This window comes from Ornithodoros turicata, chromosome 1, assembly GCF_037126465.1.
Source record: "Ornithodoros turicata isolate Travis chromosome 1, ASM3712646v1, whole genome shotgun sequence".
NCBI lineage: Eukaryota > Metazoa > Arthropoda > Arachnida > Ixodida > Argasidae > Ornithodoros > Ornithodoros turicata.
Window position 1 is genome coordinate 19,369,620 of NC_088201.1, and position 71,714 is coordinate 19,441,333.

The following is a 71,714-nucleotide window of genomic DNA, read 5'->3' on the forward strand; positions in this document are numbered from 1 at the left end:
GTGTCGTGAGAACTGCCGTCTAGGCTAAGGCGCCGTTTCGTATAACAGCGGATCTCGCGGCGATACGTGCCAGGCCGAGTTGTGATTCTACTGGAATGTTTCATGCTTTGAAGTTTCGGAATAGTTGTGTGATCTTAGCAGATATGTTACATTAAGGGGCGCGGCACCCTTCAGCCTCTGAGATTCCCATACAATTTTAGAATAGTATATAGCGCCGCGAGGAATAGTTCAGTTTGCGTGAAATGTGTCTTGGCTGGTAGATGTCAGCGACTTTTAGCGCTTCATGAGGCTAGATTTTCGGTGCCATATCTCTCGTATTGCACAGCGTAGGTCACGACAGATCTTATACATTGCACTGAACATGTGTTTCCGTTCTGGTGTATTCGTTTGGCACAAAAGGTCATGCATATATGCATTGACAGTCTATGCTGTGCTGCTATATACTGTGATAGGTTCTTTGGGATAATAATTATTTGATTTTTTTCTTGCGAAGTGCGCGCTGAATGTCAAATTGAACTTGAAGAACAGAAGTTGGTTATGAAGCTTAATTCATGCTGCAATGTGTGAACAGTACAGTATGCGATCAGGAGCAGCTCTGTCACCGCCGCAACAAAGGTGATGGCGATTGGTGCGCAAAATTTGTTTATAGACGTTCTTCTACTTGTGCATGGACGCCGCCATTTTTATGGCCATGTCAGGTCGTGCAATTTCGTTCGGCTATGTCTGTGTAGGTGACGGTAGGGCGGGACACCCCTTTGAGTGAGAAGTGGAAGATGCTGCTATCATAGGTCGCGGTACTGGCGTGGTCCACGGTTAAATACCACATGAATGTAGAGAAATGTTAATAATACGTAAACGAATTCTGTCGAAAAGAATGTGAGAGGGAGTGATAGGGAACCGAGATTTGCTGTTGCGTGTGTTAGCAGCGGAGCAAAACAATTTCAGTCTGTGACAGTACATTTGGGTAACAGTTGAAAAGTTAGGAAAAAAGAAACTAGCTACTGTGCAACTTCGTTTGTACCGTACAGTACAGCACTACAGGTGTACAACTGTGGTAGCTTGAAAGTTACAAGCAAGTCAAAACTTGTGGAATTTGTTTTTCGCACATGGGACGATGCCCCTGCACTCAGGCCAACCTTTGCAAAATAACTGTCGCCATAGATACTGAGCTCCGGTTATGAAAAAGTAGCGAATCGACAAGATTGAATTGGAAGTGAGGTTGATGATATGAGTGAATGGAAGAACAAATCACAACCTCCATAGGTTGGGGATTGGCAAGAGGGGTTGCCTATTGGCTATTGCCAACGAAAGAGATCGCAAACCCACGAATAACCACTTTCGTTCTCAGTGTAGTATCTAACATTTCAAACTTAATTTATGATAAAATCGATTTCTATTTCATTATTATTATTATTATTATTATGATCATCATCATTACATTATTGTTCTGATTATTATTACAATTCATTTCAAAATTCCATAGAATCACATTTGAAAGGACAGCAACGTGTGAGCAAAAACTTTTCGAAATGTTCATTTACCTCGATCTCTTAAACTAGATGTTACATTCTATAAGATTATCGTAGGTGCAAAACGCCTGCGTACTGTTTTGTAATCTTGCAGTCACTTGATCAATTACGGAGCTATGCCACCAATTGCAAGGTACGCCCATGGGTTCGTAGGTACGTAGCTAACTAGCGGAAGTCTACATTGCAGAGCTGCATTCTCACATTTCTTCGCACTTATGGCACACCTTAGTGTAAAATTGGATGGCACGGACTCATGCGCTAATACAATTCGAGGATTATCAAATCGAGTCTTGAGGGTCGCAGTCGAGTGCGCGCTCGACCGGCAAGCGAGAGATGCGTGATTCGATTCCCGTCGCTGTCTGGCTTTTTCGACGCAGTGAGCTTATAGCTCCGCTTTGAACTATGGGAACTTGCGTATCACAAAGCAGGAGAAGGTCTCCGAACTGTTTCGATTTCTCCCCTCTCGGCCGATTGTCCACGAGGTGTCAAGGTAAGCGAAAACGAAACGTGAAGAAGGACCGTTCTGCCTTCCTCATGAGAGTAATCTCCCAGGATGCAACGCGTGCGCTAGGAGCACTGGGATTTCGTGAAATCGTCTATTGTGCATGTTCTTAGGCACTTTGAGGCTTGTGTTCGTCTGTTTGTGTTTCAGCCTCAGAACTGTTACTTCCCACCGTGTTCACCAGATGTCGCTGTCTGTGTCTGTGGAGAGAGTGAGTACGTAGTCGAATGAGACTCCTTGGTAAGTCATTGGAAGTCAGATGCCAGTGTAGTCGTTAGCGCACTCAACCGGCAATCGAGAGGTGTGTGGGTCGACTCCCGCCACTGTGTGGGTTTTTCGACGATTGCCATATTTCAATTGTTCACGAAATCATGTAATTTACGCACTGTATTGTCGCCATTGCTTACGGTTCTTGGAAAAAGATACACAAAAAGCAGGGAGGGTGAGAGGCAAGCTGATTGATGTTTTCGGGCTTCTTATATTGATATGAGACGTAAAACATTAAAATACAATGGCTCCTGTACAGCCGCCGCCAGATTTAACCGTAACACGCGAGCGCGTGGCCTGTGGCGAAAGCAAAAGTGTAGCAGATACACTCTGAGGTAAAGGTGGTCAGTGGAGCCAGGGCCCAATCGCAAAAAGGTTGTAGGATAACACAGCACAAGTATTTGTGCCTTGAATGATGCAAAACATGGACGGGTCCGAGTCAGTTCCGCATCCGTAAAATCATGCGCTGACCCAGGAGCCGGATCGGATAGTATCTGAACCACAAAATGGTATCCTCTGTTTGACATCAATAGCATCATGACACTGGTATAACCAGCACGTTTAGGTGCGCCTAATAGAAAGCGTGCGTGCAATACCTATCGCATAGGTCGAGTGTGTGAAATAGTTACGTAGCTCTCTAATATATTATGTGGTGCGTGTAATAGCTATGCAGGTTGCCGAATATCGGGCATGACCAGTGCGCTGCTTTTAGTCGTATTTTAGTGCGTATAATAGCAGCACGTGTATATGGTCGCTACAAGCGGTACGTCTAGTCTGTTGTCTAATCTTAGAAGCGAAAGGGTGCGTGTAATACTACGTATGTTGTCTACTAACACCCGAAGGTGCGCGTAATTGCTAGGTGTGTTGTCTAATAACGGAACGGTGCGCGTAATTGATAGGTGTGTTATCTAATAGTACTCCGAGTGGTGCGTGTAATTGCTAGCTGTGTTGTCTAATAGTAGCTCCGAGCGCTGCGTGTAATAGTAGTACATGTGTAATCGCAGCAGCTCCGTCTAACACCTAGTACAGATGAGGCTAGACAGAAAATTCGTGGGTTGCACGAATTATGAATTGTTAGACGCACCAACATGACAGTCTCGACGCCATGGGGGAGGGCTCGCGTAGTGTCATGCGACCAGTCTTAACAGCCAATACGGAAGCAGAGTGAGTGTGATGGATTACATTATCTGGCGGAGGAGGGAGAGTGACGTCATTGTGCCCAGCCATCCTACTTGCGGCACAGCAATATTTTGAGAGCTGACGGACTAGATTTCCTTCTTCAGTGGAACACGACTATACATCATATTATCCAGATACACAACAGAACCACTTTCAAGAGGACTAACTACAACTGCACATCTTTGTCACGTGGAAATAAAGGCCATTTGCCCTCTACTTTTTATTTTTCATCAAGGAAATGCAGGAAAGCTGACATGACCCAGGTAAGTGTACGCTTTTTCTCGGCTTGTGCGGACTAGTATTTCAAATGGTCTGATATATAGTGATGGTTGCACAGACCTTAAAACAACAAACGATTATAGGCGCTTTGAGGCCATAAAAGAAATAGCACGTTTAGTGGTCTCTGGAGAACAAGCTTCTGCGAAACGCACAGGCTTATTCGGGTAGCTGTTTCAGCGCTCGTTATACTTCAACAAAAGAAATTGGCAATACTGTAACTCTACAACAAAATTATCCTCGATGCCTTGTCAGCGTGAGCAGCGCTCTCTACCGGAAGTCTGGAAAGAATGTCCCGAAGGGTAAGGCCAGCAGTAGAGATGCAACGATAACCACGCATAACATGTCGGCATGTATTTGTCCTTTCTACGAGGGGTGTTCAAGTCAAACCGGGACTTTTCATTTTACGCAAAAGTAAAATGAACTTCCAGGCGAGAAATTAGTTTTATTTTTCAACGTAATCTCCAGCTGCACTAATACATTTGTCCCAGCGTTTCACGAGGGCTTGGATGCCAGCAGCGTAGAAATCCTTACCGGCGCGTAGCAGTCATGATCGGACCGCATTCCTGACTTCGTCGTCGCACCTGAAGTGGCGGCCCCCAAGGAACGCCTTCAGCGGCCCAAAGAGATGGAAATCGCTGGGGCGAGGTCTGGACTGTAAGGGGGATGTGGCAGCAACTCCCAGCCGAGTTCCTGTAATGTGCGTGTCCTGAGATGCGCGGTATGCGGGCGTGCATTGTCCTGTAGGAGGAGGACTCCTTTGGTGATGAGGCCCGGCCGCTTTTGCTTCTGCGCCTTATGCACATACCTGAGAACGTGGCAGTTATATGTACTATTGATGGTGGTACCACAGGGCAGAAAATCAACATGAACAACGCCAGCCTTGTCCCAGAAAACCCTGGTCATGACCTTAGCCGCAGACTGGGTGCTTCGGAACTTCTTGGGAGCTGGCGAGCCCGGATGATTCCACTGTTTTGATGCGCGTTTAGACTCAGGAGTGAAATTATGCACCCAAGTTTCATCGCACGTAATGATCCGATCAAGGAACGGCTGTCCTTCAGTGTCGAAACGGTACCTTAGCTCTTGGGAGATTTCCAGTCTTTTCTGCCCGTCAAACACGGAGAGCTGCGTCGGGACCCAACGGGCACTAACTTTCCCAAACTGAATAATTCATGAATAATAGTGTTCAACGGTCCCACAGATAAGCCCGTCTTTCGAACCAGTTCGACACGTGTTATCCGTCGGTCCTTGAGGATCAGGCGCTCCACAAGTTGGATGTTCTCAGGAACTCTGACACTGGGCTCTGAGCCACCCCGGCCGGGATCGTCCTGCGCTGATGTACGGCAGTCTCGGAACCGTTTGCACCACTCAAACGCTTTGCTGCGGTTAAGTGCATCGTGGCCATACTGAGCCTGAAGTCTTCTGTGAATTTCAGGTGACTTTACGCCGTCATTCACGGGAAACTTCATGACAATTCGCTGTTCGATGTGCGCGCTCACCTCGTTGTCGGCCATCTTGTCCAGCACGTGTCTTCTGTTTTGTACAAACTTTGGACCACCACGTGGCGATCGCGGAGGCCTGTCGCGTGTGAAAATGACGAAAAAAATGTAGCGCGAGCCATTTGTACACTCAGGAGACAGAAAGTCTCGGTTTGACTTGAACAGCCCTCGTATGTTGTTCCAGCCTCAGAACATCAGTTCTCTCATGTCAGTCATGTTATGTAAACACATGGTGGCCGTGGTCACTCATTCCGAGTTTATGAGGCTTGTGGGACTGAGAAGTATGTTGTGTCGGTCACCCATTTTTACACGTTGATTTACTGAAAGTTCCATCCCAAGAAGGCAATGAGCGCACTACTGTGCTGAAGCAACGTGTCCCACTGAAACGCAACATAAATATAACCTCAGGCGCACTTAGTGGGAACAAAACGAGCTAGTAGAAGTGAAAAAATCTTGAGATGTTACGCTACCAGTTTGTAGCAAATCACATGGATAACAGTGGCAGTAGTAAGTAAAAATAAAACATTTTCAACTTGCAATTTTTATACAGGATACGGTGAACTAATGTAGCGAGAATCTAACAGAAAAGGTGCCAAAGCAAAAAGCAATATAAGATGCAGTCGTCGAGCCCGTTTATTACGATCTTCGATATAACAATAACTACGATCGCGATCAAATTGCTGGTTCCCGTCAGCTCAGCCATGAACAAGACGTCGATATAACGATCGTCGTGAAAGCGTTTGCTCGCGTATAGCGATCAGAATTCTCCTGGAACGGGTAAACGCGTGAAAATCGAGTAGCAAGTTTCCATTTTCAATTGAAAACAAATTAAGGTGACATTTTCAAAAGCCTCGGCCTCCGTGAGCACTAAAGTGAGAACGCGGTTTTATCTGCGCATAACTAACGGGGATTAGATTAGATGTGCACTTTGCAAGGCGCGCATGGCCCGAAAAGCGCCGCTCGCGTGGAATAGAGGAGGTTCCTCCCTCTCCACACCGTTCTCTCGCCCGGACTGTCGCGTACGTCCCGATCGATTCCGAAGCTCCGATCGGTTGTTTACTCCTCGTTCGTCACAGAAATAACGCCGAAAATCCGACGCGAACTAGTGGAATAGTTTCCGTGCAATTTGATGTAATGCATGGCCACAGCACAAGCCGGATGTTGAGAGTATGCCGGAATTCCCTCTTTGGAAATACAGGAGTGTAGGAGAAAACGTCACTCGTTCGTACAGCCAGGAGAACACCGTGTTTTCCGGTTGCGTCAGAACTCGCACTGGTAAGCGGAAAGCGACGTATTTATCGAGGACTATGGCGGTGCGCCGTGCGAACAGACAAGCTCGGAGACAATCGCCTGCGTTGTGCTCCCATTCGTGTGCCTGGATTACGTCATCACGATTACTATCGTTAGGGCTTCCTTAGCCTGCAGAGGGAGTTAAAATCTTTAAAACTCGTTTATTTAATATGTAAGCTGCTTTCGGAAGAGAAACTTGGCCGAGCAGACTGCGAAGCGGTGCCGAACATTACCGTATCGGTCACGTACACGTCTCCGGATGCGCTAGTCCCTCTAAGTTTTCTTCTGATTTTCTGCGTGCTACGATGACGCCCCCGGTTCTGGGGCGCGTTTTGATGAGGAAAGGCACATGGCTTGACTCGGGTTGCACGTGCTCGACGGATTTTGTACCGGTGCAGAACCTCGTTGCGAAGCACCGTGCCTCCCGAAATATGAGTTGGCAGGCAGTTGCGTGTCGCCGCTCAAACACGCGTCGACGAATTACCCGTGGACGGCAGGACGAGGCGCGATGGACAATGCAGTTCCGATAGTGAGAAGGATGACTACGGCACTGGATGATGAGCAATGGACGAAGTCGTCGATCTCAAAGGGTGCGGAGCCTCACGTGCAGTGACGTAGCCAGAGGGGGGTGTCGGGGGTTCCCCCTCCTCGAAACCCTAAATTGGTAGTGCATGTGGGAGCTGGAAAACGAGGCCGAAATCCTCTCCCCCATGTAAGTTCCAGTAGAACCCCTCCCGAAATATTTTCTGACTGCGCCACCGCTCACGTGGTATCGGCGGGTTTGTGGTACAAGCTTTTGTGCTCTTAACAAACGTGAGTGTTCGGCGGCGTTCTACTTGATTGACGTGATCCCGACCGGCGATTTCGCGAAAGTTTATGTACAACGATCGGATTTCGCATTCCCGTCGATATCGTTATAAACAGGCTCAGCTAATTATATTACTACGTGCACTGGCGCTCTCCCCCCCCCCCCCGATATCATACCTTTAGCAGTGCATTTGGGAGAGGGAAAACGAGGGTAAATCCTCTCCCCATGTAAATTTTCGGTAGAACCCGTCGACGAAATATTTTTCTACCTACGCTACTGGCTACGTGTAAAACAGCATAAAATTCAATAGTAGTAAAACATAATGACACTGCCAACTGGTACTACGTGTCCAAATCGATAAAGAATAATTTCTTTAGGGCATACGGCCTGGGATCTGGGTGTGAGCTAGCATGAAATGAAGTGAACTAGGCCTATGATTTCTTTTCTTTTTTTGTACCGGTGCGTTGCATTTTATTACTGATTTGTGTACTGTAATTATAAAACTTGAAAAACAGAGGATGACAGGAAGAGCACTATCGTGCGACATCTTTGGGGAAGCGTCATTGACTCACTGAAATTGTGGGAGAGGTATGCAATGATAAGGAATTCATTCAACCCTAGAAACTTTAGTTTGTACTACAAGGCAGGGGCGGACCCAAACATTCACTTTGGGGGTTCTTTGTCGAAGCGTGTAGCACGACAGGGGGACATCTAATACGTTTAGCCTGATGATTTGGGGTGGGGGGATCACTGCCCCATCCCTGGATCCACCACTGCTACAAGGACCTTAACACCCAAAATAACGACACTATAGCTGGGGCTTATCCAGCATGGAGCATTTTTGTTTCATGGTCATCACCCTTAGAAACAAAGGCTAGGCTGTGTATTGTGCACAGGAATATGTACACAAGGCAACCAATATATGTACAAGGCATGTTGTTACTATCTGCCCAAGAAACTAAAGTTTGCCAGCTTCATTCGCTAGTTATTTTGCATGTCTACCACATTTGATCACGCAAAGGTATGACCCGAGCCGTGTTGTACGAGGGACACGTCCCAGGAACGCAGTTTCTCGGACCTGGGATGTTGGGACCTTTTTCGGATGTCCGAATAACGTTTCGTGTTGTCTGGGATGCATTCAGCGAGGGGATATAAATCTTGATCCCCCTGAAATTATCCATCTGGGAGAATCCCCAGCTGTTTGCAAAGACACATACAGTAACTCGAGTAAAGTATAAGTTACGTATCTTAAATACTTTTGCGAGTAACTTGGTATCCTGCACATACTTTCAAAGGTCAGTATTTAGTGACCTAACTTAAACACTCTCACTTCTACTCATTTTCCGAGTTATTTTGAAGATACTTTTCTGTGTGTGACGCGGAGGTGGAGCGAAATATTCTCCTTTGTCTCGACAATGCGCATTGTTGTGCACATCTGCTTTAGCGCCTGATATATTCGGGATGACAACGTCTATCTTGGGAAGGGGTAGTGTGCAGTGCATCGGATTTGGGAGCACGCATGAGGCGATGTGTTGTCCTGAAGGGTATGCGCAGGGCCGGTGCTATAGGGGTGAGCGGGGCCTGAGGTAAAGGCACATCGCGGGGCCTATTTCACACGATTAAGTGCATACTTGATATATAAAAAAAAGTAATCCCTGCTTGAGGGCTTCGTGCGCGGGGCCTAAGGCGGTCGCCTTCCTCGCCCCCCCCCCCCCTATCGCCGGCCCTGGGAATGCGAGTAAACCATTGAGACCCCTATCAGACAGGATAGAAAACCCGTGCCGAAAGCCGTAGCGAGAGAGGGCACGTAAAATGTTATTGACTCTTCATGAGGTTAAGGCAACGATGAAGAGAAAAACGACAGTAAATTCTGTCATTCTGTATAGAGCAGGGGCCTCAAACTCAAATCGAGTCGCAGGCCGCATTGACCACAGGGGTGGCATTCAATGTATTGCTCCGTAGACGAAAGCGTGCTGGGCGAACGCAATGCATCCTGGACAGGTCCTGGTCGCACGTCACAGTAAACGTCAAGGCACAAGTGACCATGACGGCGCCCGTGATCGTCGGCCAAACATTTTGTAACCAATGCGGTTGTTGTTTTTGCGCAACGTTTTGGATGTGTTTCGATCACGGTAATTATTTTTATCGAATAATCTCGCAGTAAAACGCGTAGTTTTGTACATAATGCCTCGTACTCTTGACGACTTCCAAAGATGTGATGACGACTGCACGTTAAGACATACTGAGCCGATGCAGCCTGAGCAGCGATTTATCCAGACCCCCCTACACCCCCAAAATATGGAGGAGACCCCCCCCCCCCCTCCCCTAAAATCTTGAGATTGCACAGTATTGAGTGAAAAGCATGTAAATACACCCCATTGCAGAACCCCCCTCCCCCCTCCCCCCCCCCAAGGACGAAATTCTGGGTAAACCACTGGAGGGTAGTTACAACAATGGCGGGTTTGTGTCACCCGACCTTAGACCATGCCATGGAGGGGCACACAGAAAAGAAATGGTGGTGATTACCATAAAACAGAGCCGGACCTGAACCAAAAACAGTTATTTTTAGCCAAACCAGAACTGAACCGAAACTATAGGCGCCATCTTTGAGCTGAACCGTTTCACCCCACCCCACCCCACCTTTGTTCCCTCGCTAAGGTCACAAAGGTGGGGTCCCAGGAATCTGCTTGAGTCATGGTACGTGCGAGGAGAACCTTCAGTGTGTAATACCAATCGTGGCCCCCTCCCCCAAGTGTTCGTCGACCTGGTTAAGTAATCTGCTGGTTGCGGTCGTCTCTCATTCTGCTTTCACTGATGATGTCCCCCGCATGGGAGACGAAACGTCTGCATTAAATTGTTATTAGTTGTGCCAAGCCGGTGTGCAACTTTGTTGTTTTCTCATCGCGAACTATCATTGTGTGTGTGTTTGTGTGTGCACGTGTGTCACAGAGGTGCTGACGTGCTGACAAATTTGTGTATCATGCAGCCTATTTTTGGGAATTGAACAGCACTTTCTCAACGAGCAGCCTGTACGATTATGAGAGAACTAGAGACAGAAACATAATTCCACTGATGCAGCTTAGCATGTTGTGGCTGTGAACTGTCTGCACTTCCATTCTAGCACCACTCCTGCTGCAGACTATTCATCTATCAGCCTGAAGTGGGAGTTGTCTTTGCCCTGCATCTATGACACAATAGTAAAGCCATAACAAGTCTTTTTAGAAAACATTTATTAATGACCTTATTCCGTGCCTTCCGATATCACATGTGTTTGCTCCCTTTAACAAAATGCCACCCATGTGCTAAAGGTAGTCATAATGCCTTATTTGAGATGGCTCGGAACACATTGCTTTGCTGATAAATGTTATATTTATTTCGATGATGCCACCCTAACAACTGCTAAATACTGAAATTTTGTACTATGATTTATCACAGTAGAAGAGGGCAAGCATCCAGGTCCAAGTCAAACATGAGCTTGTGCAAAAGAAACAAAACTATCAAAATAAAAACATGAGAACTGACAGTTTTAAACCATCGTGGGGGTTAAGCACTCTTCAGAAGGCCACTGTTGGGTGGTAGGTAACGATGGCTTCAACGTTCAGGATACTATATCCTTGGATTCCTTATCTTCAAAAAATGGTCAACAAAAAACCTCAAGTGCTGCTGATTTTTGCCATCAATTTTACTGCACACATTTTTAATGTTGCAAGTAATCAAATGTGTGGAATGAGTGCCACATGCTTATGTAAACAGAACTTTATACTGCTTAGTGCCCCTTTTACCTCTATACGTTCTTGGCAGTGTTTGTGTACAGTTAGAATGTATCTTGCATTCTTCACCTTTAGTGTGGGCACACTCATTATTTACCTTGTAAACTGCAGATTCCATCTCGATTTCCAAAGTAAAGCACATCCATTACATTAACATCTCACGAGACTTTAAAACAAATAACCTTCAAATTTTTGCCAACAAACACTCCCAAAAAATTCTAACACAAATAATATAGTATCAGAGCCAGAGATAGAGAAAAGGAAAACTAATGCAAGTTAACATAACCGTCAGACAGAGGAGAAACCAACACCGGTAACGCAGTCTGCCAGAATAAATGATCAGCACTAAGTCTTCCACACCTAGGGTCCCTAGCCACAAGCAGGAAAGCTGGATTATTCATGCCATATTCCTCAAAGGACGTCATCATATGAACTGGATTAAGGAAATGCAGTTATATGAATGCACTAGAATGACCTGAAATTTTCAGAACATTCAGAACTGATTATGCAATGATGGTCTCAGCCAGCTTTGCTTCTGGCAAGCTTGAATTAGGGCCACCTGTGAGATCTTCCAAGCTCGCTTCGCTACCGCTGCTAGCACCCGATGTATCTGTTGACTCAGAATGACATGAAGCAATGCGTGCAGCTGCTCGCTTCTTGTTGGCAGCCTTCTTCTGGTTTTTCCGACGTCGTCCCAAGATGCTAGAGTTTGCCCTGTTAAAGCAGGAAAGGCCATGAGACAGTAACAGAACTGAAGCATATTTATTATTATTTTTTTTTATTTCAGAATACAACCACCACGAGACTTAGAAACTGATTTTATATTTTAAAGGGGCACTAAAAATGCCACCACAAGTCCACTTCAAATTACGTTGCCTGCTACGTTAATTTCGCACTTGTCATCGTAATTTAAAACATCGATTCCGTTACAAAGCCACAGTCAGAATTATACCGGACTCTTTCTTGCCTCGGCACTACGCAGTGAATATCGCTTCAGTTTGTGCATCTGGTAGGCGTCGGGGTGCTTTTAGTCCAGTGCCACACCATGGAGCAGTGCCGGCGAAAAGCATAGCGCGACTTACGAAGCGCGCTGGTGTGGAAGGACGTGAAGATAACTGTAGAACATTTGTGACTACTGTTGTGGGCTACAATTCAGTAAATCGGTATTAAAGAATGCTGCAATGCGCATGTACACAACGCTATAACAGGACCCGTTCCAAATCCACATGCACACAATAGGCATGCGCACGCGTCTCCTGTTGGCTGATTGGATGCCACCAATCTTCCTGAGGATGCCATTCATTGCCACTTTCTCACTAAAGACAGCTCCGTTTTCATTGCATTTGTCTTCTAAACAGTAGTGCTGTGTGAACTAATTTTGCTTGCATTTTAGCAATTGAAACACGGACTTTCACTTGATAACAAGTTGTTTTTGCATTTTAGTGCACCTTTAAGTGTTTTCTCCTTCTCTGAATAGAATCCCTCCCTGGATAAACCTGCTTGCATGGGGATTAAAGCAAAGGCCTCACGTCGGGATCTGCCAATATTTCGCAAAAGTGTCGCATGGAGCTTCAGGTTTAGGATTCAGTGTTGCGTTCTGTTCCCTATTTTGTATAACAATTTTGCCCTTCTCAGGTGAATTTACTTGGCATTCTGAAGCTCAGTAGCACACCAAGAACAACTGTGCAGAGAACAAGGTTTGCTGGAAGTTTGAGTGGAGCTCCACTTTCACCATGCAATAACACTTTCAGTGTAAAACAAACAATCAGGAAACATTACCTGTAAAACATTTGACTAATGTGGTCATTGAAGCTGACAGTCTTTTTACGCTGAATGGACTCCAAGGAGACAGCAGGAAACATTGCTTCCGAGTCAAGTGAAGAACCATATGCGACATCATCACTTGATTCTGACACGGTGCGTCGCCAATCTGAATTCTTGAGGATGCCTCTTCGGACTATTACTGGCTCCTGCAAGTTTCAAGCTCCATAAATTTCAATTCAGCCTAAGAGAGGAGTATAATATTCCTTTGGAAAACATAAAACATCGTCCCTTTTAAGCACAGAAGGCCAAGGAAACTATAGCTGTACCATTCTATAAGTGTGAACTGCACAGTACTATTTTCAGCATTTTATTTCAGTACACACTATTTACCAGTGTATAATGCTCACCGATGTATACTGCACACCCCTCTAAATAAGCCAAATTTGAAAAGTGTCTGGTGAATAATTGGCATATAACACACACCACATAGGTGAAAACACATTGCTGTTAGTGTAGAGTCTATGAGTACTTTTTATTAAACGTCAGGCAACGAGGCAATCCAACAGGCAAGCCAACGTCAGTTAGTCATGGCAATGAAACTCTAATCCGACAGGGTCAGTGTTGCAATAAACTTCAGTCTCGTTACCACTCTGGCTCTGTTCTTCATTTTCATCTGCTCTATTCTGCCTCCCATTCCTTCTCAACAATGCCAGTCTTCCCAAAAAAGTTGAGTATCATTGACATCATGACGGTATCTCGTACCTCCCAGGCAAACTTCGCTACCTTTGTGTGCGGTGCCCCTGTCCAATCTTCGTGTACTCACGCTCACTGTCTATCATCCAGTTTTCCCAATTTTCCCTAAACATAACCCTTTTGGGAAAAGTTATGATGTGCAACGCACATTGGTAAATGACACACACGGCCACTTCTACACATTTTTTACAATGTATAATGTGTAAGTTATACACCACAGAATATTTATGTATTTATTTATTTTACCCTCAATGCCGAAACAGGCAATAGAGAGGGGAGTGGTTTAAAAAAGTGGAGGCAGTATGCGCTACGCATTAATTTCGTGTACTAGAGATATCGTTGCCACAGACTGCATTCTGATTTCTCTACATCATACATAGCCACTATTAGTTGGAGCTGCGACACACTAACGTTGCTTCCTTCTACCGCAATTGCGAACACGCTTCATGAACTGGCTCTCCAACATTTCATTTTTCATGGACGCGGCCATTTCACCAATGATGGCACTGCGCTTCGTTTTGTCACATTTTCGGAACATCTTCTGGAACAGCAGTCACATGTGGTCACTTCGGTTTGGAGAGTGCCATCGCAGGAAACAAAACTACTGTACCAGACTGGACTGCCGATATGACGATAACACATCTTCTCGAGAAACATGAACACAATGAAACACATGATCTGCTGCGACCTCCAGCCATGGATGGTCATGTGGCCATATGTGCTGCTCACCTGCTTACCCCTTTGTTGGCATTCCGCCAAACCAGCCTTCCGCGAAAAATGTGTTACGGGCTGTTATTTTTTCAGTAATACGTTTGGGCAGCTTTTAAAGCAAATTAGAGAAAAAGCTCAAAGCTCCAATTTTCCGGGAGATTGGAGGGCGTATCCGTACAATTGGGAGAATGAACAAAGTTCGGGAGTGTCCCGAATAGTCCGGGAGACTTGGCAGGTATGTTGTAGTGTGTTTTTCATTGATGTCACGCTTGCTGTGCAATTGTAATTTTGGTGGATGAAACGCGCTGCATTATTTGGGATGAGCTCGATTGAGTTAATAAGAGAAATGGAGCACATGGCAAATATGGCAAATAGTTACAACACAAACAAATGAACACAGCAGTGTTTTGTGTTTCATGAAATGACCAAAATTTTTGCACTGAGGTAATAAGTACAGGTGAGCACAAATGCAGATATAACTCTGGATACTATTTAACTCTGCTATATTTCATTGGTGGTGATTCTGTGTTGCTGCATAGTGCAGACAAAATGTAGGCATACTCAGGCTGTTTTTGAGTAGTACTCGCCTATCCTCAAGTTGTGAAGCTATCAGCTTTCACCACCTTTGCACTTTCATGCTGTGGCACTCACTGGCGTGGTCCAAGTGTGTTTTATGTCAACTTACAGGGGGTGATGACATCACTTTAGCACATTAATTATGCTGCCTTATTTAATATAGGGTCTGACTTTTGCTGGTTAAATGTTTTTCCCAGATATTTTTGAAAAAAAAAAAAAAAAAAAGAATCGGGTGCTATTATTCAGGGTGAAATTGGGTGCCACTGACACATCCGGAATTATTGGGTTACTTTTTCCGTTCTGTCCAGCAAGCGTCTCACAGTTAAGCCTGCACATTTTGGTCAAACATGCATTTCTCATGAATTATAGTAGGTAGTCCCTTTCACCACATATTATAAAATCGAATGTGCTCTGCATAATTTATTGTTGCACTCAAATAGTATTTACATCAGACATGCGCACGGGTTGCCACTAGATACAGTCAAACCTCGATATAGTGAAACTCGATATAACAAAATTCGCGGCACAGTGAAGTAATTTGTATTCCCTGCCGCAACTGGCTACCATATTTCGTCAGGCTGGATACAATAAAATATTCGGTGCAACGAAAGAAATCGTGTTCCTTGTGACTTTCGTTATACTGAGGTTCGACAGTAGTGCACGTGATACGTGATTGGAATTGGTGGGTAAATCCTGAATTGGTCCAAAATTGATTTGGGAGGGAATAATCAGGAAAGACCGGGTTTAACCTGAAACAGTCAGACCCTTCCTGTACTCTGACACAGGTCTCGCATGTCTGGATTAGCAGTTTAATGCCCTTAAAAAAGTAACCCATGTCTTGTCTTCTTCAGAATGTTGGAGTATGGTAGCCTTTACCTTGTCATCATTGCTGAACCTTCTTTCCACGGAAGCTAAGTTTGAATTCCGTGGGAGGAGGTTCGACAATGATGATGTTTTGAGAGTAGCTAGTCTCTGCTAGGTGTGAGGTCTGGGATTTAGTTCTGGACTTGGGGGTTCTTCTCGGAGAACACACATTCTTTCGATGCAGTGTTGGCAACACCTGCTGCATAAGGTAGCCTGACCTGCTGTCGCGCACGAGGCAAACCTCATAGATCAGTACTCCGTGCCTGTTTTCATGTTGTTTTCATGTTTTGATTGCCACGTGCTTGATTGCATGTGGCAACCGGTGCAGGAGTGCAGTGTAGTACAGTACTTTCACAGCGGTGCTCTTTTCCTTGTAGTAGATAAGAGGACATCATGGCACTGATCACTTGGTGGAGAGAGTGAAGTTTGCTTGTGTTGGTGCCACATCACTATGTTTTCACTATTAGATCGACTCAAGTTTTGAGAGCGGATTAAAATAAGAAACCAGGTTTTTATCCTTTGTCATGATAGTTTCAAGTGCTACCTACTCCTCGCTGCAAAAGCTGCCTACAACCTTTTTGAGTGGAGCATGTGCTGTTAGTTCTCAGTAGCTGAAGGGACTCGTGGGTTCTACCTTGCACTCAGCTTCCTCATGTGGATAAATTTATTAATTATTCCATTCAAGACCTCCAGCCTTTCTACTACTTCTTTCACCTTCAAGTGCCTGTGGTTCAACAGCTCTTCGTCCACCAGAGCTATGGCAACTGGAGGCACCAGTTCAACTGACAAGGCTTCCCGTGTCTCATACTCTCAGTGTCTCAGTTTCTCTCCCCAGATGAAAACATTTCACCCATTTTTTACAGCCTAATGCTAACGTGTAGAAGACTCTTCATACACATTGCTAAAACATTCTTTTAGTTTGTTGACAAGCAACCCCTTCCTCTCTCGGGAATTAGCCAATAGCTCAATACTCAATTGTGAGCATTTTGAGAATGGTGTGTACACCTGGATTTGGTGACTAGCTCCACGCACCTGATAACAATAGCACAGTGAAACTTTCAAGAGAGTCCATACATAAGTGGAGTGCATTAGGAACTGAAACTTTTGTAACTTACTTCATAATGCACCAGATGCAAGAGGGATACCTCTTACATCTGGTGCATTATGAAGTAAGTTACTCTATAGTCTTAAGAATTTAATGCATGTACCACAGTTTTGTAGCTATGCAAGTACTTAAAAAAAGTTGTGATACTTTAATAGCACTCCATGCACGCCAGAGTATTGAGGAAAAAAGAATTATTTTCCATGGGGCGATATACTATAAACCTTTGAACAAAGGAGCAAGAGCTTCTGCCATTTCCATAGGTAGTCATAAGCATGTTACATTGCCTCACAGGCGGAGACACCTGCAGTGATGTCAGAGCTGGATGAGTTTTGGTATTTGAGGCGCCAAATTCTCCATGCCTCTATTACTTACTTTTCTTTCAAAACGTGCAATGCAGGTTCACATCGATGCAAGTAACTGTCTTTCGCATTTACTTGGAGTAACTTGGGATGAAGTGCCACAGTCCCTAGTTCTAGGAGTGGGCAGGGCATAAGATCATGGCTCACTTCTTTATCTCCCAAGTGAGAAGAATAGGTTAAAATTGTTAAAAAATGGTAAAAACCCCAGTGCGTGGGTAAAAAAGATACACACACACACAGCACTGTGCGTGTGTATGTCGTCCTAGCACTGTTTTCCTTTTCTCGTTTTTACCGATTTTAAGGTGAGACACCAAACTGCTAAAATTTTAATGCTTTTCAGAAGAAGGGAGCTTCTCATTCTGGGAAGCATGAGGTAAGCCAACTGTACATGGCTATTCCCCTCTGGGTATCCCTTCATCTCGATTACACCAGTTCGCTGCTTTGTTCCACGTAATATCTCTAGTGTTTGTACAGTGGATTACTATATGGGCTTCGGGTCACATCATGGTGGAGCAAGAAAAGTAAGCTAGAGGACTGAACATCAAAATGTCACTGCAACTATGCTATGCATGTGCTGGTGTGTGGGATGCCCACTGAAAAAATATGTGGATTAACACCTCCTGTCAAACTGCAATTCATTTGGGCACCACTATTAACTGAACCAATATTCTCAGATCTGCCACAGTGCATGGAACAATTTTAAGTACCACTGTCTGAAAGCATCATTTGCACTATTTTACATGTTCACAAAACTAAAAATGCAGGGAAGAAAGTTTTGAATGCAGTATAAGCCCACCAATATAAAAACCACATTTTTCATGGTAGAAATGCACAGAAGAAATGCATGGTAGATTGCTTGAGAACAAAGGCATTGTAGGAGTACCCCTCATGTTTCTGCTGTTTGCCACTGTTACTACCATTTTTGAGATATTCTATGGTAACCATTGGTAGAGGTGTGCACAGGAGGTGGTTATGTGGTTATATCCATGGATCTGCACAGCATTTTGGCTTGCAGGTAGAAAAGAAATATCCTGAAATATGCAAATAAGCACTGGTGTATCTGCTGACCTTCCTTATGAAGAACCATAATTGAGAGCACGTAGTGAAGTGAATCCAAAATGGTGTCGAAGCGTGCCATCCCCTGCATTGTTGTGCCTTTAACTGCTATTACTGGACAACAGTGGATGACATAACATTCCTAAGGTACTTTGTATGCTGACAAGTGTAAACATTTGTAACGTAACATTTCGTCACATTGATGGTTTCGTACAAATACAATGACCGCCGGATGTGCAGACATACCGTATTTTCTGGTATTCCGGTATACAATATTTTCCTACAGAGTTCCTTTTCTGGTCGGTGACATACAAATTCTAGCCTCTTCCAGGGTGTGCTGTGAGTTTCTCCCAAATCTCTTAGGGTCAGTTGCCAAAGCCGGCGAAAGTGTGCTGGACTTCATAAAAATTCATGCTGCTGCTTAAGGATGCTATTGAGCAGTCAATGATCCTGAATTCATTTCAGAAGGATGGCACGATTGAGAAGGGACGCAAAACTAAATATGTTTCAAATAAAGCATATGCATATATTATACACTGCCTTGGTTTATTGTGTATAGTGGTGGCAGTACAGAAGCTTGCAGCAACATTGCGGTGTGTGTTATGCACCGATGCGCGTTATACACGGAACTTTTTTCAAATTCGGCCCGCTTTTAGGGGTGTGCGTTATACACGAGTGCGCATTATACAGTGGAAAACACGGTACTCAATATCCACACGGATACAGGTACACCTACTTTACTAGTGGAGTTGCGGATATTACATGTTCGTATACTGTGCGGATGCGGATACTGTTAATCTTATCTGTGCTTACCTCTAACCATAGGGCACGATGTCGGCGTAGTAGTAACACATCTAAGCGACAATCAGAGAGGTGTGGAGTCGATTCCTGCCAGCAGCACTTACTGACTTTGATATTATGGACTTTCTGATACTTTGACTATGGACATCGATAAGGCTTAAATGTTGCACGGTAGACTCTCATTAATTCATACACCGAGGGACCACAGATTTTTGTTTGAATTATCAAAAGCTCTAATTAGAAATATTTTGCCTACATAGTATTCGCGTTTTTCACCAAATCGATGCCGCACAGCGGTGAAACTCGGGACTAGCCAAAACAGGTACACCCGGCCAACCCTGCGTGCACTTGCGGAGAAGTTGCTGCTTTTCGCATGAATCGCTGAGCTGCACCCGTATTTTTGCTGTTGAAATCATGGATGAAATAAACATTGCAGACAACGACCAGCGAACTAAACCAAACTAGTTTTGTTCTGTGTCACAATGCGACTCTGCGCGATGAGGGTATAGCCAGTTTGGCTTTCCGCGTTTTCTTCTTTCCACACATAGAATACAGCCTACTTCGCCGCATCCTCGGAAGAAATGGATTGAGCGACTCAAAATCAGCAAACCTGTTACATCAGCAATGCTTGTGTGTGTCTGGCAGAGCTCTTGGAGCGGTACTGCCTACATATCTGATGAACGTTCTTTTTTTTTCTTTCTGAAGCACACTTCTGTGCAATTCACGTCAGGAAGGGAAGCAAAAACTTGTCTAGACAAAACAGAACAAGTTTGTTTCAAACTTGAATAGCCAATTTGTGTAAGAAAGCGCAAGAGATAGTGTGAAAACATATACCAAGTCAGTTTTGTAACTCGTCAAATCACTTGGGAAAGAATGCAGAAAGAATGCGACGTTTCGTTAAGGTGTCCCAAAAACATGCGCACCAGTGACACACGGATGTCGCAACGTTACCGTGTAACTTGTAAACTACATTCGTACACGCGCTACACACTTAGAAGGTGTTAGCTGTAAGAGAACTGCAGCACAGATGTCGTGTGCTTGCATGTCTCTCACATTCCTGCAGCGCAGGACACTCGCTGCTTGCTATTTCGGCCTCAAACCGGTAAACGCGAAATTCACCTTCACGAAATGTGGTTGATCAAACACGCCGGAACTTCGCAAATAATACGCGACCACTATAGCCTTCTCTTTGGACAACACGGTTACGCCTGCTAGAACTATATGAGCAGCGTTTAATATTTGTTCGCCTTCAACGCATCGAGAATTAACATTGCAGTTCAGAAATCTCAAAATCGAAAATAAGCGACAACCTGGATACGTCCGCCATGTTGGACTTTAGATGCGCCACCTACAGGTCATGAAAAACGCGAATATGGTGCACGACAAAATTACGGTTCCTTATGCATGTGTATGCACATATAAAGCACATTTTTCAATATTTCCCCTACATATCGCAGTATCATCGACATGAGGACGACTCGAAATTGAGGACAGCATTTCAGTATTTGTGATACTCAAAGACAGTCATTGTAGAAGACACGCGTGTTGAAAGATTAGCTCTTGCAATGAGTCTGAAGCAGATCCTTCGGTTTCGGTCATGTGCAAATAAGCTTTGCCGTTCCGCAAAGGTTTTGGCTCATGCGTCATGTTGGGAATGGCCTTCGTTTTAATGCAATACATAATATTGGGCGCGTCGGATTCTCGGGCGACGAAAGTCCTAATAACCACACAGGTTTGAAGTGAGATGAGTACGGTCCAAATTACGTGCGGTCTGAATTATTGGACGTCGAAATACATTGGTTCTATGGGGCATTTGACAGTGCTAACAATTTGGTTTCACGATTTGTGCTACGATGTGTAATGCCACTACACATCGTTCTCCGAATGAGATTTGGAAATTGATGTGCAAAAATTAGCAATAAAGTGTACATTTTGTTGAACAAAGACCTCACTGTGAAATTACATGAGAATACATCATCATGACAGAAAGTGAAGCCAACAGTAGCTTAAGAAAACAATTGGTCTGGAAGATTCAATTCAGGAATTAAAAAGGCATCAACGCCTGGAGAAGCGTACCAGTGGACCTCTTGCGGATAGCATCGTCACTGATATCAGTTTAGAATGTTCTCAATGGCAATTCTGCTAGAAAGGACAAAGCATCTCCTTTAGAGGGAGTTTTCACTGTTGGCTGTTACACTGTACTGACGCGATACATGCCAGCGAAGGATTAACAACCCATTGTTCATGCTGGCCAGACGAACTTAGTAGAACCGAAGCAAGAACTAAACAACAGCTTCCACTCCGAGCGAAATGGTTTGATATTCCCTTACATCTTCTCGACGTGGTCACAATTAAGGTCACGGAGGGATAAGCCTTCCATTCTTGCAAACAGCAAGGCATACCTTGAAAAGCTCAGGAACGACACGCTGGCGCTGTGACGCGCTGCTAAGTAGATCGGACTACACGCTTGGATCAATAAGCATTATGCAAAAGTGGTACTAATTTCCGCAAGAACTGTTTAAAAGAGTAGGTCCTCAAAGGGTATGTGAAGTTACTGCCTCCATGGAACTTTGCTTGTAGTGGAATTTCACCGAGCCTCGAAATGACCAGTTTAAGTAGCGACCCTAGGCCATTCCCACCGTCGAGCTGCGGGGAAGAAAGGACTCCGTAATAGGCACGGAAGGACAACCAAACTCGTCACAATGAATGAAGGTCTCGCGAAACCTACCTTGCCGCTGACCTTGGACTGAGGTGTAGCGGAAAGAGAAAGTGATTGTCACTATCACTCAGGATTTGGTAGTCGGGTTGGACACTGGTCCCCCCGTGTGAATAAACTAGTATATAGTGTACTCCTAGTGTACGTTTGCTTCCTGCACGGCCGTCAAGGCATCGACGAACACAGACACCTTCCCCCATCATTACCATCATCGACTGTGGGGATAATCTTACTGGTGCAATCGACAGGATGTTCGTCGTCGACTAGCTTGGAGTAACGTTGGACAGCGGTGCAGCTTCGCAAGTTGGGCCGTCCTGAGTCAAGGAACCTCATCTGAGCAAGGCATCGAGGTTGGAGCGGAAAATCTACGAGCAGCGCCCTGTAAAGTTCACGGAAGGAGGTCAGGAACAGGCGACCAGTACGGCGATTCGAGTGCGTCGAGGAAGCTGGCGCTGTGCAAAGGCTGTGAGCTACGGGCTCGGATCTAGGAACTTCTCTGCACGGAAGCCATCGATCTTCATAAATCTCAGTGTCCCCGAAGACGTTCAGGGAGCTGTGATTCTGCCATACTTAACCGAAAAACTGCGTGCCGTAACGACACGGTATGGAAGCCATCAGAACCGAAGGTGAGACTCTCTGATCGGTTTTCTCCGGTTTTACCATGTCTATAGTCATGCGATGAAAGATGAAAGTCACTGAAAAGGTTAGCCAGCTGTAGGGATCGAACCCACATCTTTCATCGCATAACCAACATCGTCTTTCATCGTTGATTTCTTAGGCAAATTTGAGGCTTTGTTTGTATCTGTCCCTTCTATGTTGTTCCAGCCTCAGAACATCAGTTTCTCTCTTGTTCTATAGTTATGCGATCGCAGAAATCGCAGAATGGGGATGCAGAATGGGGATGCAGAATGGGGATGCAGAGTAGGAATGCAATGCAGTCCCGGAGAAGGATTCAGATGGTGGCGTAAATACATAGAAACTTGAAATCTCAAATGGAAGCTCAGAAATTCGAGCTTGAGAAACTGAAATTGCAGCTTGAGCTAGAGCGTGTGAAACTAGCACAAATGCAGGAGGGTTCATTGAGTGTCAGTTCGGTAGCTATGCCAAGAAGCAGGGTGGGCGAATATGCGAAGGAATTCAGGGGAGTCATCGTGCCCATGCCTGTATCTGAACCGCTGGCGCCCGCATGGTTAATGAGTGTTGAGACGATCTTCATAAATCTCAGTGTCCCGGAAGACGTTCAGGGAGCTGTGATTCTGCCATACTTAACCGAAAAAATGCGTGCCGTTGCGACACGGTATGGAGAGGGAAAAATCCTCACGTTTAGTGAGCACAAAGAAAAGGTACTAACCGAGCTAAAGCTGACGAGAAACGAGTACGAGCAATTATTCTACGCAGCTCGTAAAGTTGATGGAGAATCGTGGAACCAGTTCGTCTCTTAACTTGCAAACTCTGTTCGAGCACTACCAAGAGAGTTGGGAGATCAAAACTCTAGAGGACCTTAAAGTAGCACAGAAGTCATTTTTAACACCCAGTTTTCTTCCTATAAAACTGTTAAGTAGGCCAGTAAGAAGCACCATGTGAAGTAATTTACATCACAGAGTCATAATTATCGCAGAAATTGAATTTAAAATACGCCGCAAAAAGCGACTGTGCGCAACGGGGGTGAAGAGCAGTACCAGCCTGTGATCTGCCTGGAACCTCGCGCTGACGCTATAAGGAGAACGCTCGCTGATTGGCCTAGAGAAATGCTGTCTGCTACTCGGCTGTTCGGGGTTCTGATAAAGCCTTTCTCCTTGCCTCGGTAATGCTTCGGCCGCTCCTTCTATCCCCAATTCTCCGGGAGAACTGGCAAAACACGTTTACAGCGGCAAAGGGACAAGGCGCTGAAACCTACTTACGGGCGAACCAGAACAAGTCTCCTTATACCGTCATCGGTGACGTGGCATCATACCTCCTCATCCTCGTTATAGCTGGAGTGGCGAGTTAAGGATGAACACGCGGAGCTATGTTTATGTGAGTTTTTTTCTGGAAAACAAATTGCACACATCAAAACCTTTCGCGCTACTCGGTATAATGACACACACACTTTCATCAGATGTCTGAACCTGAAATTTTTTTGAATGGCCCTCTGTACTCCTTTAAACTGCTTGTAGTGTCGGATTGCCTCAAGCAGGGACTACCTGATGATATAAGATCGTATGTCATTTTAAATTAGACAGAAGAGTGGCTGAAGCCACAGCAGGTAGCTCAATTGGCGTCCAATTATGAGGACAGCAACGCAGGTCGTGTAAAACGATAAACTAAGGGAGCTAACACAGAAGTTGGGGAGGTGAAGACGCGGAAACAGGAGGCAAGCCGTGTTACGGAAACTAAGGTTGCGGAATGTAAGGTCGCAGGGCCAAGACGTAGGGGAAAATGTCACGTGAGCCACAAATATAGACACTACAAATACGATTGCCCGGAATCACAGGTCAAGCGTGCAGTGCCTAAACGCGACGAAACAGAACAGGAAAGCAAGCTTATTGCAAGAGTTACTTTACTCGCGAGTAAGGACATTGGTGATGCTGCAGGAAAGGCAGGGTTCATGGTTCCAACAGATAATGTGATGCTAGCATTCAATGTTCAATCTGGTGAGAAGACGCTAAGAGCCCGGCCTGACACAGGAGCAGACATCACGGTTGCCAGGAGAAGCTGCATTCCGCCCGAGCGTGAAAAAGAGAGCTCCAGTGACATGAAGTTAAAGAGCTCGTTATGTGATATTGAGCCTGCAAAGTTTATGTACGTGCCGCTGGGTTTGGTCACTACAAGGGGTGAACGGTGTCAGCAGATGCTGCTGTTATGCGCTGTAGTGGATCGCATGGCAAACGGGATAGATGTACTGCTGAATCCTGCTAACTGCGAAGGCTTGGTTCGGGCGTAGGAGGAGCTCGAGGCTCATGCGAGGGACGTGTTAGAGGCAGAAGCTCACGAGAAGAGGACAGCAGAAATGATGACAGATCGGACAGAAACACTGGAGTTCGAGCCCAATGAAAACTTCTTTGAACACGGAGGAAAGTTTGGTTGTACGCGCCGTTGAAGTAGAATCTGGGAGTAGCGCGACGTCCGACACACATGAAGAGCCAGTATCCTTACGGGTGGAGCTAGAGGAAGAGACCATGTTAGCTGATGCGTGGAGGCAGGCAACAGAAGGAACGCATGGCATGATTATAGATGGGGGTTTGCTCTATCATACCAACCTAGTTGCCAGAAGAAAATGCCGCCAACTTGTACTGCCGATATCGCAACGAGCTGAAGTTCTAAGGCTCGCTCATGACTCTCCGTGGGGCGGGCACTTGTTCCAAAAGAAAACTAAAAACGCGTGCAGAGTGCCTTTTATTGGCCTACTGTTGCAAGTGACATAAAGGCACACTGGCAATCATGTCACAGTTGCCAGATTTTTTCAAGACCGCAGGCGACCGATCAGGTACGGATCACGCCGTTAACGCGCCTGGCGAAGCCGTTCCAGACAGTGTTCCTAGATTGCATTGGGCCGTAAAACCGCCTTCTTCCCGGGGTTACTGATACACGCCGTGTGTCATGAACTTGTGTACGCGGTGGCCAGAAGTAGTTCCATTGCGATCTCTCACGGCAAAAGCAACGTGTGAGGCGTTGATAGACATATTTGCGTGATTCAGGACGCCGGAAGAAATCTGCTGTGACCAAGGCACCAACTTCACCTCGGGACTAACGCAGGAACTAACTGACAACGTAGGAGTGCCGATTAGATTTTCGACACCCGACCGCCCCCAGAACAACGGCTTAGTGGAAAGATGGAATGCGACATTTAAAGGAATGTTGCGACATGCAGGGAATGAACACAGCCGAAGCTGGGACCAGTACGTGCCGTGTTTATTATGGGCCTATCGCGAGGTTCCTAATGACACGACGGGGGTTTCACCCTTGAAGTTTATGTACGGCAGAGCTCCGATGGGACCATTATGTCCATGGACAGGGGAATGGACCCCGCCGGCAGCGTTAAATAAGCCAGCCGCAGAATACTTGACCGACTTAAGATAACAAATGGCAGAGGAAGCTGACAGAGCTCGGGCCAGCACGAATGAACAGCAGATGTCATACGCTAGCCAATGTGACCTCCACGTGTGACCCAAAAGTTTTGACACTGGTGATCAGGTCCTAATTCTTGAAGGAGAAACATCGGGAAAGCTGCAGGCAAAATGGAAAGGGCCAGGGGAATGGCTATGTAGTAAAGCTAAATGGGGAAAAACAAAAGTCGGTCCATGCAAATAGAATGCGGCTGTACATATCAAGGGTGAATGCGGTAGGCGTCATCTGCGAAAGCGACTCAAGAGTTCGGTGACATGAGAGAGAGAGAGAATACCAAAGAGAGAGAATCCAGCGAACATCTCTCAAATGCTAGAGGGATGAGAGTCCCTAGGCAAAGCGAAAAAGGAGCAACTGATTCAAGTCATCAACTCATTTAAGGCGGTATTCACTGAGCTACCGGGTCAGTCCAAAGTTGGGTCGCATGCCATCCGCATTGTGGAAGGTGCAAAGTATGTCAAGCCCTGTAACTATTGCATCCCTGTGGCACTGCGAGAAGAGATCGAAAGGCAAAGTTCCGAACTTCTCAATTGGGGATTGATCTTCTCGATAGAAAGCAGTTTTGCCCACCTGATCGTATGTGTAGCCAAGAAGGACAGGTCGCTCTGCATGTGTAACGACTATCATAGCTTAAACGCAGTGTCAGAGATGGACAACTTCCCGATGCACAATATATCTGAGTCATTGTACAGTGTAGCCAACACAAACTACAGGGTGTTACCCTATAAAAGTCTACCCGCGCCGGCATGCCGTGCTCCCCAATTACTCAATGCAGGTGGTACGATGTGTTGCCTACGTGTAAAACTCATAAGGACATTCCATCATGGTATATATCAAAGTGATTGAGCACCGTAACGCAAAGTTATAGCGCAAAACGTGAGGTTCCCGTAGTCAAAACAGCCAAGATGGCGGTGCTGTGCATCGCAGTTGTGACACAGCTCCCCAGACGGCGACGTGTCGCTCTGGCAATCCATCCATCCGTCCATCCAGGCAGAGACGTCCCCGCGTTACGTTATTTCACTGCCTTTCAGTAAGCAGACATCTCTTTTGGGTGTCGCCTGCTGAGTACGTCGGCATTTTCGTTCCTCACGTTGCTTACTTCTGAGCAAAAAACGACAGTTACACGAAAGCGAAATGAAAACTGCAGTTCCATCCGGCTGGCAGGATATGCGACATGTCACCGTCTGGGGAGCAGCATGTCAACTGCTCTTCTCAACACCGCAATCTTGATTGTTTTGACTACGGGAATTTCACGTTTTGAGTTATAACTTCGTGCTGCGGCACTCAATCACTTCGAAATTTACGAATATTAAATGTCCTTATGAGCTTTATATGAAGACTGCACAATGTGCCACCTGCATTGAGTAATTGCCGAGTACGGCATGGCGGCACGGGTAGACTTTTATAGGGTAACACCCTGTACATCTCGGTGCTCGACATGATGTGTGGGTACTGGCAAATTCTGGTTGATGCTCAGTCCCAAAGGTACAGCACATTCCAGACACCGTATGGGCTATACGCGTGGCGTGTCATGCCATACGGGCTAAAAAATTCCGCGGCTACCTTTCAGAGGGTGATGAATAAAGTGCTACGCGAGCACAGGGAATATGCGTGCGCCTACATAGACAACGTAGCAGTGTACTCCAACAGGCGTGAGGAACACTTGGAGCATTTGCGCAAAGTAGTACAGACAATTGCAAATGTTGGCTTAACTGTCAAGGTGACTAAATGTAAGTTTGCACAGGGCAGCATCAAATATTTGGGTCACGTAGTGGGATCAGGATGCCATTCGGCTGACCATGAAAAAAATTGAAGCGGTAAAGTGTTTCAAACCTCCAACGACTAAAAGGGACCTGAGGAGCATGTTGGGGCTCTTCAATAATTACTGAGAATATGTTCCGAACTATTCACAGATAGTGCTACTGTTGACCAAGCTCGCGGGTAAAAGGGTACTGAACGCGATACCATGGAGCAAGGCAGCCCAGACTGCGTTTGAAACAGTTAAGTCGGCGCTGGCGGCAATCCCTAAATTGCATGCGCCCGACACATCGAGAGATGTCACGCTAACAACACCGCTTCACAAAAAGGCAGTGGGAGCCTGTCTGTCACAGTGTTTCGAGGGCGACGATATCCCAATAGCATTTTTAGCAAAAAGCTGGCACCTTCACAAACAAAATGGTCTGCAATAGAGCGGGAGGCCGTTGCTATCGTGTGGGCACTCGGGCACGTGGATACTTGGGTATATGGAACCAAAATCAATGTGGTGACAGACCACAATCCCTTGGTGTATCTCGTCCGATCAGCCGGAGGCAATCTCAGACTGACACGTTGGTCACTCGCGCTGCAAAAAAACAACATCGAAATAAGCCACATTAAGGGTGCACTGGATCATTGCTGTGATTGCTGAAGTTCCATGACAGTCTTCTGTGCATAGAAAATTCTTGGTGGGGACATGTGAAGTTACTGCCTCCATTAATCTTTGCTTGTAGTGGAATTTTATCAAGCCTCGGTGTGACCAGTTTAAGAAGCGACAGAAGGCTACTCCCGCCGTGGAGCTGCGGAGAAGAAAGGACTCCTTAACAGACACAGAGGGTCAACCAGGCTCGTCACAATGGATGAAGGTCTCGGAACGTGAAACCTACCTTGTCTCCGACCTCGGACCGAGGTGTAGCGGAAAGACAAAGTGATTGTTACAATCACTCGAGATTTGGCAGTCGGGTGGGACACTGGTCTCGCCGTGTAATAAACTTCTATATAACTACTGTACTCCTAGTCTACGTTTGCTTCCTGCACGGCCATCAAGGCACCGACAAACACCGACCCCTTCCCCCGTCAATGCCATCATCGACCAGGGGAAAATCTTAATACTCCCTTACATCTTCTCGACGTGGCCACAATTAAGGTCATGGAGGGATAAGCCTCCCATTCTTGCAAACAGCAAAACATATCCTCAAAAGCTCAGCAACATCCTGGCAGATTTGGAACCTGGCAGAACAATTAATTTTAATAATTGGGGGTTTACGTCGCGAGACAACTGAGATCATGAGTGACGCCACAGCGGTCAGTCTGTGGATTGCTTTTGCCCACCTGAGGGTTCTTTAACGTGCGATGAAAGCTCATCACACGGCACCCCGTATTTAACGTCCCTCGCGGAAGACTGCGTGTTTAAGCAACTTGTACCCTGCCACCAAGTTGCTGGCGTCCTCGGCCGGGTTCGAACCCGCGATCTTGGGATCAGAAGGCGAACACGCTACCGACTGAGCCACCGAGGCCGGTGGCAGAACACCAGGACTTCTAACACAGAATGTGTTTATACACCGGTTTTCGTCACGCTTGACTGTGACACTTGACCATCAAGCAAGGACGTCGGGAATCTCTTGGAATAAAAAGCCTCAGAAATAAACTGGTCACCGGCTAGGATTCGATCAGACGCTCTTCAGGTTGCGAGATGGATGCGTTACCACTCTGGCACTGTCGCAACGGTACTGAGAGGACCTATCATGTTATAGCACGATGTGGCATACTGTATGATGTACGGGAAGGTCAAGTTCTTCACGGCCTTGAGGCGACCCATTGTCGAGAACACTGGCAGCGGCAGGAGATCCACAGAATGGATTTTATCACCGCAATCCGATGATACCATCGTTGGCGGTTGCAAACAGTGCATGCACACACATTCTGTGTTACGAGGCCTTTGTCAGCGTGACCAAGATTTTTGGAGTACTTTGAGAACACCTGGCTAGGCAGACTTGCACCAGGATCCAATGCTCCCCATTCAAATGCGGAACAATAAGAATATTACTGAGGAACACCTTCCTCGCACCACAAACAACGTAGAGAGCTGGCACAATACATTTCAAAGCAGCCCACCCCATATTCTTCAAGCTTCTGGAAGTGCTCCTACAAGAGCATGTGAGATATAACGTACCTGCTGTAAAACTGGATCTCGGTAAAGAGGTGTCTTTATTCTCCAGGAAGGAGTACAGATGGCTACTGCCTACTATAAGGGAGTACGCAACCGGTGATGCTACTTCGTTTTTAGCAGCGTGTAGCTATTATGTGCTGTCAACCTGAATAAGACAGGAGGGAGCATTAATCAAATGTTCTCATTGTGCATTTCCAATAATTTTTGTAGTGCCTTTCAATGGTTCTCTAACGTGCTTCAATAAATTGTTAATAGTGAGCTTTGTGCATTTGCTTCAGAGTATTTCCTCGTATCACTTTGCCTGGGATGAGTTCAGGCTAGTATGAGTTAAGCACGGCACGAGCTTTGGCCAGGAATAGAACAGCTAAATCAAATCAGAAATTAAAAAGGCATCACGAAAGCAACACCTGGAGAAGCATGCCAATGGACCCCTTGCAGATAGCATTGTGATGAGCCCGAATACAGGTTGAGGCCATTCACCTACTCAAATGTTTAGTGTCTTAGTATTGCAGGCAATGACGGAAATGTGGGACAATTTCCATTTGGTTTCGTTTCAAAATTTCTTATTTCTCATGCAGTGCACTTCAACGACCCTGCAGTGTGCTTCAGTAAGTGTTATTTGTGGGTTTCGTACATTTACTTCACCATAAGTCACATTCTGTGATATTTTTTCCTCATATGCCTTAATTCGAACTGACACTCAGGTCCCAGCAAAGCCATGTGTATTTCAATGGGGGAAAACGCCCGGTAATTCAAACATATGAATGTGCGCACCGGTTTATTCGAACAAGACGTGTGGAAATAAATCCACCACCATGTGGAAATAAATCATTATTATTATTATAAGACTGCAGGGCCGCGCCCGACTATGCATCGGCCCGACTAAGCGCCGGCCACACGTCGGTGGGCGAGCTGCTGTCGTGTCAAGGACACTTTACTTATTAAATGCTAAGTTTACTTGGTACTTATAAGTCAATTTCTCATAAAAGCCATACATGTGCCAGAGGAAAGAGGAGTAACGAACCAATCACTGTAACGGTGTGTGCAAATGTGACCGGCGTAGGATGCCGCTTACTCGTCGTTGACAAAGCAAGCAAACCACGCTGTTTTGAGGGGATCAAGACCCTTCCTGCTGGCTACATTGCCAAGAAAAAGGAAGCAAATTGATATTTTCTCGAATCGGGTTGGCAATATCCGCATTTGCGGGGCTCGCGATTGGGTTTAGCTTAACATTGCAAAAGTCGTTAATAGATGAAAGATGAAAGTCACTGAAAAGGTTAGCCAGCAACTTGAGGCTTTGTATGTATTTGTCCCTTCTATGTTGTTCCAGCCTCAGAACATCAGTTCTCTCATCGTTAATAGAGTCGTGGCTGAAGAAACCAACGCAAGCTCGTACGAGATAATTTTCTGTTGTGAGATGTTTTGATGCTTGTTTGTAAATAAATATCCTAGAAAGAAACAGCCTCTCATATTTCCACCATCGCGTGACCGTGAACATGAGGCTAGGCCTAGCAAGCCATGACGCATCTCTGACGCAGCTAGCATGCGCTATGCCACCCTTTAGTTCGAACTCTACTTTATTCAAGCAATTCTTCGGTCCCCTTTGAGCACGAATTGACAAGATTGCACTGTATGACATGAGCATGGTATGAGTTCACTGGTATGATTTGTCCCGGTATGAGTTGTGTTGGTATGTGTTCTCCCAGTATGAGATGGTATGAGTTGTCCCGGTGTGAGTTGAGTGTAGTATAAGTTGTCTCGGTATGAGCTGGGTGGTCACCAAGGGCGACGTCTGGTGGAAAATAACCCTTAATTCGTCAAGCAACAGTGACCTACGTCCCCAAGAAGGATCTGCTGGTCCTGATGGCTATGTAGCCGTCACATAGCCGACTTTTTCATTTTAGACCCAGTGTTATGCATATACATGATGAGCAGGGCAAAGTTGGTGGTAACTTCGACACAGTGTTGCCCATAGCTTTCAATTTTAGTTTACTAAAAAAAACTACGAGTAAAACTGGGATGAAAATTGTGACATAAGGGTACTGAAGACTCAGGCCACCGAAAAGACAAATTTCCTGAGATTGCATATCTATTGCTTTACAGTAGCTTTCAAACCTGGCAAACATACCATTTCATCTAAGCAGAAGTACTTGCTATGTGTGAACAGTTTGTAATCTCAAGCATTGCTTAGCCAACAACTACAGAGCTGAAAGGAGTATCTACAAACTGCTCCACAAGGGGTTGCTTGGGAGTATCCCAATATCCCACACCTTAAGAATCCACAGGTTCGAAATCCCACTATATAGTTCTGTCGTGATCATAAACTAACCAACGTCGCTTCATTTGGTGTAGCTCCAGTATGTCTGCCCTGCTAAGCCTAACCGCAGCTAAGATGTGCATTTCTGTCACTAAAATGGCTTCGATGAAATCACAAACATGCGAAGCTGGCACACTCCTTAGTGATATTCTACTTTGAAACACAGTCATTTTCAGACCTCGCAGAAAAAAAGCTTTGATTTTGCAATTATTGATGCTGGTATTGTGAATTTTGAACGATGGGATATCATGGCATACCCAGCCGTTTCATAGACAGAAGCAATAATGGCAGTGGGGTTAAAACATAGGTATGAGAAATGGAAAACAAATGAAAATGTGGGTGTAACGAAATGGAAATAAAATTACACCCATTACCTTTCCTGTAAGGAAGCGGTAGGTGTTGTTCATAATTTGACGATATTATGCATGACTTTATTCTCCCTCTTAGGTTGGTCTTTTTATTGCTCTGTGATTCAGTTCAAATTATTCTTTCAAGAACCCCTGCAATTCCACTACAACATGGCATTATAAATTTGTACATATCAATGAGGACAGCATTGTATATATAAAAAAAAGAATAAAAAATAAAAACTGTTTCTACACTGCAATATCTAAATGAAATTACTGTTTCAGAGTACTTGAAGGGATCTTTTGAGTAGAAAACAGGTGGTTACCTGATCAGCACTTGACTCTGATAAAGATCTGAACTGTCGTGCTGAAAAAAGAAAACAGTAAATGTAGGAAGACACACATGTTTTACTCAGGATATACATTGTTACTTGTGACTGTGATCATTGGTATGCGGTGAGAGCGCAACTGTGAAAGGAAGGAAAATTCATCATCATACTCACGGGTCTTCAAATAAGAATTCACACGATGAGAGGCAGAACTTGCGGATTCTTTGGGGGAATCCTCCTGCATGTGTTTGGAAAATACCTTAATTAGGACACAGCCCCAGTAAGAAAACCTCCTACTTTTTTTCATGAACATGCACTGGAATATCTAGTACCTAATTAATAGAAGTAATTTGTAAAAACAAAGAATAAACTTATTCAAAAATTCTAAGAGTGTTTTGGTGTCATGACAGTGCCTGGACATTATTCAGAAAGTTTCACATGATCAGAAACAGCAGAAAGCTGTACTACCATTTACCCACAAGCATTTGCTTGAACAGAAAGAGCGAACTGAGTCAGCTCTGCATCATGCACTCAAGTGCATGGCTGACAGCAACTCCAAATCATGAAAGAGAAAAAAACTACCAATTTAGAGAAACACTACTAATAAGAGGCACATCACAGACTTGCAGGCAAGTGTTCTGCTGCAAACTGCTCACTGTCATTCACAAGCTTGTGATGGAATGGAACAAAATGCGCAAAAAACTCTGGAAATACGTTAATTTTGAGCGAAAAGGCTCACAGGAGAGTTGTTTGGAGCCAGACTCTCCTGCAGGACATATTTATTTCAATTATGCCAGGGAGCAACCCTTTCCTTTAAGTGAAAGCAGCGCTACTATAGACAGGTTTGAATATCTTGGCACTTCGATGGATCCCGCTTATCACGATCACGTTTTCCTGTCCACAAACTTTGCCACTTGTAGGAAGGGCCTCTCCTCAAACCCTTCATCAGTTTCCTTTTTCACTCCCTTACTGACCCCTACACACAGTCAAACATAGACATGATTGAATCTGTCCAGAATCGAGCTCTCAGTTTTATTTTCAGCCAATATAATCCAAGAGAGTTTGTCATGTCATTGTACTCACCGAGTAATCTAGAACCCTTGTCTGCTCACAGAAAAATCCACAGTCTTAAATTTCTCTATCTTAGGTTACCATTACCTCCATACCTCTACGTAACCTTTAGGCACAGTGTGTTCAGTGTGTTCTACAAGGTCCTCGCTCTTACATAAAATCGAGGCAATGTATTGTTCTTGAATGTTTCTTACGATGTCCTCCCTACTTGGACTGCCATTGCAGTCTGTAGTATTAATAAATAAATTTAATCCTCCCTACCCTCCCCATAAGATTTCTATAGGTAAAAGCCAGCATACAGCTTTGACTAAGTACTCACGGTGTAAAAAAAAAGCTGCGCGTAAATGTAATACTGGGAAAATGATAGTCTGTTTTCACATAATGAGTGAGAAAGAAGAGACAACTTAACCTTTTCCACTTTGGCACTTGAGGAGGTGAGAATTTTTGGAGCAGCTAAAAAAGCAAAAACACAAATTAGAGTAACTCTTGGAATGCAAACACGGCAGCGTTCTTCGTGATGCAATGCATTAAAGGAGCAGCACGAGTCACCATAAAGAATACAACATTTTTAGAACTATACAGTGTGGGATTTCCCTCCCTGTGGGCAAGACACAGGTCAAGCGGTGAATCCCAGACGGGATCAAATTAAGTGAGCAGTTTGTCTGTAGCTTTTGTAGGTTGTACTTCGAATGAAAGAATGAAGAATGATTTTCCATCCCCTTCCAGTGCTTGCCCACAGATTAGGAGAACTAAGCTGACAGAATGGCATAAAGGCCTATACTTATATATACTAATACACAGCATAAGGTCAGTGCCGGCGTCTACAGGGGGGCAGGGGGCATTTTAATGAAGTAATTTATCTAATCTAAGAAATTTAACTTTTCTAATAAAATAGATAGATATTAATCGATTATTAATTAATAGAGATCATTAAATTATAAATTAGAGATACTGTTAGTGATATAGCTTTTATAACTGATAAAATTGTGTTCGAAGTAGAGTGTTAAGAAAGTCGAACATGCAACGTCATTGTTGCGCCGCACCATGAGAGCTCGCTAGGTAGTATCCATAACAGGTATCTTCCAGTTCTTTTTTTTTATCTGGCTAGCAAAAGCTCGAATAAACTCACTTAATTAATAGATTCACAGCATCATATTACAGACATAACATCAATACATGATTGCTTTTACCCAAAAACATTACCCGCATGCAGTCAAACCTCTACAAGTTGATATCACTACTGACAATGCACTTCAACTAATACGGTTTATGGAGACTCCTTATTGCTTCATCAATGTTTTTGAATGTCTTTGAACTCCTCCAATTACGGTACTGAAATGCGCACAGCACAAGACTGGGCTGGTCCTACAACAGGTAATCACGCATAAAGACTTTTGGTATTAAAAGTATGGATATTCACCGGCTGATGTAACCTCTTCTGTCTCATTGAGAATGACTGCACGACAGCAGTCATTTGCGTTCAGCTGCAGACTACAGTAGAACTCCTGATCAGAAGCTCCTTCTAGACGTTCACTCATTTTTGTTTCTTCTTTCGTGGCAGAAGTCAAAGGGTGCTGATTATCCATAGTGAATTGTATCTGTCGAAAGGACACACTGAGTTATTTGAAATTCAGTTTGGTCCAACTCAAGGCTGAGTCAAAAGCCACTTTCTCAACATTTAAAGCAAGAAGAAAAATGTTAGACGTGTACACCAGGGTGTCAGATTCAACCTGGAAGAAAAGAATTAAGGGTTACTTTTAGACAAACTGGAATCTCACAAAACAATTTGTTTTTCTCATTCTCGAGCAATGATGAAAAATTATCTTGATGGTTTTCGGTTCAAGTGGAAAGTTGGAGCATCCGAAAGGGAGTCCGAAATGTATAGAGCAAAGAGCAGTGTGATGTCTAAATAACTGGGTTACATTAACATGCCTTCAATTATGGGTCTCGCTGCCACTCTACACTGTAGCTGTCCTCATTTGGCTATTTCTTAAGCTTTCCGTCGATGCCTTTCTTTCGCGTAGAGCACTTTTTGAGTCTGCCTTGGGAGCTTGAATGAATTACCATACTGACCTTACTGACCATACCTGTCCTTACAGACCTACTGTTGTGTACCTCTCTCCGTCCTTGTTCCGGTAGCGCTTTAAAACTGTGAGCTTGTACCAACAGGCCCAGTTCTCCTTGTTGACCTTACTTCTTGCACAGTTCTGTCTCTTGTCACAAGGTCTTCCTAGGAACCTAAAGTATTTCCCTAGAAGAGCTCTTTAATACTGTGCGCCTCTTTCCAAACACGCTCCATGATGTGCTACTGCTTAGATCAACTGACTTCTACACCCTAAAACTAAGGTAATTACTGTTATTCAAACTTATGGGCAGCTTTCAGCTTTGATCGTTTCATAACGTTATTTTTTTTTTTAATTCCACATCAGCACCGTGAGGCAAACTGGGGCCATGAGCGGCATACAGACGGGGACAGGTGAAGACAGGACAGCAGGAATGGGTGGGAAATAGGCTGGGGGTTATTGTATGTTCTGGGTCAACTTCAAGGGGAACTGTGTTGGCATTCGTTCATATAGGCTTAAGGAAAACCCAGGAAAAACATGAAGCTGCTTTTCATATTTCTTTTCTATCACGTCAGGATGCACTGATTCAAACAGGTACTAACTATTATTTTGTCACTTCGGATAATGATGAATTGTGGCTTTATGTTGAGAAATAACCATGATCGTGAGTGACCTGACATGACGTGAGTGGCACAGTCACCCCCCTTGAATGATGAACATTTTTGGGTTTGGCACCCTGGTGCACACACATCACACTATAAAAAAGAAGCTGAAGCTCATTAGCAGCAGTGGACAGCTGTTTTGGCCTTATTAGTAGGGTGACCAGACATCCCGTTTTAGAGAGTCCCACTGTCCCATCCTTTTTTGGTTCAAGCAACGTGCCTCATTTTCATGAATGGCAAATAGTTCCGGAACCAGTACGAAGTGAGGAAAGCAAAGCAGGAACTATGCTTATGGAGGGTTAACTAGGGTTATGCAGACAGGCAGATATCCAGTAGGTCAGTGTATGCAACTACTGGACAACTAATTAGCTAAAATTCATTATTGAACTTATTAGATGTGCTCTGGGAAATGCTAGATAGCAGAATTGCAGCCAGTCATTATTCAAATCCACCGTCCTTATTAAACATCCTGAGAAGCGAACGTACCTTGAGATATAAATTACGAACTTCTGCTATGCGAATGAGCCGAAACCAGAATGACACACTTTTCGAGCGCAGAAACGATGCGACCTTCGCCTTACCTCAGTCGGACAGCAGTCTATCTGGCCAACAGATCACCGCCTACTCCAATCAGCTTCATCGCTGCAAAGCATGTGATCCTCTCATGTGGATTGCCTGTCGCTCTTTCTGCGCTCGAGTATGTGTTGTAGTAGTGTGCATCCTGGGCCAACTTCAGGGGGAACTGTGCCGACATTCGTCTGGAAAGTCAGCCGGAAAACCCAAGGAATATCTCAGACAGCACAGCTGGTGCCGGGATTCGAACTTGCATCACCTCCCAGTTTCGGCGCAGAAGGCGGTCATCCGAACCACTACATCACACGAGCTGGTCCCACCCCCTTTCTGATGCCCCGTTTCCTACCTTCAGGAATATGGTCACCCCACATATTAGGCATCATAACCTTCTGTCACCTCACAACATGTTGCCATCCAGTGCATTGCTGGCAACGTCTTCGTGAAACGCTGTACTATTATGGTCGACTTAGACATTGCTGGCAGACACGACGTAGTACACAAAGACGAGACAGAAGATGTAGTACACAAAGACTTAAACATGTTCCAAACAATGCAGCCTAAGAGCTTCAGCTTCCAGACGCTGCATCTCTCACAGTACCAGTATGCTACCACGATGGTCAAACAAAACCTACTAATGTCGCTCACTCAGTCTATGCACAACTGGAAACAGCTGTCCAGTGCTGAGGTGACAGCATTTGAGTTACTACTACCTACACAGTATGTATACAAGGTGAATATTGAAACTGTCACGCATTTCGATCATACCGCGAAAGATGAAAGACCAAATCTAATTTGCCTTAAACTTTAGTGGTTACATGCCCGGAGTTTTTATTACAGTCTTTTGCGCACAATATCAGTGCAGAGACAAAAACAAAAATCAACCAAAATTGTACCTATGCAGCTGAGTTCGAAATCTCCTATCTTGCTCGAAAGTCACCTTTTTTTTCCCCGTGTTGACTTCACATTCACTACATTGCACAGAGGTGGTGCAACACATTGAGAATGGACCTTTTTCACATTTGCGTCATATCCTAGCGGTTCCCCAGCGAACCACCCTCAGCGCGCGCCAAAACAAACCCACGTGGGTAGCACAAAGAACCAAAACTGATCTTGGAGTGGTGCAGACGAGTTCATATGGTGTCCCCATCGGTCCTCACTACTGGATGGATGGATGAATTCTGTGGCTTTACCCGTTGAAATAGGTGGTAGCTTGTGTTACCTAGCCTAGAATTTGAGTATTATAGTTTGAATGATCATGTACCAACGCCTATGCACGTATTAATCTTCATAAAATTATTTCTTTTAGGCCACCAATCGTTTAGGCGTTCCCTCACGTTTTGTGTTGCTAAAAAGTTAACTTCGTCTCCGTCGTTTCGAAAACCCAGTGCTTCCGATATGGCCACACCCTTACATTTCAATACGACATGTTCTGCGGTCTCTTCTTCCTGCCCACATATACCATATGTTTAGTCTGTGACTTCCGAATATTTAGCTACACGGGTTTTTGTTCTTAGCATCCCTGTCATTCTCTCAAACAGCAACGCACCCCATCTAGAAATGTCAAAAATTCCCTCCGATCGTATTTCCTTTTTACGTTCCCTGTACATTCAGAATGACGGTTTCGCCGGCATCTTACTTGCCAATTTCCTAGTTACCAATTCTCTTACCCTAGTCTTTATACTTTTCTTCTTGCTTTCCTCATCCCAGGTTATCCCCATCCAGTGCCATCTATTGAACACGGAGAGAACCTTGTCCGGCACAGCCAAGGTCATCAGCGCCATAGCGCAAAGCAGTTGTGAAAAAGGTCCATTGCAAACATGAGTTACACTCGCCACTGCACTGTAGCACCACTACGCGTTACTATAAACAGCAACTTTCAGAACGATGTAAACTGGCTGAATGAGGGTCTAAAAGCAATGCAGGTGACACAAAGCTCGCATCAGAGTAAGCAAAAACTTTTAGCAGACAATGCGAATGCCAGTGATGGCGCATTCATTCATTCGTTGTTTCGCACATTCCGCAAAATAATCCGAATGACGTGGACTTGCAGCAACAAACTAAGAAAGCAAAGCATGCCTTTTGCCAGTTCTTTGCACTTTATTTCAGGAAGTGCTACACAAAGAAGAAACACACGAAAACTGCAATCCATAGCTACCCCAGAATGATGGCAGTGTTCATAGTTTCCTCCAGCAGCAGTTCAAAAATTTGACCTAACTTTTTTTAGTCTCATCTGCGTGTTGTGCCACCTGTGTACCATGATGTGAATGTGAAGCAGACACAGGAAAAAATGTCAACAAAGTGGGATAGGCCCTTCAAATGGATTGAGTAAGGCTTCGCTACACAACGATCGAATCCGCAAAAAATTGTAGTAAAACTTCAGCTAAACAACCATCCAATTATAAGGATTGAAGTGAGTTAAGCCCTGTCCCGAATTTCTTAGATATCAGCGAACTACGCAACGACTGCAATATTTACCTCGTAGATTTCTGCCCATGCTTTGAACACACAACTCACAATTGAACTCTGTGATGAAATGGTTCAAGAGACTGCAACAGTTCGCACCATCATTCCAACAGGAATGACTGAGCCTTGTAAGTCTGTGATACGATTATTTGGGGCTGCAAACTATTCACGGATATATGTCTTATCAACTGCACCATCAATAATGCTTATTACTCAGTACTTTGGCATGCAATAAAAAACGTACATTGTGAAATTGACCACTAATATTGAAGTGTTGCACCTCCTTCAATATCACCAGAGCTCGTAAAAATTTCCTCCCACACTTTCTGTGTGAGTAAGAATGTCACAGAACCTCACATATAGCCCCAGATGTTGGAGGAAGAGGGGAGGGGGTATGAACTCTGGTCACTTGCCATATAAACTCATCTACAGCCATGTGTTTGAGAATGGAGTTGTCTGAACCTTGTCCATGCTCCCAATGACGATGTCACTCCATGCAGCTTTTCCACTCAAGTACAATACACTGAATGCAGACAACTCGACACTCAAGCTGTAAAAACAAATGCTTTCAACATAACATACAATAAAGGGTTCTTACACGCTGTACACCCATGGAGTAGCAGCTGCAGCTTGCAGGTTCCATCTCGATGTTCTGCAGATGATCCAGTGTTGATCCAATGGCAACATACTTCCAATGCCCATAGCATGATTCTTTTTTGTAAATGAACAGGAACAGAGACGTCCGAACAACAACACTTTTGATGACATCCAAAAATGCAAGATTTTGAGAAGGGGCAGAGAGCGCAATGTTGTAAGTTTTCCAAGATCTGTGGCAGCTGAACGATATCTCCACAGCCGATACTTTTGGAAACGAAGGAACAACATGAAGCTCAGAAGCTTCTGAAGTTTGAAACACGAACATGAATTTGTCTTTCGACTGGATGAGCAAAAATGGTGGAGGCGCAACATGAACTTTTTCTTTTGTCCTTCGGAAGCGGTCATGGTCGACGTACTTTGGTGTTGAAGAAACTCTGTTTTTATGGCAGGTCAGGGCATTATTTGTAGGAACGTAGGCATTGGATGTCAGGCAGCCATTTCGTGGAAGGTTTATTTGGAACCATTGCGTTGTGCTGCAAAATGCAGTTGCAGCCTGCTGCTGACCGTCGTTAAAACCCTTCAACTTGAAAATTATTGACATGCCTATGGTCTCACTTCCCACCGGAAACGTCCTCTCTTTCGTAAGACATGCACGAAGAAAACACCGCAGCAAGAATTCGTAAACAGCGCCATTGATGCAGCGATCCGTAAACAGAGGACGCAATGTAATGCTTTCCTTTTGTGCATTTCCAGTGCACAGAGCTTGGTTGACGTCGACCTGTTTTGCAGTGGCAGTGTAGTACTGCAAGATAACACTGACATCTCGGTATTTCAGCTTCAGTGGCAGTAGAACGCCCTTTCTTCCACCCATGGCGGCCTCGCCGGCAACACGTTTCTCCGAGTAAGTGCAAAACCGAACATTGAAATAAAAGTCGAACTTTGTTTCCCTGTTGCCATTCCCAGATAATTTCCAAGAACTCTTCAAGAACGCTTCTTTTGCCGAAGATACATCAGTGAATAGGGCCGGTTCCAGAACGCTCGAGGTATCATACGCTTGGTTGGAGACCATGTTGTTTACAAAATATCAGTTTCGGTCGCCTCGCACCAGACGGCAGTCAAGTAGTAGAGTCAACAGGCGTTGAAAGGGGGTACAGTACAGCACTGCAAACGTCGTGTTGCGGTACGGTAGCCCAAATATTGAATTTAACAAAACTACGTGATTCGCCTATAGTGAGTGATAGAAAACGAGCATAGAGTGACGTCTGCTTCAAATTGCACCTACACCAGTGTGTGCCAATTAGTGCCTATTATAATATAGATCTACCTGAAGTAATTATTTTCCGCGGACACCTTCGGAATCGACGATTTACCTCGGGAGTCCTTCGCAACGTGGCCTGATGAAAAATTCTTGACGAAAAGCAAAGATGAAGACGTCCTGTGTTGGCAGTGTATCAGTGCACATATCCGCGCACATCGCGAGTCATTTGATATTGTCGCGCGCAACTACGGTGCGAAGTAACGCGCCGGTGTCGCCATGCAGCATGTCGTTACGATAAGGTTTCGGAATGCATTCACGCTATGAATGTTTTTAAACATATTTTCATTTTGCGAGGCGCATCCCTTCAGCCGAAATCAGTGTAGTCAATAAATCGACGTTACACACGCCTTCGAGAGATACTTGCGAGTCGTTTGGCGTGCTAATCTACACGGGTGACCAAGGCTGTTCCTTTTCATTGTGATATTTAATAGGTACAGTATTACTGGAGTTAGGCTCTCTGACACAGTGTTTCTTCTAGGTATATGTATATAAAAAGGAAAATTAAAGGTGAGAAACTAGGCTCATGAAACAACAAGCATTAATGTCACATCACGTTATTTCGAGAGATCACGTCACGAGAGAATTTCCCGAGAAAATATTTTGAGAGAATGGCAGATATGAAAGAGACACTAATTGCCAGGGCGGTAATGGAAGCAGGAAGCAACATTTCTCTAGTCGCAGGTTAGGTGAACTATGATCCCAGTCCACCGAAGTTGGTCGAATACCTGCTCGTTCCCAAACAGAACAAAACCTCCCGGGGTGTTCCTATGGATATCCGTTCACGGAAATTCGGATCTCCCTGGGAGACAGACATTTTTCCGATGGACGTCCCTCACATCTCCGAGTGGCCACGGTTCGGACTTCCCACATATATCCGTCGTTTGTCCTCACAGGATGTTACATGAAGATGTCTGCACATTGCACGGGCCTACTTATGTACATGCATACATTGTGTGGATATACAAACATCCGTAGAGGAGATAGACATTTATCCTCAGTTTTCGTAGAAATCAGCATTTTTCTGCCCGCCATTTTTTTTAATCTCCGCCTCCGCACCTTTTAATTTCTGTTGCTCCTCTTTGTTTCTCTACATGCCATGACGGAAAACGAACGCAGCGTTTTAATCAGAAAAAAAAAAAAATATCTACTAAAGCTCCGACAGGACCACCCAGTCCCAGAAGCTCACTTCGAAAGGCAGTGCCATTTCCTTCCAAAGAGAGAACAGATACCATATACTGCTTGTCTCGCGAGCATCCCCATATTCCAGATACCTTCCCACCTGTGAATAAAAATGATGGGTGAGTTGTCTAAGCTTAATTCGATTACGCACGCATACAACAGCGAAGAGAGAAATTGCTCGGTGTATTAACTCGCTATCAAGACAACGTCTGTGCTTCCTACTGGTTTTGGTTAGAGACATTCAGCTGGTACATCGAAAGTCAAACTTCGCAGAGCTACATTGCCAGCCGTTTCTCTCTCTCCCGCAATAAATTATCCGTGTAACATCCCGACAGGGATCTAACTCGGACAATTCTTGAAAGAGCCGCGATGGGACATCCGGTGGATACAGATCCTGGGACGTCCATGTATGAGGCTCCCAGTGATATCCGACTGATATAGATTTCCGGAGATGGACCTTGGGACCTGTTTCGGACGTCCACAGGAGAAAGTGTTCTGTCTGGGTTACTTACCATGAGATATTTCTGCATTCATATTAGGCGCACTCAGTGACGGATCCACGGGGGGGGGGGGCGATGGCCCCCCCTCCAAAACGTCAGCCTATACATTGGAATTCCTATACATTGGAATTCCCTCTCCCCCACTACGCGCTCCGACAAAGAAATCGCCCCGCACCCCCAAACCGAGGGTCTGGATCCGCCCCTGGGTGCACTGAAGTTCCCGCGTTTGTTTCGAAGTCCGTAAATAGCATAGATTGAGAAGTTACCCGTCAAGAAGAACTCGTTAAGTTACCGTGTGCAAAATGTAACTAAGTTAATAACGAATTTCTTCAGCATGAAATGTAACTCGCAGTTACTGAGTTACTTAAAAAAATGAACGAGTTACATCCAAGTTACTCCGGACACAAAATAGCATTACGCAGGTGCAGCGCGCGTGCGGAGGAGTGCAACACGCTTAGATCGTTTTCGTTTATGTCCAACAATAGACCTCTCCCTGTTTGTAAACAAATGACGTCATAGTGTTCGACAGCGCCAAAATTTGGTAGAATTGAACTACGCTCAAAGCTAGAGGTGAACAAGGTCGCGCCCGAAAGCCACGGTCGTGAGGGGATTACGACATGGTCCCTTAAAGGGACGCGACCCTCGGTCCTACTTTTCTTTCAATGGGAGACAGCGAACAAGTGCCCTTTCGTGGAACCCAGCCCTCCTTCCGATTTGTTTCGGTTTCAGCCTGTCTACCAATGTCATGATGACGTTTCTCTGGTAGAGGTCTATTCGAACGCTTTGCATCTTACCCCCTGTGGGCGCGCAATGGTTCAGCTTCCTTTCAATGGCAGCGGTTCTTACTTCCTAAATAAAATACTGTCATTGATTGAATATAGCGTTTTATGGCAAAAAAATGCCATGAAGGAACCGGAGAGAAAGCAAGAAAATATGTGGACGTGAGTGAAAAGCGAGTTACCTGAAAAAGGAACGAGTTCCTCTGAAAGTTACCACGGCGCAAAAGTACCGAGTTAAGTTACAAGTTACCAAAAAAAGGAATTTAGTTACAGTAACGAGTTACCTCGAACTCTGGTAAATAGCGATACGTACGTGGTGCGATGGACCGATGGACTGTCACAGAAAAACCCTCAGCAGCTAGCGATAAATCATAGAATATGTCATGGTCCTTCCTACATAAAAAAAAATCCGTGCACCGCGAATCAACTGTGGCTATGAGCGAAGTACAGATGTGGACAGCAGGTACAGACGTGGGGGACAGGGGGTTAGTATGCGTCATGGGCCGACTTTAGGAGGAACTGTGCCGATATCCGTCTAGCGGATAGCCTAAGATCCTTCTTACTTCCATGGACAGCGTTGTTACTTTTTGCAAATTGTTATTACAGGTCTATCTGCTGTGTCTTGCCGTAGCCGGTCACTAACTGTTCCGAGGCTGAAACACGTACGCAAATGACGAATACAAGCCTTCATTTTCAGGTTTCCTATACCAAGTATTACCTAGTACCTATGGTTTAAAGTACTTATAGTCTACGATAGAAATTAATTCTCACGTGATAGATTCAAATGACCTTTTATTTTCCTCTGACTTATATGTTGTAGTATGTTGTCTCAACAGTGGGATGCAAAAGTGCATTTAAGATGATTCTACGGCGTTTTAGCCTTTCTTTTTCTTCTCCTTGATGATGACAACTTTGACATCTTTCTTTGGTTCGGAGTAAGGAGTTGTTGGATAGGTTGTGCTCTCGTGTGCAGGTTCTTTGCGGTATGTGGTGTACGCCGGAGTTGGGGCGTATGTGCTGTACGGTTTGTAGGTTGCCTGATACGAAGGGTACTCCGTCGGGTATGTGTAGATCTTGGTCTGCTTCTTCTTCTTCTTCTTGAACTTGAGAGGCTTGCAGACGGTTTTGCAGACCACAGGTTTGTATTGTCGGTACGGCTGCTGGTACTGAGGAGGCCGCTGATACCCGTAGCCATCGTAGCTTGGTGATCCGTAGTGAGGTGAGTAGTAGGGATAGTCGTCGTCGCGAGCTACTTCAGCGTTACCCTGATCCCTGTCTTGATCTGAAGTCGAAACGAAATTTACGTAAACAAATAAATGATAGTTGCGTCACTCTGTACCGGTGGCGTCACTAGGGGGGTGCGAGGGGTGCGGTCCTCTACGGGTGATGCGATGGAAGGGGGTGACGCGCCGCATCAGTACCATCGCTTCCTCTCTATTTCTGCGGCGCGATGACGTCAAAAGCAACGGGACGAGCCCTCTCTGAGCGCATGTTCTTTCTTTTTTTTTTTTGTCTTTTCTCCTACGTGTGGTGTAATATTGTTACTTATCGCGTATCGTTTGGCATGGAAAAGGATCCATTAATGGGAGACGGTGTGACGCAAAAAGCTCCCGCACCGGGTGAAGCGTACCCTATAGCAGCGTTTCCCAAAGTGTGGTCCGCGGACCCCCAGGGGTCCGCGAAAGTGTTCGTGGGGGTCCGCGACCGTCTCTCACATTTCAGTGAGGATTTTCGTCCCCACAAACACGCGCTCGTTTGCCTGATTTCCAAGCTGCAACATGCTGCCCGATTTCCAAGCACCCAGAACTTCCAAAATTGCTGCAAGCATGCTTCAACGGCTAGCTTGTAATTTCTGATAGAAAAGTCCTGCAATGTGCGTTTGTCCGCGTCATACACATACAAACAAGAAGAAGAAACCAGTCCGGAATCGTTTCTGAAGCAGTATCGAAAGCACGCAACAGCTGACGAGGTTGCTGGTTATGTACTGAATGTGACGGTGTGTGTGCGTGTGTGGCGGGGGGGGGGGGGGTCCGTGAATTGGTTCTCATCGCTTCCGGGGGTCCGTCACCGCCAAAAGTTTGGGAAACACTGCCCTATAGTGACGGCACTGCTCTGTACCAGACTACGGTACTTTCTCTTTGGCACTGGGCGAGGATGTGCTAAAGCCTCAGTGACATACGTGGGAAGGGTACAGTCGTTTTTATGTAGCGTGACTGCTATATGACGGAAACACACACACACACAAACGCGTTGCTTCTTGAGTATTTAACAGACGCTTCTATTAACTTTTTGGACACCGTAGGACTTCGGTCCTCACTGTGAGGCGATTCATCATACCATTCCATCACATTACCGCCATCAATGAGGTAGAGTGTCGTCCCTGGGGATGAAACTCTCCAATAATTTTCATTAAAATAAAGTTGTTCTTCTTCGATAGAACGATAATCCAAAAAGGGCTGCCAGGTACACGTATACAGAGAGAAAAAAAGGGGGGAACCGGTGTACCGAAGAGGGGAGCAATGAAAAAAGGGGGTGACGTTTCCAGCGAAAGCTCTTCTTCAGACACTTCAGTCTGAAGAAGAGGTTTCGCTCGAAACGTCACCCCCTTTTTTTTCATTGCTCCCATCTTCGGTACACCGGTTCCCCTCTTTTTTCCTTCTTTGATAGACGCTTGCATGACAGGAACGAGTCGATGGGATGACGTAATAGATATGCTTAGACGTAAGCATTGCCGCAGTTGTAGCTTAGGTGTACAAGTGTACGAAGTTGGGGTAGTTGGTATCCTTGTCCGTCCCGAAATAAATATTCTGTCAGTTGTGAGTACGCAGCCGTGGCGTCGACTTCGTGTCTTCCCTATGGTGTTTATTGCTGCATTCAAGAATATGTAGCATAGGTATTAAAATTCATACCGCTAGAGGGAATCACGCCCCAAGAAGTTATGCGTCTCATTATTTGGTGTGTATGCTGCCAGTAACATCCCCTGCTCTAGGATACCGTGTGCGTCCTCACCACTTCTCGCTAAATATGAACCTCGAAAATATTCCGAAGGCTGTTCGGTTTTCATAACTGTAAATATCGCATGAACTACTTGGAGCCCGCGAGTAAGACTAAACGAAATGAACGGACGAGTGTACCATTGAAGAAGAGAAAACTCAGCATGTTGACAAAATGGCTTCTTCAACCAGATCTTTCAGGATAGACGTCTCCTGAAATCGTCTTCCATCGCGGAGTAGTGCCGGTTGACTGACCGACACACTTGCGCCTTCCTCGATGGTGCACCAGTTATTTGCTTTAAATAGCTTGCTCTGTGCTATGGGGAATTTTTGTTCGCAGGGTTCTCGTAAACCTGGCTAAATTTCTACACGAAACAGGTAAAGGCGTGTTCTCCTCGAGTTCATCTAGGGAATGACATATTTTTGAAGATCTGATACGATCCACTGATTTTTGGTGAATTAAAGTTTGTAAAATTTTCAATACATGAGGGTCTACGGGAGATGCAACAAAATCGCTTCTCTCGACACGCCCGCCCGCGATATTTGGGCCAAAATGATGTCATTCCCTACAGTAACAGTCAGGGAATTGATTGCAATCAACAAGTTTGACAAGCTTACTGCGGTTTTCTAGATCCCTGCGAATGAAAACAATGGCTTTGTGGTTTGCTATCATGTCCTGCAAGCTGGCGCCGATTACATTACTTCCTTAAAGCGCGGGAGGAAACAATTTTGCAACGGTGCGGCCAACTCTCTCCGGAAGCGAACGCTAACTAGACCGCATGAGTCCCTCTTCTGTTGTATCGCACTCTGGCGTCAAGGTACTTACGGTCGCTGCTAGGGTACATAGCTTGTCCCTCTGTGATCCATAGTAATAAGGTCCAAGCCGCCAGGCAAGCGCTGATCAGCAACTTGTTCCCCATGCTGTTCCTCTGATGTCCAGAAGCTGACTGCAGCATGCCTTGTCGCCTTGTGTTAACCTTGGCTTTTCAAGACGCTTGTTTTCCTGGACAGGTCTGAAACTCAAGATAAGTTTAGCACGTTCATAAAATCTGGTGAGACCAGTCCCTGTTGACACTCCCCATAGTGCACGCCATTATATTCTTGAGAACATAGGGCAGAAAAGCAAGGGAGATTCCGTCGTTTATCATACACGTGCAGTTGCATTGTTCCGTTGTGTCAGCATCATTAAACTGAGGAAGCGAAAGCCAGGCCACGTGAGAGAGATTTCTGTCATTCTATTTTACCTTATAGTTCCAGGTAAGATAACACCTGCCCGTCAATTCCACACGCTTATTTTAGGGCATGTATTATTTGCTGCAGGGGCTCTTCGAACGCAGTGCAACGAGGTATTCAGAACGACTGTTACGCGGAATTCCTGTGGTGTAGACGGCAACATTGCAGACAGCAACCAAATCGACAAGACAATATCCCTTAGAGACTCGTAACCCCTGCTTCGTGGTGGCTTCTTTAACACGAATTCAGAAAAAAAAGATTCTATAGTAAACCTTTCAATAACGTGTCTCACTTCCTTTCGTTCCATCGCCATTGCGTAACCATCGTACTGACGGTACCCAATTTGGAGTAGATTTACCTAAAATGAGTGAGTTTATACGCATGTGTGGCGATATATTGCCAGTAACATTTTAGTTTGGATTAAATCATTTCTGATTAATCTCTCTGACGATGTACAAGGGTCGTTCAAGTTTGACCGATACTTTTATTTCTTTAAATACAATTGAAAATTCGGTAAGCACAAATCTACGTCAGTTTTTTTTTTTTTTTTTTTTAATGTTCACCGTGCGCATGTATAGACACCGCTGCCATCGCTGTGATGCCTTTGGCGTCGAAGGAAGTGGGCTGCTGTCGTAGCCACTGCAGCACATCTTTCTGGAGGGCTTCATCTGTATATGGGACGTCTTTCCTCCAAGGTGCTCAAAAATGGGCCCAGACAAATGGTAATCTCTTGGGGGCTAAATCTGGGCTGTAAGGGGGCATGGGGCAAAACCTCCCAGCGCATTTCGGCCAGGGTTTCTACCGTCATATTCGCTGTGCGATGCCAGGCATGATCATGAAGAAGAGCGGTCATTCCGAACAACATCCCAGGCATTTTCTTGCGAATTGCGTTTCGAACGGCACCCTTTGTCAACGTGGAGCAGTACTGGGCATTAATCGTGACCCCTTGTAGAAGTGCATGTAGAAGTCCACATGGATGACTTTTCCGAACAGTAAGTTCTCGTGAATGATTGTCTCCACGCTGCTGACACTAATATTACGCTGGGCTAGAATATGTCTCGAACTTTTACTCGCCGGTTCTCGAGGGTGGCTTGCTCACCGCCTGCGCTGTTCATGGCGTGACTGCAGTCGGACGAACGTGTCCATGTGGTTCATATCCCGTCCTTCGCCGAACTGTCTGCACCATTCGTATACACGCTTCCTCTTGACAGTTGTAGCTCGTTCCCCATACTGCGCCTGTAATATTTGCAAAATCTCAACTGGTTTGACGTTCTCCTTCACAAGGAAGTTGATTATGCATCGCTGTTTCACAGCTACAAACACACTATGGTCTATATGCAGACACACATACAGGCTATACAGACACACTACGGACATTCTAGCTCACCACAGACACACTGCTCGCCGCCATGATAGCTGCCGCTGCTGCACGCGCCGCTGACACGAGAGGGATTGCACTCCGTCCTCCGCAAGTTTTATTCAGTTACATTTACTCAATGATTTTTCTCGAGCAAAATTCTCCGTCAACTTTTCACAGCCCTTGTATTTACAAGCGAGAATGACTCCGATGTCATACACGTAGTTTCGGGCATACCCTGTCAGCGGAGTTCGGAGCGTAGTTTCGAATGTCGAGATGGTGTGGGAGATGTAAGAGGGAAAGGTGCGGTCAGCCTGCTCTGTAATGGCGACTCGGTGCACCCAGGGGAGGGAGAAGAGGGCAGGGGAGAGATGATGGTGGCACAGGAGAGGGAGAGGTGTGCTTACCCGAATGTCGAGATTGCTTGATACGTTGCTTTTCACGTTGACGATCTTCGCCTGTCTGCCGATGAAAGTGTCCCCTATAGCCAGACAACTAATACTCCCCAATAACAACTCACTTCAGTGCGACCTTGATAACCTTGAGTTATCCAAAGCAACACCATGTACTGGAACTGTGAGTGCATAGGACCGGACAGGTAGTACAAGGTTGCATTTCCGTGTGCAGCCCTGCGAAGTGAAGCACTGCACTGCTAAGACACCAGCCAGCGACTCGCATGTATAGGTACTTGTTTCAGTACTACTGGTGATGGTGCAATACGTTGCAAATGGAACGTCCATGAGGGTATGTAAATATAGTTTTGCTCTTCACCAAAGAAATATTGTCGCACAGGATACCACTGATGTCTACTTTACTTTCTGATGTACTGCTCTTGGATTCTGAAGATTTTCATCTTTTCGAGTCTTTTTCGGAGCACTCCACATTCTTTGTCTATTTTGTCTAAAAAATTATTCATTAGGAGCTTCATCAATCATAACAGCTCACGAGATGTTGCTGGTAGCAAGCGCATTTAAAACACACAACAACTTTGTTCTGGACCTTATGGTTGGGGTGTTTCATCACCACTGGCGATACTCTGCCCCATTTATTATAAGCATACTTACTTTATGCGAAACACTGTTCTTGTTTCCATGTACTGGCCCAAACCAAACCTAAAGGACACTTAAGAGCAGAGATGAGGAAGTTACTCGACAAAAGGAACTCGTTAACTGTGCAAAAAATGTTACAAAGTTACTATAACGAAGCTACAGGCAATGAAAATGAACTTCAAGTTCCTAAGGTACTTTGGAAACGTAATATGAGTTACTTTCAAGTTACTTGTTACCTAATATATACAGTTTTTAGTTAGTGCCTTTTCTATAATTAATTCAGATCTTGATCTCAGAACGTGCGGTGCAAGACGTTTTATAATAGTTTTGATATACGAAAACTATACCTATATTTGACATGACGAAAACAGCGTGCCTTTCTCTACTTATTTATTGAGGCATTTGATGATTTTGAACTCGTAATAAGGTTCTTCTGCGGCGCACAATACAGGCGTTGAAAGTTCCAAGGTTCTACGAGTTGTCCTCTACGCACATTTCGTAGAGCCGCACCAAGTTTTAATCTTGCTACCCAGTGCCCTCTGTCATTATAAATATACACTACTCGTCGCTATAATGAACGTCAACTGAGTCTCCTAATGTATACGGCCAAAACAGAATTCGTAGCGTTCATCGCGCAACAGCAAGCCGTGCACGTTCGACGGGCGTGCTCGTGCTGTCCTCTCGCATTGGAGAGGGACGACGCAGCTTGCGATGTTTGTAGACCGCAATCGAACAAAAGGAACTTACCCCAAGTGACTTTGAAAAAGTCATTAAAACCATAATCTCTCTCTCTCTCTCACTTTGAAAAAGTGAGCTAAAATAGGAACGAGTTTCTCAAGAAGTTACTGGAGTTCAAAAGCAACGAGTTAAGTTAAAAGTTACCGAAAAAAGCAGCTTAGTTACAGCAACGAGTTACTTGTAACGAGTTACCCCTAACACTGCTCGAGAGAACTAAAACTGATCACACACACACATCACTCCGTTCACGAAGGTGTACTCAGTGCCTGCCCCGCCCACAGGAATACCCAGAAATGATCTTTTTTTTTTTTAAACAACTCTCTGTAACACTTTTGAACAACACAGTGTCTCACTAAAAGCTATCCAGCTTTTATCTTCCCCCAACAAAAATATAGCAACAAGAGAATGGTAAAGGAACAACAGGATTTTCACTGCTGCACTCTAAAAGCAGGACTTCTCCGCATAGCACACTGTGCGCCAACCATTGCCAATTGGCAATGCCATGGGCAGTGGTTGGCGCACAGCGTGCTATGCGGAGAAGTCCTGTTTTTAGAGTGTATATACACAGAACTTTGCCGCATAGTACGCTCTTAGCTAACTACCATCCCGAATGACATCATTCTGCCCCCTGATTGGTAAAAAACTGGAGGGTACGCATTTTTGTGACACTTATATGCAGTTATGTTAATTGCCACAAAACGACGTACGTTTCGCGCTTTAAATTCATAAATCGCGAATAAAAATACATTTACTATTTGTTTTCACACAGAAATGAGTACGCTTTCTGTTACCCCTCTTTGCTTCCTTGCCTCGAATCCCTCCCACCTCTCAATTTCATTGCGCGAAAGTTCGCTACGTGAACTCTAACGTCGGAAATTGCATTTTGCGTTCACGTGTGGAACGCCGTGCGTCGGAACCATCGGAACCGAAACCACGGTACACAAGAGCGGTTCTTTAGTGCTCACCTCGAAAGATGGCGCCACACTGCTTCGTATAGCTCGCCATGGAAGGTCATGCGAGCAATGCCCAAAAAGAACAGCGTTTGCCGGCACCAGGAAACGAACTCAAGCTCTTCTAATTTAAGTTCAGGGACACTAACAATTACGCCATATGGAACACAATCGCAACAGAACTTTAGAAATATGATTTGGGGACGGGCTATACCCACTAGACATGTAATGTAGTGACAATGAAAACCAACCACAATATTTTTGTTTCGTTGCGAAAATTAATTTGGAGGACAAGCACTGTAACTGCGAAAAAAAAAAAAAAAAGTGCCGACAGCCTGTACCTTATTTTGCGGTTCGGCTTTGAGTGACGCGTTACACAGTATTAAGTTTCAGTATTTTCAGTATTTCAGATGGGTTTTTATTTCTGTATTAGGTTTGGAAACGTATTGCAACTGCTCTGTTTCCTTAAACGTAAACGTTGTTCCACTTCCCCAGCGCTGCAATTTTCCTCATGCCACCGTGCGGACGAGCTCACCAATTTTCAGCAAAGTGCACTAACTGGGGTCCACTGTGCCGTATCACATCCGTTCCACTTCGCTTGTGCGCACCTGCTCATCATAATGATATATTGGCCGTGGCCGCACCTTACACGGGAGCTGCATCTTTCAAGTGCAGTGGCGTGTCGGAGAAAAAGTGTCGAAATTATATCGGCCTCTTCTCGTTTTTCCCTTCACGGTGTCCTGTGGAAATATTCCAATTATTACTTTTGATCGCATCTCAAAAATATAATATGTCTTCTCACTCACCTGAAACTTTGTAGAAAGCTATTTTTCTCACGTGTTGAGAATGTTTGCGCACGTTGGCGTTGTATGCTGAACCGATCACAGAAAATTGTAATAAATTCGAGCTATATGCATCTAAATTGTCTATTTTTATTGGAACTTGCATTTGTCTATTATCTACTTATAACTAATGACGAGTTGCAGTGGGTAGTAAAGTGATACCATCGCTAAGCATTATGTACCTGAAGATGGATGGATGGATTCTGCGGCTTTACCCTTTATAGAACGGGCGGTAGCTTGGGCTACATAGCCTAGAATTAGAGTATTATAGTTTGAATAACCATGTACCAGCGCCTGTGCGCGTATTAATCTTGTAGCCAGCGCCACCTGTTTCGGTAAAGCAAGCTATAAGCAAGCAGACGCAGATGAAAATGGCGACTATAGGATACAGAAGTCGCGATTCACATAAATGCATAACTATACAATATAGTATAAGGCCGAAATGCGTAACTTGCGATTCTCTGTGCTTCTTGTAAGCCGTTGGTTGCCCTAATGTGACGTTGATGGAAGAGCTCTCTCTCTCTCTCTCTTATTCCCGTTTGCAGCTGAATAACATCAGTTAAAACTCAAAAGTGGAGGAAATGTCTCCCTCTTGAAGGCGGCCGGGATGACATAACCCAGAAGGCGCCGCGTGACTGCACGCACTTCACGTCGTCGTCTTCTCGACCCCCATCTGCAGCGTGCTATATGGAGTGCTCTCACCGAGCACCCCCCCCCCCCCCCCCTATACTTTTCTTCTTGCATCCGTATCTACTCTTTATCGAGACAGTGTGTGGTGTAGGACGTGACAAGGAGCAGCATTCATTGGTTATATGGGTGCGAAGCGACAGTATATAGTCGTATAGTATAGCGACAGTGCGGCATGCAAAATGTCGCCGCATTGCGAACAGGTGCTTGTATACTTTGAAGGATATTCTCCGTACAATATTGCAGCAAGTCAGCCGATAATATCGTGACACACCAAATGGATTCGGTATTCTATGGGCTGTGAAGTCAAGGCACGCGCGAACACTCAAGGTTGTATATATGCGTTATTACCTTATCGGCGGTCGGCTTTATTTTTTTTTTTAAAAGCTGAATTCGAAATTAATTGACTCCATGACACTCGCATATCGATTTCGCATCCCAAGCAGCACAATGTACTGAAAGTCAAGTGCAATAGGGGTGGACGGTATGTGTCTTATCAAAGTTCTTTAGTTTCACGAGTTTGTTCAAGGCCTTCCACCTACCCGTCCACCCCTATTGCACTCGACTTTCAGTACATTGTGCTGCTTGGGATAATAGGCGCAGCCCAATCCATCCGTCGAACGCGACAGCTCACGTCCGACGACGATGCTGTTCATAATTGTCACAGAAAAGGCGCACGCCCCGTGTTTTCAACAAATCAGGGCAGATAACGATATCATTCGAGATAATGGTTGACTAGGAGCGTGCTATGCGGTGAAGTTCATTTTTAAGAGTGCAGTGATAACCTTCAAGCGCGTGCGCGAATCTAACATCCGTACGGTTCACCTGATCAATCGCAGATTCTGCACGAAAGCTTGTCATTAAAACTAGATGCTCCTAACCGTTTGGTTTTTCATTCTGACTACCTCCTTCGAGGAGTTGACGGCGTTTTTGTATTTTGTCTGTCCATACGTTACTTAGAGCCCACAAACATGCATGAGTACAAACCGCCAACACAGTCAGAACAAAATGTCAGCACTGTGAATTTCTTGCAGAGAACCCTGTCCTTTGTTGAAGTAAACTCATAAGCATCATTGCGAGACATGATTATAAGCTGAAGATCAAGCTCCGTCATAATGACCTATAAAGTGGCAAACTGGTGTGCAATGAGATGCCTTTCATCGTCCACAAACGCGCGCAGTAGTCCGCTTTAGATGGCAGTGTACCTACCTAGTTTGGCATATCGATAAGCACTCTTTTCTTTTTAACTGAATCATGCAAATTGTATATGTATATATCCTTTTTGTTGTTGCTTGTTTGCTTTTTTGCCAACTAATATGCACCCTCATGCAATGCCCGCCTGGGCCGTTGAGATAATGCCATAAATAAACAAATACTGCCCAAATACTTTACCATGCTGCACATTACGTTCGGGAATGTTTTTCCCGCCTCACGACGCAGCATGAGTGTAACACCCGATCCCAAACCATCGTTCACGCATTTTTGCTTCCGCTTTAATTATATGTGGCATAATGACTGCGATTCTGAGCAAGGTCACTTTATCTCTGCCTAAATGGATGATCACGAAGGCCAAGAAAAAAAAATGTTTAGTTTCTACACAGCGAAACTAAACTTAGGATAAAAGAAGGCATACGCAGTATGTTTTCAACCGATCTTTTAGTCGCACGTCGTCAAAACTCTTTTTCCAGGTGTCGATTTCTATTTACCTCCGCTTAAATTACCGAATACTTGGGCAGAAGGTCGAATGATGGAGCGAAAGACACGTTCGGAGGCCTCGCTGTCAAAAGCCGTCATCGTGGGACCGTGCCTCGTCGGCAGTCCCATTTTTAGTAGCACTCGCTCACGGATTTGTAAACGTGCACTCGTTCCTTGCCGTACATCTGGCTCTCTACCTTGATTACCATGGTGACAATCGTTGTCCATCAAAGGATGATAGGCCTCGAAAAGTCCGGTGAAAAATTTTCGCGTGACAGCACGACGTTTCTCGGCCAGTCATGCAGTATGTATAGGTCAGTGCTTTGACCGCGGGATCTTCTATAGTGAGACCCACGTTGAAAAGGTACGAAATTGCCCACTCGTGAGTTGGACAATGTTTATAATAAAAGTCAGTCAAACGTCAGTCAAATTGCCTCTGCTTTTACATATTACCTCGGCCTGCGTTTTCATGGCGCTCTGCGTGAGGTGCTGCGAAACACACCTTTGGGTGTCTGACATGTTCTCATTATCGTACTATGCTGTGGCTGATCATTTCTGTAGGGCTCTGGCATGTAGTTCGCACCATACTCATTTGTGGGGAACAAATGCAGCGTGGTCGTTATTGTGAATTGTTCTGTAGCGACAGCAAATGAATTAGCTTCTTGGAGGACTCTGCCAGTTGTCTAGCACCACTTATAGCACGTTTACGCACTCAAAAATGTATTGGTGCAGGTTCCGCACCATGGTGCCTGTATCCACGATGGATACTGATGGAAGTGATAACACGTAATTCAGTTATTATTTATAAGCATTATAAAATTGCACGTATTTGATCCGATAAGAGGACTCCTGAAACCAGGTGCCTTCTCCCTCTCTGTTGTGATAACACGTGATTCGCTCAGGTCTCATCTTGATTGGTTCGTGAAAAGCCAACTTTCATAATCGACTTGGTGCACGTCGCTGCTTCTGACGCCGAGTCGTGGTCGCTACGTAGCATACAATCTAATTCTATTGTTTCTTACGAGGCAGACGCTGGGAGGACACGATGAGAAGCGGAACTTGAAAGCAAGTGGACAATGAGAAGGCAAAGTAGAAATATGAAGCCCTGCACGAAGATCTCTTCTTCCGTGTCTTGACGAACGGAACGTATTTTCGCAACTACGCATGGCGGGGTGGGCAGGATAAAAAAAAAAAAATAAAAAAAATTGGAAGGAACAATATTATTGCCATAATAATTCGATATTGTCGAAACAAGCGACACCACACGTATGTTGGCGTGCGAGGAATACCGCTGTTGCCAGGCGACTGCGATAGGGGACAAGTAAAAAGCGAAACAAAAACGAAATCAAAATGACGCGAAAGGAGGTCTGTTTCTCCCCCATTCTCTCTCTCGTACAGATGATGAATGACGCAGTGTTGCTTTCATTATTAGTTGCAACAACGATAGGATTACACAGGCTCGCCGCTGTTTCTGGCACAACCCGAGAAAGGTCCCTCTTTTCCTCACCAACGTTTTTCTTTCGAGTTTTTATATGTATCTTTGTTCTCTCTCCCTCTCAGCTTGGTCGTTGCTCCATTTTGCCTTTGCGATGTCTCTCACCCCTCGTTGGGGTAATCGCCGAAGGAAAGAAGGGCAAGGAAACGGGATATCGAAAGGAGTGGATCTCCGTTGTCTGGGGAAATAGGAGAAAAGCTGGAACGCAACGAAATCCTCGAGCAAAAGAGAAGTACGTTCGAAAGGAGAAATGCATTAAAAAATAAGTAAAGAACGATCTGCGTTGGGTGACTGCACGAAAGGATTCTTCCAGGTAGAATGGGCAGTGCTTACAGACGCGCATATATGTATGTTGATAGTATATAACTTCAGACGTCTCGCTTATTCTTATTACTTTCTTTTGGTCGTTGGAAACCATATACCCTATTCACCGCGGTCGAATGTAAAAATGAAAAAAAGTGAGGATAGGAGAAATGGCGTTATAAAATGCATGAGAAATGCAGGCATGTTTATGTGATAATATTTCCACGTCCTATATAGGGGGTGTTCGCGCGAGGTTTTTACTTCCTATACACTCGCATTGGAGGACAAAACAAGGAGGAGAGAGAAAGAAAGAAAGATCACATTATCGATAACAGTCGTAATTAGCTTTCAACTCCATCAATGAAAGGAGTAAATTGTATTCTGTTTCAGGTTATCGGGTGCAGGTGATAAAAATGATAACAATAAAATTTTAAAGGGCTGTTCCATCTATTTATATATGCACACTTAATGCACAGACCCTGGCTTCGAACCGTTTGAAACGGCCATTATGCAATTAACTGCCTCAACTGACTAAAAGCACATCACATCTTGCTGTCGATGCTTGCAGACCGACAAATGTGTTGTATATTTCTTTTATGTATTGTGTTGTGCTCATCTTCGAATGTGATGCTCACATGTAGCTCATGCGTCATTGGGGACGTAGTCATCGTCCGTTAAATCCTCGAAATTATTGCGTATTATAAACTACGAACGATGTCCAATAAGATGTGGACCCGAAATATGGAGAATTGAGTGGGCCCGAAATGCATATCGTGCAGTAAAGATATCGAAAGCAAAAGGGTGCAATCGCTCGGGGAGCACCGTGACTAAGGAGTATGCTGCGTTGGTTGAGCGTGTTCGTGCGATGTGTACTCTACACTCTAGAAACAGAACTCCACTGCATAGCACGCTGTGCGCCGACCACTGCCACAAATGATATACGTATAGGGTTATCGCCCCTGATTCGGAGAGAGAAAGATATGGGCGTACGCCTTTTTGTTGCAATTTAGATATACGATAATTGACACAAAAAGGCGTACGCCTCCTCTCTCTTCGAATCGGAAGCGACAACCCTATCATTCGTGGCAATGGTTGGCACACAGCGTGCGATGCGGTGAAGTTCTGTTTTCCTATTGTAGAACGTCGCGACCAGTCTCGAAAATGTTAGAGTTTAATACGTACAACACTGTAAAAACAGAGCTTCACCGCATAGCACGCTCCTAGCCAACCACCATCCAGAATGACAACATTCTCTCTTTCATTTGATGAAAATGAGGGGCGTACGCAATTTTTGTGGCAATTATGAGCTACATAGTGCCACAAAAATTACGTACGCGTCCCGTTTTGAGCAAATCAGAGGAAAGAACGATGTCACTCGGGATGGCGGTTGGCTAGGAGCGTGCTATGTGGTGAAGTTCATTTCCTCTGTGTTTTGTTTTGCTATACGTTTTCCTTTTCTTTTTTTGGCTATAGTCGTGACGACGCCCACTTCTGTGTGGCCAACAACGGCGAGCCTATCCTGCCATCACCCCCCCCCCCCTCATTTTTAAGAGTGAAGACAATCAGGGGACTCCCCCATGCATCCTCCTCCCAGAGATCTTACTACATACACCCTACCCAAAACTTTCTGAAATTAGTATTTATTTTATGAAAATTTACACGGCACCTGCGGTGGTGGTGGTGATGGTGAAAGGGCTTGCCGGCACCTGCCAGCACGATGTAGACACGGCAGTAGCCAGCTGCGATGCGGGTGTCACGCATCCTCATATACAGAATTCCAACACCCACCTGAGATGAAAATCCTGCGCAGTTCCCTGAAGAGAAGCGTCGCGGCACCACAAGCGAGCACGTATGCAACTCCCTTTGTAAGATTGTAATATCCCTTTGTCAGTCACAGCTAACGGTCGAATGTTTTACAAAATTTCGCCGGGGCCGATGGCAGAAGCTCGTACATGGCACGAGCAATTTTTTCACCATACGATGCACGCGGGAGATGAGAACTCGTGCGTGCCTATGTGCGCCTTTGTCTATAACACTGATTCCATCGGTCATCCAGAGTAGGCTCGCGCTATGCCTGCGTGGCACGATTCCAGTCACGCCTTCGAGGCAACGCAATCGCTACCATTTTGTTTCCTGACCAAGGGCTTCCAAGTTGCTATTTCTGTTTCCATTGTGTTTGTTTCTTTTGCCTCGAATTTCCTCCGCTCGCAAAATTGATAATCGAACTTTCCCACGTCTCGCTTCCAAATTTCCCATTCCATATGCTACTCACACGACAGCTTTTGCCCTTTGTGTGCGTGTGTGCATTCGCCAGTGTCGACACTTAACTGCGCGAGGAATGTCAAAATATTTTGTAACGATCAATTTGGACAATTTGTTGCCTAAGAGGAAATGGTCCTCACTATTCTGATGGCCACACGCGGCGTTGAATAACGCTGTGTGACACGCAGGATGATCAGTAGGATAGTATATAGGTGCAAAGCTACGGTCACAGCTTGGTTTCTTTTTTAAACACTCAATGAAACTGCTAAGCTTCACAACGATTCCATGGAAAATGTAAAGGCATGGTCACGCATTGCATTTAACTGAAGGAGGAAGAAAAGCTCTCATGGTATAGTAACGGTTAGGGTTCCGCGTGTCGAAAAACACTCGCCGAATATTTTCTTGGAAATTCGGCACATTCCGAAAAACTCCAGATTACACCCTTGCATATGGTGCTACATGCCAAAAATACCGGTACCCGATTACATTTTTTTCCATCGGGGGAATCATATTTTCGTTTTTCCTTCACCTCGTTTCCAGGCGGAATGCGGGGAAAGCCACCCTGTGGAGCCGATAGCCTTTAGTTCAGGGGAAAACGTTCCCTTGTAACACTTTTATCCCTGGGTCTAGGGGGTTCAAGTACACTCTAAAAACAGAACTTCACCGCATAGCACGCTGTACTCCAACCATTGTCAAAAATGATAGGGTTATCGCTTCTGATTCGAAGAGAGAGAGAGAGAGAGAGAGGGGGGTGGGGGCGTACGCCTTTCTGTGACAATTTTCATACATCCAAATTGCCACAAAAAGGCGTACGCCCACCTTTCTCTTCGAATCAGAAGCGACAACGATATCATTCGCGGCAATGGTTGGCACACAGCGTGCTATGCGGTGAAGTTCTGTTTTTAGAGTGTACGCTCTTAGAAATGAACTTCACCGCATAGCACGCTCCTAGCCAACCAGAATCTCGAATGATACCGTTATCTGCTCCGATTTGTTGAAAACGGGAGGCGTACGCCTTTTTTCGTGACAATTATGAACCGCATAAGTGTAACGAAAAAGGCGTACGCCCCCTGTTTTCAACAAATCAGGGCAGATGATAACGATATCATTCGAGATTATGGTTGGCTAGGAGCGTGCTATGCGGTGAAGTTCATTTTTAAGAGCGTACAAGTTGAAACCTCCAACAAAGAGTGATATTAAACGGTAGGAACAACTTATTTATTTACACATGGTAAACAAGACTTTCGTGCACGAGACTGCACTTCTTCAACCTGAAGAAGTGCAGTCTCGTCCACGAAAGTCTTGTTTACCATGTGTAAATAAATAAGTTGTTCCTACCGTTTAATATCACTCTTTGATTTACTCACCACCGGCAACTTGACATCGCCTATTTTTTCTGCCTTCGTATCCTCCAACAAAGGAAAGAAAATTCTCCGCGTTCTCAATGTCCTCCTACTAAGCTGCCCTGCTTCCATTAGTCATTATAACTGCCGATATTTCGCCATCTATTTGGCGCAAACGTTTTAAAATTCCGAAAATATCCGAATTTGACAAAACAATATAAATGCAAAAAAAAAGAAATAAAGGACACCCGCCGAATCTCCCCGGGAATAAATGCCGAAAACGCGGAAACCCTAGTAATGGTACATGAGTCGTAGAGACTCAGGACGAGTGCCGCCGATATTTCGAACAGAGACTGTTCTTCATCTGGGAAGAACAACAACAGCAGAAGAAGAACCCAGAAAAACAGTCCTTGTTCGAAATATCGGTGGTTCTTCCCTGAACATTTTCTTACCGCTTCACTGAACCTCCTACATTTCTATGAATCGTAATCAGAATATAATGTGATTTTCTGCTAATGTCTGTATCATTCATAATGTCACATTTTTAATGATTCATTCATTTAATCCAGACTCTGTCGCATTTATAATGTGATGTTATAATATTCGGATGTGTTTAGCGCAAATTGGGACAGGCAGCAATAAAACTGATGTATTGATGACGAAAAAAAAAAAAAAAAAAGAATTCGCGATGATAATCATATATATTCATTAAGTCAATCAGTCGACCAAACTCAAACAGTTTAAAGATCAACAGTGTCTATATTTGTATACATTTATAATCGTCACTATGTCTACTCTACATAGCCTTACCCTCATTTTCAGGGGGCACTGACCACGTATGGGAGAATGTTCCACGCTGTTAAAGTTCAATCAATCAACTATATAGGAAGTGACTGATGTTGGGATGTTTCGCCCTCAAATGCCCAAGCTGATGCCACACTGCTACTATGTATGCTAATGAAGGTCGTTCCCTGTGTGGCAGCACAAACGAACAGGAAGTCGATTAAAGCGACAAAAGAAGTTCAGATTAAAAGTGTAAAAAACAAACAAAAAAACACACACACAAGCACAGAGTCATTACTTGACTTCTAAATCTGACGTTTTATCGTTTAGTGATGTTTCCGTCATAGCTTTTTGGAGAACAGTCTACGTTCTAGCGATTTACCTGTTAGAAAAAAGAAAAATGAGGGAGAAAGAAAAATCTCCTTATCGCAGTCGCTGCAGTATAATTAATGGTTATGACATCAGATATCCATGATAGATAACTGTGTATCATTTCCTGCCGATACCAGCACAAGCCTAGGCTCCCCTGTGCAGCTGTACTTGTGAAAAAAAGGTAGAATTTCCTACCCAAGCTGGTACAACGACAGTTTCTATTCTGTAGTTTGTTTCTACTCTGCAGGTATACCCAAAAGGTAAAATTGGTTTGAGTAGAAATGTGGTTGCAATACAGCTCCACCGAGATGGGTAGAAAATTTTACCTTTTTTTCTTACAGTGCACACACGAGAAGTGTGACCAAGTACCGGCATACTTACAGGTATTATTTTCACAGCCAAGTTGTTGCTGCACTTATACGACAGTTTTGAAACACGCTGTATACCAAAAATAAGCAGAGTTCGAGATAACTCGTTACTGTAACTAAGTTCATTTTTTTTGTAACTTGTAACTTAACTCGGTACTTTTGCGCCGTGGTAACTTTCAGAGGAACTCGTTCCTTTTTCAGGTAACTTTGCCAAAGTAACTTAAGTTAAGTTCCAAGTTACTTTTAACTAGCTTTTCACTCACGTCCACATACTTCCTTGCTTTCTCTCCGGTTCCTTCATGGTATTTTTTGCCATAAAACGTGATATTCAATCAATGACAGTATTTTATTCAGGAAGTAAGAACCGCTGCCATTGAAATGAAGCTGAACCATTGTGCGCCCACAGGGAGTAAGATGCAAAGCGTTCGAATAGACCTCTACCAGAGAAACGTCGTCATGACATTGGTAGACAGACTGAAACCGAAACAAATCTGAAGGAGAGGGCTGGGTTCCACGAACGGGCACTTGTTCGCTGCCTCCCATTGAAAGAACAGCAGAACCGAGGGTCGCGTCCCTTTAAGGGGCCATATCGTAGTCCCCTCAAGAACGTGGCTTTCGGGCGCGCGCGACCTTGTTCACCTCTAGCTTTGGGCGTAGTTCAATTCTTCCAAATTTGTGGCGCTGTCGAACACTATGACGTCATTTGTTTACAAACAGGGAGAGGTCTATTGTTGGACATAAACGAAAACTATCTAAGCGTGTTACACTCCTCCGCAGGCAACTCAAGGTCTAACTCAACTGCTCACGCGCGCTGCACCTTGCTTAATGCTATTTTGTGTCCGAAGTAATTTGGAAGTAACTCGTTCTTTTTTTAAGTAACTCAGTAACTGCGAGTTACATTTCAGGCTGAAGAACTTCGTTATTAACTTATTTACATTTTGCACACGGTAACCTAACTTGTAACGAGTTCTTTTTGACGGGTAACTTCTCAATCTATGAAAATAAGCTTGCGTTCTTAACGAAGATCAACGTTGAAACAGAATCAGTTTTAAGTGTCGTGACAATATGCCCGCCCCCAGCCAGTAGCCACAACCATTTTACTTTCCTCCCAACAAAACAAAGTAACCGCTGATTCCATGCGTAGATTATAAAACAAGAACAAATCTGAAGCCGAAGCCATACTGATGGCACAGATATTTAGCTCAAAATGTAACATGTCGTCAGTTACGTTGTTCTGAAACTTTATTTCCTAAAACGGGATCATTACAGAGGCACATCGGTTAAAAGGAGGACACCGCGTTGAAGAGCTGCCCCTCTATGCATCTCCAGTACCGCACGCCCTTTATTATGTGAGGTTCTTTAGGAGAATGTCTGTGAAATTCGGAAGAGCGCGTAATTTGGCTCTCTTCCACAATGCTATTGCCATACGGTTGGGGTAGAATGGAGAAGTCGTCGATCAAGGGGATGTCCCACGGAGCGAAAGAATAGTTTGTCCCGTTGGACGTCTCCACCAGGGACAGAATCACGGCAGAGCTGGTTTGGCGGTCCCTGCTGGTGACAGCGGCAGCCAGGTCCTTCGCGAAGTCCCCCTTATCGAACAGCCCAAAATAATCTAAATGGAGATCTCAGAATCCGACAGGCACTCTCGTCGAAGACGGATGGCGCCTGTCCGGCCTGCGAGTTCGTCGAGAGAAAAACAAAAAGGCTGGAAAGGTAGAAAAAATTCGATAGGCTCGTGACGAGAGGTCAGATAGACGGTGGGCCCGACAGACTTGGTTTCAGCGGCGGCGACGAAACAAACGACGACGGTCTGGGAAATGCGACTCGTGCGCAGCTGAAATCTTTCGGGCCACAGCGCCGCTTCGTATGGTATAGGGAATGGTAATAAATTGGTTAAGGATTTCGCTTCCTGTACGCGTGAAAAATCATTCTTACTTTGGGTTAACGTTACTTACCTTTACGTTTTCGTGTTGCATCACGTAATGTTTTTTGTTCCGTACTGTTGCAGGTTTTTCCCTTTTTTGTTCGCCATATATAAAATAGTGACACGCAGCTTCTTGCGAACTCTTAATAGCAAAACGTCGCGTGCAGATATGAAACTTGAAGCTCTTATGGTCGTTATTACTGGCATATTCCTAACCCGGAATTTTTTTTTATTTATTTATAAATTCGAACTTCAACTTCGATCAAAGTCAGCACCGTTAAAGGAACACTAAAGTGCAAACATTTTTCCTCACGGAATTAAAGATCCCGTTACCTTGACAACAACACAAAAGGAACGGGAGTCATCCGTATCTTCCCTGTTCCTCTCCTTCTCAAGAAGCACGACAGTTCGGAGCGGTGTCCTATTGGTTTCCTCAAACGATATCCAGCGATGATTGGACAAACCGTTTGAGGTGACCAGTGAGACGCGGCTCCGGAAAATATAAGTTTGATTGACCCAGTCGTCATTTGTGTCTAACGCCGTCATTTGACTAACTTGAATGATACTTCCCTCAAACACTCGGGTTGATAACTGTCCTAAATTTCACACAATATCCCTCACACGAGGAACGGAAACGTAATTTCATTTTCACTTCCATTATCTGCTTCCGGCATCGTTCCCCAGTGGTAGGAATCCCAGGCATACCTCCTTTCCCTTTCTTCCGCGCGTCTTCTATTATGGAGATGTCATACCTAAATTGGTATCTCCAGCTGACATCCAATGAAATCGAATAACGGAAAGAAGAGAGAAAGGAGGGCTGGCGAAGCTAGAGGAATATCGATGTAAAGAGAAGGTGTAGGGAATATTTATTCGCACCTCCCTGTCACACGACGTATTTTAAGTCATTTTAATGAATTAGAGTTGAAAGAGAAGGCTGGGTCAAATTAATTAAGCCGTGGCATTTAAGGCGAAGAATTATATAGCTTGTGACTTCATGCAGTCACAGACAAACAAGAAAACGTATGAACGAGATCGAGCGGAGAAAGGGAAGGACGAAAAAAAAAAAAATCTCTGTAATTAATTTAGCGCTTCTTCGACCATTCGACAGGTCTTTAGCAATTACGACTGTATACATATCAGGAAGCAGCCGTGCCACAACTGCCCAGCATACTCGAGCCAAAACTTGACACACCGTCTGGGAATTTGCCGGAGTGTAAAGTTTCATAACATCTGAAATGAAGTCCCCAAATGCGTACCTCTGCGTACCTCGGAGATACTGTTATTAGCTTTACGTCATTAGACCGTGACACAGGTCCAAGCTACCGTCGCCGATTGCAGCTCGCAATGAAGAAAATAGCTCTTGGCAAACATGGCAACGCCTGTCTGTGCACCTTTACGAATGTGAAGATAGCGCGCGACTTTTGAACCTGTTTTGGGGGTCGCCTTCGCGTCGATTTGTTCGGGTTTTCACTGCGATGTATCATAGATGAGAAATCCAATAATGACACCGCAAAAGAGAAAGGAAAACGCTTCAATCAATAACTAACGGCGCCCCGGTGCGCCACAGGAGATCGCCTTGTGTTCGTCCGGGCCTCCGCGTGGTTCACGGACTGCTATAGTAATCCATCAAAGGCAACCCCGCTTCTCCGACGGTTGCCATAGCAACGCTGGCACCGACAACATACTCCACGCCCAGTGGAAGGTAAAGGACGTCGGGTACGGTATTCAGACCTGCTGCCACTGCAGGCTTGCTTATTTTTTCTATTACAAATTCACAGCGACCATTAGAGACTGTCGGCCCTTGGGCCCCACGCATCGGTCGATTGGAGATTTTCTACTCCAACGCTGAGCGTCTATGATCGTGTAGCCGATTAAGTACAATGCATCGCACCACGAATGGGGCGCCAATAATTCCGATGGGTTAGGTCATCCGGGCACCTGGAAGCTTTTCTTCGTCAGATGTAGTCCATTGGAGATTAGGAACACCGTAACACTATGTGCGGTCCACGCGTGCTTATGTTCTTTCGTTTTCTCCTTCGATTGTCTTCGATGATGAAATTTCGTTTTAGCGACAGCTGTTAGTGCCTCGTTTCGAGAAATCGCGGCGTCGGTAGCGTCCGCATAAGGAAGAGCGAAAACAGTAATAGTGACGAAGACGAGGACAATGTTAGTTCTTGTGTTTTTTTCCTTCTCTCTTCTATTCGGTGCAATTTGAGAGCGGACTCATCGTCGTGGCCACCTACTTTGCCTCCACCGCAACAGTTCCGCGAGTTATAAGTTATATACCTCATCTAAGCCTTAGCAGTCCACATGGCATCGGCGATACTGCTACTGGGGGAGTTTAACATCAACGCAAAGACCACCAACTTCATGACCGATATCCTATAGAAGCGGTGACCAGCGGGCATGGCCGAGCGGGTTAATGCGTCCCACTCGTTGGTTGTGGTAGGCAAGGTCGTGCTGAAGGCTGGGGAGTGGTGTGTTCGAATCCTACACTCTAAAAACAGAGCTTCACCGCAAAGCACGCTGTGCGCCAACCATTGCCACGAATGATAGGGTCATATATCGCTTCCAATTCGAGGAGAGAAGGGGGCGTACGCCGTTTTGTGGCAGTTTGGGTGTATGGTAATTGCCACAAAAAGGCGTACGCCTCCATCTCTCCTCGAATCAAAAGCGATAACCCTATCGTTCGCGGCAATGATTGGCGCACTACGTGCTATGCGGTGAAGTTCTGTTTTTAGAGTGTACAGTCTCAGAAAAACTGTAGTTCGCAGCTTGGGTAGGAAATTCTACCTTTTTTGTTTTTCTTAGAGCAAACGTGAGAGAAAGGCGCAAGGGAAAGATACGCCGCCGCTTAAACCCGCGGACGAGAAGGCGTGCGTGGATTGGCCGGAAATGGTAGAAGTATACTGTCGTTCTGCCAGCTTGGATAGGAAATTCTGCCTGTTTTTCTTAGAGTGAACCACCGGCTGTGCTGTCTGAGGTTTTTCCTGAGTTTTCCGAAGACTTTCCAGGCGAGTGTCGGCAATCTTAATTTCCTCTGAAATCCGCCGAGGAAGCATACTAACCCCCTGCCCCTTATCCCCCGCTCCTTCTTGCTGTCATCTCGCCATCTGTCTACGTCTGTACGCTGGTCATAGCCACAGTTGCTTCGCGGCGCTCACACTGAATTAAAAAAAGAAGAAGCGGTGATGTTCGAACTGGCCACCAGAACAGGGGCCGTATAACAACCTCGAGAAAGACCTGCATTGATTCGGGCTTCCGAAACCGAGACCTCGTCAGGAATGCCGGTCACATCAACACTTACTTCACAGATCGCAAAGCAGTACTCGTCACTGTAAAGTAATTGTGCATACATCAGCAATAAAAATGTCGACATTCATCCACAACAGCTGTCGCTAAAATTCGCCTTACACAACCGTAACCGTCCTGCGAATTTTTTTCGTTTCTAGCTTTACATGTACCGTCTCTAGATGCACTTCTCGTCCTAAACCGCTAAGCGCAGAGGTTCACTACAAAGCCCACCCTGATCCAACCACATCCTGTCGGATGATCGATTGAATGGGCAGGGTAAAAGCATGGAGCAGTTACTGCTGAAGGGTTGGAACTAATTACCTAACCACTGCAGTTTACGTTCGTCAACAATAAAAGGACGTGAGAACGAAAACCCGATCGGGGATGAGAAGGACCTTTCTGTTAAACATAGGGAAAGAATGCAAGCGAGCTGGTATAGGCTATGTGACCGTGCAGGCTTTACCCTGAGTCGGGCCGAAGACGGACAGGACGAACGAACAAGCTCGTGTCATTCGGTTCGTCGTCCTTACCCGAAACTGAGGGTAATATCGCAGTCACATATATGCCTTTCTGTAACTTCGTTGTTAATAGATGATGTAACAGAAGACCACTGTCATATTCCTGATCGTCAATGGAACATGCATGATCGTCATCTAACTCATATATGAGACTGATTGTCATCTAACTGCCCATTGAGAGGTGTCAGTGACGGGGTAACGATTATAAGTTCTGTTATATAATTCTAGCGGCACCTCACCACTGTACAGGTCACGGTAGGAGGCAGAAATTCTGTTATTTGTCCGGCACTTTTCCAACTATGATGCAGCGAAATGTAGAACACAAGACCTGTTCTTCAGGTTGTGTAAAGAACGATAAAGGCAACGCGTGACAATTTACGCCTCAGTATAGTTCCATATTGGAGTAGACGAAAAAAAAAAAATAAGAAGAAGAAGAAAAGAGTGACGTTTCTGACCAGCGAACTTATTGGACAATGGACAATTTGTTGATTTTTTTTGCTGTCCATCTGCGAGTCATTCGTATCTTTGGTGCAGCGGTTCCGGTGGTTGGGCCGTCGGGCCGTCCAGTGGCGCATTAAGTAGTGCTCCACATTCGGGTAACCAGACACACTGTGTTCCATGATATAGAGGACTGGACCATGGACCGGAACAAGTCCATGAAAAAGTAATACGGAGGAAAATCGAAGGGCACTCGTTATTTACTTTCTCCACCTGCATGCTATCGAACTCAAAACAGAAAACACATGTGTTCCATAAGAGTCTGAAGGCGGGGTAGTTGGAACACATGTAGCAGAATAATTGAAGCATCCAAAAACACAGGACAGGGTTGTGTAGCAGGTTATCTTCTTTACCTGTCCCGTGCTGCATGTTCCATACTGTCGAACAACTTACGCACAACAGAGAGCGACAAGCAAAGTATCGTTTGTGATTGCCATATGGCGGAATAGTGAGTTCTTTTTCATCACGTCTGCATTTCTGCGCTTCTATTCGAACTCTCTTTGATCGAAGTCGGTCGGAATATTGAAAGTACAGCCTTTAAAACTAAAATTACATATCAGAGAAACTGCGCGACTCTTTTCTTTTGCCTCATTCTTTCCAGCATTTCTCTAAGCGGCACTACTGCTCAGATTCGGTACAAATTAAGAACATTTCTCCGTCGAATAGATTTGATAGATCCGACAAGCGTTTTTTTTATTATTACTATTATTATTATTATTATTATTAGTTACACTTCGTTTCTATTGAGTGAAACCAGAGAAGAAAGAACGCTGACAGGAAGTCTTTTATTCCGCATTAGGGAAGAAGACACGTATCGAAGCATAAATATGCTCCACTCCAAGAAAAAAGTCTCTTCGACAGTCTTCGTGCGCACTATACCTTCAGCTAATACCCTACACTCTAAAACAGAACTTCACGCTGCGCGCCAACTGTTGTCACGAATGATAGTGTTATCGCTCGTGATTGGAAACAGAGGGGGGGGGGGGGGCGTACGCCCTTTTGTGGCAATTTTCATATATCCAAATTGCCACAAAAAGGCGCACGCACCCCTCTATCTCCGAATCAGAAGCGATAACCCTATCATTCGTGGCAATGGTTGGCGCACAGCGTGCTATGCTGTGAAGTTCTGTGTTTAGAGTGTAGCACGCGGCAAACTTAATACATTAAATGGAATGACAGTAACTTCACCTCTTAACCAACCATCATCTCGAATGACATCGTTCTGTGCCCTGATTTGTTAAAAACAGGGGGCGTACGCCTTTTTTGTGACAACTATGTAGGACATCATTGTAACAGAAAAGGCGTACGCCTCCTGTTTTCAACGAATCAAGGGAGATAACGATGTCATTCGAGATGATGGTTGGTTAGGAGGTGAAGTTTCTGTCATTCCATGTATTGCATTAAGTTTGCCGTGTGGCTACACTCTTAAAAATGAGTTTCACCGCATAGCACGCTCCTAGCCAGCCATCATCTCGAATGATATTGTTATCTGCCCTGATTTGTTGAAAACGGGAGGCGTACGCCTTTTTTGTGACACTTATGCTGGTCATAATTTTCACAAAAAAGGCGTACGCCCCCCGTTTTCAGCGAATCAGGTCAGACAAGGAAATCATTCGAAATAATGGTTGGCTAGGAGCGTGCTATGCGGTGAAGTTCATTTTTAAGAGTGTAGGGTATCACTGTCTGTCTGCGACTAAATGATGAATTTGGGGAGAGGAATTGCATATCATCGCTTTTTCCCCCGAGCACTTTCGGAGATATATCACTGATAACCCCACTTAAACCTTTTAAGATGCGTATCTCTTCAAATACGTCCACACGCTCACATCATTATTGCCTCTTCAAACGCCGGTCCATCCAAAGGTATTTCCCATGTAATGAATCTCAGCAAATACATTCGTAAACAGAGGAACCGGTTTCGGACGAAATATCGCTTACTTTCTCAGTTCGTAATGCCGCGTATATCAATGCTTCCGATGTTCGTACCTCATTCAGTTTAATTGACCTTTATCGGATTTACTTCTGATTGCCAATCCTCCTTTTATTTTATATAGGATCGCCCACATCGTCTCAGTGCACTTTATCGGGATACTTCCATTCATAAACATCAAATAGCAGCAGGCTATGTCGGCTTTCTGTTTTTCTTTTGTATGTTTACTTTTTTTTTACATCTGTACGTGTGAAATTTATCTTCCTATACAGGGTGTTTCAGTTAAATCTCCGGCCTAAATAATTCGCGAACGGGTGCACCAATCGAAGAACTTTCTGTTTTTACTCTGTCCGATACCACCTACAAGCTGCGCACCGCGTGAATGAGTGGGAGGCGCTCATTATTTAAATAAAAATTCAAATGAGTTTCGTGAAAAATACAACTTCTAAAGCAGGGCGCCGTCGGCATTAAAATGGGTACTACCCGTTTTGGGACCTTCAGTGGACACATTTTAGAGAAAAATCTGCCACCGAAACGGGGCATTTGTTGCAGTAATTAATTGGTTTCGGTTTACATATTTTTGTCGCAGCTGGACACGGTGAAGCGCAAAAGGACGCTCTTCCACTCCCTTATCTACCAAATGAATTACGTCCTTACACCGATGAATTACACCAATGAATTACTTCCTCTTGCGCTTCGCCGCGACCAGCCGCGACAAAAATATGTAAACCGAAAACAATTAATTACTGCAAAAAAAGGCCCCGCTTCGGTGGCAGATTTTTCTCTAAAAGGTGTCCACTGAAGGTCCCGAAAGGGACAGTACCCATTTTAATGCCGACGGCGCCCTGCTTTAGAAGTTATATTTAGAAGTTATAGAAGTTAGTTTTTCCCGAAACGCATTTGAATTTGTATTTAAATAATGCGCGCCTCCCACTCATTCACACGGTGCGCAGCTTGTAGGTGGTATCGAACAGATACTTGTAAAAAGAAAGTTCTTCGATTGGTGCACCTGTTCGCGAATTATTTAG

General features: G+C 44.9%; 3 protein-coding genes and 1 long non-coding RNA gene across 4 annotated transcripts; all 4 read right to left on the bottom strand.

Annotated features, from left to right (window-relative positions):
- Window positions 1–4,365: 4,365 nt before the first annotated feature.
- LOC135377851 (histone-lysine N-methyltransferase SETMAR-like) lies at window positions 4,366–5,267 on the bottom strand. Its single transcript, XM_064610597.1, has 2 exons — window positions 4,974–5,267; window positions 4,366–4,914 (listed from the first exon to the last, which is right to left on the bottom strand). The coding sequence occupies exons 1-2, from the start codon at window positions 5,265–5,267 to the stop codon at window positions 4,366–4,368; spliced, it is 843 nt and encodes a 280-aa protein (XP_064466667.1).
- A 5,296-nt stretch (window positions 5,268–10,563) lies between these two features.
- Window positions 10,564–41,741, bottom strand: LOC135377595 (uncharacterized). Its single transcript, XM_064610125.1, has 7 exons — window positions 40,278–41,741; window positions 35,339–35,516; window positions 34,328–34,371; window positions 33,022–33,085; window positions 32,845–32,885; window positions 12,900–13,090; window positions 10,564–11,834 (listed from the first exon to the last, which is right to left on the bottom strand). The coding sequence occupies exons 1-7, from the start codon at window positions 41,343–41,345 to the stop codon at window positions 11,624–11,626; spliced, it is 1,797 nt and encodes a 598-aa protein (XP_064466195.1). The 5' UTR covers window positions 41,346–41,741; the 3' UTR covers window positions 10,564–11,623.
- A 3,086-nt stretch (window positions 41,742–44,827) lies between these two features.
- Window positions 44,828–48,040, bottom strand: LOC135397393 (uncharacterized). Its single transcript, XM_064628976.1, has 2 exons — window positions 47,872–48,040; window positions 44,828–45,334 (listed from the first exon to the last, which is right to left on the bottom strand). The coding sequence occupies exons 1-2, from the start codon at window positions 47,999–48,001 to the stop codon at window positions 44,928–44,930; spliced, it is 537 nt and encodes a 178-aa protein (XP_064485046.1). The 5' UTR covers window positions 48,002–48,040; the 3' UTR covers window positions 44,828–44,927.
- Window positions 48,041–53,021: 4,981 nt separating this feature from the next.
- LOC135397399 (uncharacterized) lies at window positions 53,022–53,564 on the bottom strand. Its single transcript, XR_010423639.1, has 3 exons — window positions 53,397–53,564; window positions 53,179–53,244; window positions 53,022–53,112 (listed from the first exon to the last, which is right to left on the bottom strand). It is a non-coding gene; the product is annotated as an uncharacterized LOC135397399 (long non-coding RNA).
- Between the last annotated feature and the right edge of the window lie 18,150 nt (window positions 53,565–71,714).

Excerpts from the sequence above, each read along its gene's own strand:
- LOC135377851 (XM_064610597.1), bottom strand. The coding sequence starts at position 5,267 with ATGGCCGACAACGAGGTGAGCGCGCACATCGAACAGCGAATTGTCATG. Across the intron at positions 4,915-4,973 it reads GGATAACACGTGTCGAACTG|TTTGGGAAAGTTAGTGCCCG; the intron begins GTTCGAAAGACG and ends TGAATTATTCAG.
- LOC135377595 (XM_064610125.1), bottom strand. The coding sequence starts at position 41,345 with ATGGTCTCCAACCAAGCGTATGATACCTCGAGCGTTCTGGAACCGGCC. Across the intron at positions 33,086-34,327 it reads CAAGTGCCAAAGTGGAAAAG|GAGGATTCCCCCAAAGAATC; the intron begins GTTAAGTTGTCT and ends AAACACATGCAG. Across the intron at positions 32,886-33,021 it reads GAATTCTTATTTGAAGACCC|CACGACAGTTCAGATCTTTA; the intron begins GTGAGTATGATG and ends TTCTTTTTTCAG.
- LOC135397393 (XM_064628976.1), bottom strand. The coding sequence starts at position 48,001 with ATGCTGCAGTCAGCTTCTGGACATCAGAGGAACAGCATGGGGAACAAG. Across the intron at positions 45,335-47,871 it reads TATGTACCCTAGCAGCGACC|ATCAAGACAGGGATCAGGGT; the intron begins GTAAGTACCTTG and ends TTTCGACTTCAG.